Raw genomic sequence first — 72,089 nt, 5'->3', positions numbered from 1 at the left:
ACCCCAACCTTCCCAGATGAACTTACTTGCAAAGCCTAGATACAAGGGCGGTTCAGGCCAGGTGAAGACATCCAATCAGTGGAGCACACATATGTCTACTAGGGTAAATTGAAATATAATTGGACACCCGTGTGTTAACTAGCATTTTTTTCCCTGTGTGTGGTGATTTAGCGTGACTGTGCAGTGTTCTCTGTGTATTGCAATCTCATTGGCCACGTGTGGATAGCCCAGCTAAATACCTGTGTAAAAGTTAGTCTGTGAGGCTGGGAGGTGTCACCTCTTTGCAAGAGATGGCCCTGACCAGTCAGTTTGATTCTCAATGCTGGCACGAAATAAAGCTTTGCTTGACCTTCATTTTGTATCAGAATCGCTCCTTTGATTACCGACGCTAACATTGGAGGGGGCTCCAAGATTCAAATGATGAGAACTGAGCCAGCATCGAAATTTTTGGGAAAAGCCTCCAGAAGTAAGATCACTGGATCCTATCTGTCTGTCTGGTTAGAGCTCCAGGGTATGGACCACCAGAGAGAAGATGGATGCAGCCATGCCTCCCAGGGCTTGAGTGGATGTGGGGATGCCCCATCCCTTAGCTGGTAGATCGACGGGGGGGTTCGAGTCCCCCGGGTGGTCGGTGGCTTCGAGTCCCCCTAGGCAGTTGGGGGGTTCGAGTCCCCCTAGAAGGCCAGGAGGTTCGAGTCTCCCTAGATGGTCGGGGGGTTTAAGTACCCCTTGGTGGTTGGGGGTTTGAGTCCCCCTAGACGGCCAGGGGTTTCACATCTCCCTAGACCATCAAGGGGTTTGTGTCCCCATGGGCAGTTGGGTGGTTTAGTCCCCCTAGACAGTTGTGGGTTTCGAGTCCCCCTGGATGGTTGGGGGTTCTAGTCCCCCTGAGTGGTTGGGGTGTTTGAGTCCCCCTGGGTTTTTGAGGGGTTTGAGTCCCCCTAGGTGGTCGGGGGATAAAGCCCCCACCAGAAGCATGTTATGGGTAAGAATCCTTGGGCCTGTGGTTGTCTTTGCCTGGTCCTTTTGTTATCTGTTGTGTTGTTTCTTATGCTTGAAGGAATGGGGCAAGCAGAGAGTAAGGGGATTTTGACTTTCATCTCCCCATTCTTCATAATAGATGTGAGGCTTCTCGCTCACTCATTTTGTTTGTTAAGGGCCAAAACTGGAGTTAACTGGGCTTAGTTGAATGCCAGGCTAAGGTGCCCAATGCTGGCTCATTGGAGCCAGGCATGGAATATAGTGCCTAGTGGGCCACTTTTGGTAAGCAGAACTGGCACTGCGGGATGAACCAACCTCGAGACAGGGACTTTAAGGAATATTCCCAAGCAACTGCAGAAACTCCCTTTGTTTTGGGGAATTCCTTGCCTTTTTTGGCCCAACGTGGACTGCATAGCCCTTCCCCTTTGCTGGCGGGAGAGCATGGCATCTGATGTGGAGATGGTTATTTGTCTGTCTCAAGGTTTTAATATACAATTTTTAAAGTGGCTTCCGAAGTCTTTGGTAACCTGAAACTGTGAAGGGTTGCTTGAATGACAAATGGAATTACATTTGTTAGACATGTAGGTTTTAACCAAATGGGATAAAATGCTAGAGTGTTGGCTGCTGGAACTGGGTTTGTGCTTTTGAAATCTGCTGGTGAACATGTTCTGTGCTTAACTGATTGATAAGTTTGCCATCTAAAGAATTCTGTTGTACTAACTCACAATTGGTTTATATTTAGTCTTCAGTACAGGTTCAGTTATTTCTAAGAGTACAAAATTCTGTTAAGTGTAATTAAGACTGATGTAAATGAGAAAAGCAACTCTCTATGTAAAAAATAGGAGATATGTAAAAGTTTAAGTCTGAAAAGTGCCTGAACGTGTGAATGAGCCTGTATGGCTCCACTTCCATTACAGAGTCTGAGTGGGCTGCACCCTGAGTCTCGCAGGGAGTCATATGGCATAACAGTCATCTACTCCACAGAGTGTCCTAGTCCGGGGTTTATATGGACTGACCTTAGCTAAGACATTCCTACATTCCCCGAGGGATGCGAGCAGGACAGCGTCTGAAAGATCCCCCTCCCTTTGTCTGCAACATCATTCACGGTGGAAGGGAAACCTAGTAAACTCATTATCTGCTTACTTTAAAAAAAAGACACTGGTATAGAAAAGCTGGTTTTCTCTCTGTTTAAAAAGACAAAGTATTATTAAGTTAATTAATCTGTTATGGTTTTCTCTTTGCCTGCCCAGAAAATTCAGTTTCTATGTTTTGTTTTATCAGGTGTTTAACATCCCTAATTATATTTAGGCATGTGTTTTAAAACTTTCTAAGGTTTTAGCAATTGTTGACAGGATTTAAACCAATGATAAACCTTGGGTTACATTTGGGAAAATGCCATGCATTTCCTAAAGTTTTGATACATTGATAGATCACCACTTGATATTGTGATTATGGAAATGTTACGTGTCACAGAATTAACCTGATTTTCTTGCCAGTTACATTGTAAATTCTCATCTCACCAGCTCTTTACCATATAAGTTCTGAGATTTTATCATTTGTAATTGTTTTAATTCTCTTGTAAGATAAATTCCATCTCAAAGAAAATTCATATGGGAGAATTTCAGGACAAATACAGGTCTTTGATATGTTGAAATTCTGGAACTGAAATGGATAAGAATTTACAGAAGTAAAAGCTGCATTCGGACTAAACCAGAATTATTAACATGGGACTAGGTTAACTGAAAGACTGTAATGTTGTATCTCTTGATGTTTTGTCTCATGTTTGTTCTTCCAGACTAGGGAAATTTATTCTTAAGTTTTCTGTAAATTACAGAGGTAAAATGTAATCATTTGTAACCAAATAAAGGTAATCAAGTTCCAAGGGGGCTGAGTTGACATACAGTCTGATGCTGTTCGATCACAATGCTGGTTTGTATCCAAGGAGACAATGGAATGTTGGGATGGACAGGGGCAATGCAGGATTCTAATACACTGAATCTTGGAGACAGCTACCAAGAGCAAGGTATCCTACTGGGGACAGGAGGGGTCTGTTGTGTTGCTCAGGGACAACATTTTGGAATATAAGATGGTATGGGGGAGCAGTCCTCTCAGGACAGGTGCCTGAAAACCTAAGTTAAGGCATCGATGAAGTCCTAGAGGCATGTCAGGGTCAATGTTCTGACTCAGGGCCTTTGACTTGGATGTTTGTCTGGAGACAGGTGCTCACTGTGTATCACAATGTACACTTGGGTCCAGACTGTTCTTGGAAATTGAGGTGGGCTCAGGGGCTTTGCACTTTGCTCCTAAGCTTCAGGGTTTGGGCAACAGTGAAGGACAGAGTTTTCTTCAGGAGGGTAGGCATAGTCATCCAGTGTGGCTCCAGAGGCCCCATCATGGAGGGCATGTGTGACAGGGTTTTGCAGACAGAAATCTGCAAATGCAAACTAGTGGTAGGGTGAGGCTTGAGGTGATCACAGCCCCGATCTGCAGGCTCTGAGGGCAGCTCATTGTGTAGTGAAATTAAGGTGTCATTGAGGCAGTTGGACAGACTTTTCTGTCTGGATTGTGTGTCCAGAACGGTCGCAAAATGTAGGGGTGGCTTCATGGGACCATGGAACCTTCTTTATCACTGGGGATTCTGCCCATCTCCCAAGATTTGCTGTCTCTGGGGGAAGGGAAGACTGCTGTTTTCCATCTCAATGGACCCCCACAAAAGGGATTCCAGGAACAGTTTCTGGGTCTAGGGTGAGGATTTGCCCCTAGGGGCCTGGATTTCCCACTCTGCAGGCTCTTGGTCCAGCTACCATGGGGGTTTGTTTGGAAGAAGGTTCACGCTGATGGTCACAATTCCTGTTTGTGCCCACGGCGGCTCCCATGTGTGGCCCTGGTCTCATGTCCATACAGCTGGTTCCCACTCTGAGGGTTGGACACCCATCCCAACAGCCAGATTTCCTGCCATCAGGAAGGAGCAGTACCCTTGTGCTTCAGGTACCCCATAGGCAGGGATTTGAGCTAAGGACTGGGCACAAAGGCTTGAATATCCAGGTTGAGTAGAGATGACGGCTTTGGGCCACAACAAGTCCCACCTTCAGGAAATTGGGCCCACTGTCTCCGTGGCTGACTGGAGGTCGTGGCTCAGGCTCTGTCAGAGAGAGTCTTAGTTCTCATGGTGGCCTAAGATATTAGGGTGTCTTTGAGGGCCCTGCAGGTGTATCCTCATGTGGGGATTCTGGGAAGACTCACCAGGCAATTCTTCTTTCTTGGGGCAGGCAGAATGCTGCGTTGTTGCTCCAGAATTCCCTATCAAGAGGACCTGTAGACCAGGAGGGTGAAGATGGAATGGTAAACACACGCGACTGTTAAAGTCATTACCGAACAGAAGGCAGTTCCAGTGTGCAGCGGCTGACTGGATATATCCAACACCTGAGTAAGTCCGGATGTCAGCTGTTGGCTCACACAAGAGTTTGTGTCTATGATGACCAACAAATGGAGGGTGGCGTCAAGAGTTCATGGAGGATTTCCCACGCTGGGGCTTGTGAGATGCTCCAAACAGCAAGGTTTCCTTCAACTGGACAGGGGGATTCTGGTTTGTTTGCCCCAGGGTCCCCCATGTGTAAAGTTTGTATAGCAGAGCACTCCCATATGGATGTCTGGAATGCACACCTCCATTGACCATTGCAGCAGAGGAACATGGCAGGTAATACTGTTGGCTCTAAGCCAAAGTATCAAGACCTTGAGTTGACATGGAGTCTCATGAAGATGGGTCACAATGCTGGTTTGTACCAGGGAGATCTTAGAATGTGCTTGTGGCTAAGGGGCCGTGCAGGATTCATCTAACCTGAGGGTTTGACACAGGTCCAAAAGCATGGTTTCCTTCTGGGGACAGGAAATGTTCTGTTGTGTGGCTCAGGGACAACATGATGAATCATAAGTTGGTATTCCAGAGCAGGCCTATGAGGACAGGTGCCTGAAAACCTAATCTAGGGTTCCAATGAAGTACTAGGGGCATGTCAGTTTAAAACTTCTGACAGGCCCATTGACGTGGGTGTCTGCCTGAATGTAGGTAATCAGTGTGTTTCAGACTGTGCATTTGAGTCCAGAGCGGCCTCCAAAATTGGGGTGGGCTCAGAGGCCTTGCAGATTTCTCCCATCTGGTGGGGATGGGCAATGTTGACGACACAATTTCCTTGGGGATGGCAGGCACAGTCCTGTGTTGTGGCTACAGAGACCCGATCCTGGAAGGTATGGAAGTCATGGTTTTGGGAGAGAAGTCTGCAAACACAAACTCGGCTTAGGGTTAGTGGTAAGGTGATCTCAGGCCCAATGTATAGACCTGGAGGGCAGCTCATCAGGAACTGTAAATCGGGTGACTAGAAGGCGGTAGCACAGGCTTTTTAATCTGGATTGTGTGTCCAGGATTGCCTCAGAATGCAGTTGTGGACTCATGGGTCTATGGGAGATTTTTCCGCTCTAAAGATCCTGGCGGCTTCCATTGTTTGGTGGCTTTCTCGGGGAAGGAAAGAGTGCTGTTTTCCATCTTATGCTTGCCCCAAAACAGGGATGCAAGAGACGAGTTCTGAGTCAGGATGCATGGAAAATCCCACCAAGGCTTGGGGTTTGGGCCAAGGGGCATACCAGGCCTGCAGTGTGGGGTCCTGATGGTGCACCTGAGAGAGTTTGTTTGAAAACATGCTCAGAGTGAGGGTCACAATGCCTGTTTGTGCCCAGCGTGGCCCTCAGAAGTGGGCGTGGTTTCATTGGCCATGCAGCTGGCTCCCACTTTGAGGGATGGACACCCATCCCAACTGCCAGGTTTCCTGCCATGGGAAGGAGGAGTTCTCTATTGTGCTTCAGGTTCCCCCATTGGCAGGAATTCCAGCAAAAGTCTGGGGACAGGTGTCTGAACACCAATGATGGGTAGAAATGACAGACTTTGTCCATGACCAGTCTCACATGCTGGATATGGGGCCTGCTTTCTTGGTTGCTGACATTAGCTAAGGGCTCAGGCTCTGTCAGACACAGCATTAGTGGCAAGTAAGCCTATAAATTGGGGTTCCCTTGAAGGCCGAGCAGATTGAATCTCATGTGGTCTTTCTGGGCAGACCCACCATGCACTTTTTCTTTCTATGGGGAAGGAAGAATACTGTGTGGTAGCTCCAGAATTCCCTATCAAGAGGGCTTGGGGACCAGTAGGGTTAGGGTGGTACTGTAAACATAAGATACGGATCAATTCAATGCCAAGCGGAAGGCAGTTCCTTTGTGCAGCGCCTTATATGGGATATCTAGCCCCTAAGGGTGGATGTCAGATGTTTGCTCACACTGGAGTTTGTATCTATTATGACCGACCAATGGAGGAGTGGTGTCAGAGGCCATGAAGGATTTCCCACTCTGAGGCTTGAGAGATGCTCCAAACAGTAAGTTTTCCTTTGACTGGACAAGTGGAGTCTAATATGTTTTCTCCAGGGCCCCCATGTGGAAAGTTTGAGTAGCAGAGCTCTCCCGCAAGGATGCCTGGAAAGTGCACCTCCATTGATCATAGCAGCTGAGGTAGATGCAGTTCAATCTGGTGGCTCTGGGGCAAATAATCAAGGCCTTGAGTTGACATGGAATCTCTTGCAGAGGGGTCACCATGGTGGTTTCTTAGTAGGGAAATCTTAGAATGTGCTGTTGGTTAAGGTGTCATGCAGGATTCTCCTATTCTGAGGGTCTGGCAGAGGTCGAGGAGCTTGGTTTCCTTCTGGGACAGGATATCTTCTATTGTGGGGCTCAGGGACCATATGTTGTATCATAAATTGGTATTCCAGAATGTTCACTGAGGACAGATGCCTGAAAACCTAATCTAGGGTTCCAGTGAGGTTCTAGGGGCATGCCAGTTTCAAACATCTGACTCAGGATCATTGACTTGGATGTCAGCCTGGATGTAGGTGATCAGGGTGTTTCAGACTGGGCATTGCGTGCAGAGGGGCTGTCAATATTGAGGTGGGCTCTGGTGCCTTGCTGGTTTCTCCAAATTTGAAATGTTTGGGCAACTGAGACGGGCACAGTTTCCTTGGGGATGGCAGGCACAGTCCTGTGCTTTGGATCCACAGACACCATCCTTGAGGCAAGTGAGCCATGGTTTTGGGAAAGAAGTCTGCAAGCACAAATTTGGGTTAGGGTTAGTGACGAGGAGATCAGGGATCCAATGCGTACACCTGGAGGGTAGCTCGTGAGGAACTGTAATTAGGGCGACTCAAAGGTGGTAGCACAGGCTTTTCTATCTGGATTGTGTTTGCAGGATGGCCTCGGAATGCAGGTGTGGTCTCATGGGTCCATGGGAGAATTTTCCCCTCTTAGGATCTTGGCGGCTTCCCATGTTTGGTGGCTTTTTCAGGGACATGAAGTGTGCTGTTTTCCATCATTGGGTTGCCCCAAAACAGGGATTACAGAGAAGGGCTCTCTGACCGGGTGCCTGGAAAATCACACCAATCGTTATTATTTGGGCCTAGGTGCGTACCAGGCCTGCAATGCTGGATTCTGTCCATGCCACTGAGAGGGCTTGTTTGAAAGCATGCTCAGGCTTAGGTTCACAATGCCTGTTTGTGCCCAGGGAAGCCCTCAGGAGTTGGTGTTATCTCATTGTCCATGAAGCTGGCTCCCACTGTGTGGTTTCAACAAACATCCAAACTGCCAGGTTTCCAGTCATGGGGAAGGAGGAGTTCTCTATTGTACTTTATGTCCCTATTGGCAGGTATTCTAGGAAAAGTCTTGGGAAAGGTTACTGAATCCAATGATGGATAGAGATGACGGATGTAGGCCATGGCTGGTCTCACATGCTGGATATGGGGCCCGCTCTCTGGGTGGCTGACACTAGCTCAGGGCTTAGGTTCTGTCAGACACAGCACTAGAGGCTAGGACAGCCTATAAATCAGAATCCCTTCGAGTGCCAAGCAGATAGATTCTCATGTGGGGTTTCTGGGAAGACTGTTCAGGCAATTCTTCTTTCTATGGGAAAGGCAGAATGCTGTGTTGTGGCTCCAGATTCCTCATCAAGAGGGCTTGGGGATCAGTAGGTTGAGGATGGAATTGTCAACACAAGTTACAGTTCAATTCACTGCCAGGCAGAAGGAAGTTCCAATGTGCAGAGGCTAATTTGAGATACCCAGCACCTGAGTAAGGGCGGATGTCAGATGTTTGCTCACACTGGAGTTTGTGTCTATTATGACTGACAAATGGAGAGGTGGCGTCAAGAGGCCATGGAGGATTTCCCACGCTGGGGCTTGTGAGATGCTCCAAACTGCAAGCTTTTCTTCTACCGGACAGGGGGAGTCTGGTTTGCTAGCTCGGGTCCTGAGTGTGGAAAGATTGGGAGCAGAGTTCTTCCACATGGACGCCTGGAAAGCACACCTCCAATGACCATTGCAGCTGAAGAACATGGCAGTTTCCTTTTGGTGGCTCTGGGGCGAAGTACCAAGGGCTTGATTTGACACTGAATCTCTTGGAGATGGGTCAAAATGCTGGTTTCTTACCACGGGTATCTTAGAATGTACTGGTGGCTAAGGGACCATGCAGGATTCTCCTACCTGAGGTTTTGACACAGGTCCAAGAGCACAGTTTCCTTTTGGGGACAGGAGATGTACTGTCGTGTGGCTCAGGGACCACATGTTCTATCATAAGTTGGTATTCCAGGGAAACCGTGCTCTTCTACCTTTGCCAAATACTCAGGGTAGGAGAATCCTGCCAGGCACGTTAGCCACCAGCATATTCTAAGATCTCCCTGGTAACAATTCAACATTGTGATCCATTCCTGAGGACAGGAGCCTGCAAACCTAGTCTAGGTTTCCAATGATGTCCTAGGGGCATGTCAGGTTCAATCGTCTGACTCAGGAACATTGACTTGGGTGTCTGCCTGGATGTACATGATCAGGTGTACAGACTGCGCATTTGGGACCAGAGAAGCCTCCAATAATGGGGTGGGCTCAGGGGCCTTGCAGGTTTCTCCTATTTTGGAGGGTTTGGTAAACTGCCACGGGCAAATTTTCCTTGGTGATGGCAGGCACAGTCCTGTGACGTGGCTCTAGAGAGCCCATCCAGTAGGGCATTTGAGCCATGGTTTTGGGAGAGAATTCTGCAAACACAAACTCAGGTTAGGGTAAGTGGCGTGGTGAACACATGCTCAGTGCATAGACCTGATGGACACTTCATCAGGAACTGTAATATGGGTGACTCGAAGACAGTATCAAAGGATTTTCTATCTGGATTGTGTGTCCAGGAAGGCCTCGGAATATAGGAATGGTCTCATGGGTCCATGGGACACTTTACCTCTCTAAGGATCCTTGCAGCTCCCAATAGTTTAGTGGCTTTTTCGGGGAAGGGAAGAGTGCTGATTTCCGTATTAGGGGTGGCCCAAAACAGAAATTACCTAGACGGGCACTGGGTCAGGGAGCCTGGAAAACCCCACCAAGGGTTAGGTTTTGGGCCTAGGGGCATACCGGGCCTACAATGTGTGGTGGTGAAACTGAGAGGGCTTGTTTGAAAGCATGCTCAGGCTGAGGGTCACAATGCCTGTTTGTTCCTAGGGCGGCCCTCAGGAGTGGGCGTGGTCTCATTGAGGATATCCCTGGCTCCCACTCTGAGGGCTGCACACCCATCCCAACAGGCAGGTTTCCTGCCATTGGGAAGGAGGAATTCTCTATTGTACTTCAGGTTCCCCCATTGATCGGGATTCCAGCAAAGGTCTAGGGACAGATGCCTGAATACCAAGGATGGGTAGAGATGATGGACTTGAGCCATGACCGGTCTCACATCCTGGATATGGTCCCAGGTTTCTTGGTGGCTGACGAAGTCGGGGCTCAGGCTCTGTCAGACACAGCACTAGTGGCCAGGGCAGCCTACAAATCGGGGTTCCCTCCAGGGTCGATCAGATTGATCCTCATGTGGGCTTTCTTGGAAGACTGACAGGCACTTCTTCCTTCTATGAGGAAGGCAGAATGCTCTGATGTGGTTCGAGAATTACCTATTAAGAGGCCATGGAGACCTTGAGGGTGAGGATAGAATTGTAAACACAAGCTATGGTTAAATTCAGTGCCAAGCGGAAGGCAGCTCCAGTGTGGAACGGCTGATTCGAGCTATCCAGCACCTGAGTAAGGGTGGATGTCAGATGTCTGCTCACACTGGAGTTTGTATCTATTAAACCGACTAAAGGAAGGGTGGCATCAAAGAGTCATAAAGGATGTCCCACGCTGGGGCTTGTGAGATTCTCGAAACAGCAAGGCTTTCTTCTACTGGAGTTGGGGAGTCTGGTTTGTTTGCTCCAGTGTCCTCCATGTGGATAGTTTGGGTAGTACAGGTCTCCCACATGGCTGCCTTGAAAGCCCACCTCCATTGTCCATTGCAGCTGAGGAATATGGAAGGTTCGTTCTGCTGGCTCTGGTGTGAAATACCAAAGGCAATGAATTAACATGGAATCTCTTTCAGATGGGTCACAATGCTGGTTTGTTAGCAAGGAAATCTTAGAATGTCCTGGTGGCTAAGGGGCCATGCAGGATTCTCCCACCCGGAGGGTTTCACACAGGTCGAAGGGCATGGTTTCCTTCTGGGGACAGGGTATGTTCTGTTCTGTGGCTCAGGAACCACATGTTGTATCATAAGTAGGTATTCCAGAACGGGTCTCTGAGGACAAATGCCCGAACACCTAATCTAGGGTTCCAGTGAGGTCCTAGGGGCATGTCAGTTTCAATCTTCTGACTCAGGACCATTGACTTGAGTGTCTGCCGGATGTAGGTGATCAGGGTGTTTCATAATACGCATTTACTTCCAGAGAAGCCTCCAATATTGTGGTGAGCTCAGGGTCCTTTCAGGTTTCTCCTAATCTGGAGGGTTTGGGAACCTGTGACAGGCAAATTTTCCTTGAGGATGACCAGCAAAGTCCTGTGGTTTGGCTCCAGAGACCCCATCCTGGAAGGCATTTGAGCCATGGTATTGGGAGAGAAATCTGCAAACATAAAGTCGGGTTAGGGTTAGTGGTGAGGTGATCACAGGCCCAATGCATAGACCTGGATGACAGCTTGTCTGGAACTGTGCTTAGGGTGACTTGAAAGAGGTAACACAGGATTTTCTATCTGCATTGTGTGTCCAGGATGGCCTCGGATTGCAGGTGTGGTCTCATGGGTCCATGGGATATTTTTCCTCTCTAAGGATCCTGGAAGCTCCCAATACTTTGGTGGCTTTGTCAGGGAAGAGAAGAGTGCTGTTTTCCATCTAAGGGGTAACCCAAAAGAGAAACTCCAGTGATGGTAACTGGGTCTGGACACCTGTAATATCTCACCAAGGGTTAGGATTTGGGCCTAGGGGTGTACCAGGCTGGCAAAGCAGGATCCTGGTGGTGAAACTGAAAGTGTTTGTCTGAAAGAATGTTCAGGCTGAGGGTCACAATGCCTATTTGATCCCAGGGCAGCCCTCAGGAGTGGGTGTGGTCTCATTGGAAATGCAGCTGGCTCCCACACTGATGGGTGGACACCCATCTCAACAGCCAGGTTTACTGCCATGGGGAAGGAGGAATTCTCTATTGTGCTTCAAGTTCCCCCACTGGCAGGGATTCCAACAAAAGACTGGGGACAGATGCCTGAACACCAAAGATGGGTAGATATAACAGACTTGAGCCATGGCCGATCTGCCTGCTGGAAATGGGCCCCACCCTCTGTGTGTATGACATGAGTTCGGGGCTCAGGCTCTGTCAGACACAGCACTAGTGGCCAGGGCAGCCTATAAATTGGGGTCCCCTTGAGTGCTGAGCAGATTGATCCTCATGTGAGATTTCTGGGCAAACCCGCCAGGGACTTCTTTCTATGGGGAAGGCAGAATGCTGCGTTGTGGCTCCAAAATTCCCTCTCAACAAGGCTTGGAGACCAGTAGGGTTAGGATGGAATTGTAAAACCAAGCTATGGTTCAATTCAGTGCCAAGCGGAAGGCAGTTCCAATATGTAGCGCCTTATTTGAGAAACCAGCACCTGAGTAAGGGTGGTTGTCAGATGTTTGCTCACACTGGAGTTTGTATCTATGATGATCGACAAATGGAGGGGTGGCGTCAAGATGCCATGGAGGATTTCCCACGCTGAGGCTTGTGAGATGCTCCAAACAGCAATGTTTCCTTCTACTGGACATGTGGAGTCTGGTTTGTTTGTTCTAGGTTCCCCCATGTGGAAAGTTTGGGTAGCAGAGCTCTCCCACATGGATGCCTGGAAAGCAAACCTCCATTCTCCATTGCAGATGAGGAACAAGGCAGGTTGGCTCTGGTGGCTCTGGTGTGAAGTATCAAGGGCAATGAGTTAACATGGAATCTATTTCAGTTGGGTTACAATGTTGGTTTTTTACCAAGAAACACTTAGAATGTCCTGGGGAAGGAGGAATTCTACTCCTCCAAGCAGGGCCAAGCAGGATTCTACTACCCAGAGGGTTTGACAGAGGTCGAAGAGCACAGTTTCTTTCTAGGGACAGGAGATGTTCTTGTTATATCATGTTATATAATAAGTTGGTATTCCATAACAAGCCTCTGAGGACAATACCTGTAAACCTAATCTAGGATTCCAGTGAGGTCCTAGGGGCATGTCAGGTTCAATCTTCTGACTCAGGACCATTGACTTTGGCGTCTTCTGGAAGTAGGTGATCAGAGTGTTTCAGACTTAGCATTTGCGTACAGAGCAGCCTCCAATATGGCGGTGGGCCCAAGCGCCCTTGAGGTTTCCCCTAATCTAGATGGTTTGGGAAACAGGGACAGGCAAATTTTCCTTGGGGATGGCAGGCACATTCTTTTGGTGTGGCTCCAAAAACCCCATCCTGGAGGACATATGAGCCATGGATTTGGGAGAGGAGACTGCAAACTCAAATTCGGGATAGGCTTTGTGGTGAGGTGATCATAGGCCTGATGTGTAGACCTGGAGGAGAGCTCATCAGGAACTGTAATTAGGGTAACTGGAAGACAGTATCACAGGTTTTCCTATCTGGATTGTGTGTTTGGATGGCCTCAGAATGCAGGTGTGGTCTCATGGGTCCATGGGATATTTTTCTTCCTTTAGGATCCTGTTGGCTCCCAATAGTTGGGTGGCTTTCTACGGGAAGAGGAGAGCGCTGTTTTCCATCTTAGGGGTGCCCCCAAAGAGGGATTCTGGAGACGGGCTCTGGGTCTGGGGGCCAAGAGATTCCCACCAAGGGTTAGGATTTGGGCCTAGGGTCATACTAGCCCTGAAATGCGGGATCCTGGTGGTGCAATAAAGAGGGCTTATTTGAAATCATGATCAGGCTTAGGGACACAATGCCTGTTTTTTTTTCCCAGGGCGACCAATAGGAGTGGGCATGGTCTCAGTGCCCATACAGCTGGCTCCCTCTCAGAGGGTTGGACACCCATCCCAACTGCTAGGTTTCATGCCATGGGGAAGGAGCAGTTTGCCATTTGGCTTCAGGTTCCCCCATTCACAGGGATTCCAGCAAAGGGTTGGGGACAGATGTCCAAATACCAAGGATTGGTAAAGAGGATGGATTGAGCCATGGCCGGTCTCATATGCTGGATACAGGAACCACTCTCTGGGTGGCTGACACAAAGTCATGGCTCAGGCTCTGTCAGACACAGCACTACTGGCCAGGGCAGCTGATAAATCGGGGATCCTCTAGGGCTGAGAAGATATTTCTGGACAGTCTCACTAGGCAGTTCTTCTTTCTATAGGGAAGGCGGAATGCTGTTTGTGGCTCCAGAATTCCCTATCAAGAGGGCTTGGGGACCAGTCGGGTGAGGATGGAATTGTAAAACCAAGCTATGTTTAAATTCAGTGCCAAGTGGTAGGCAGTCCAATGGGCAGCAGATTATTTGAGATAGCCAGCACCTGAGTACGGGGGGATGTCAGATATTTGCTCACACTGGAGTTTGTGTATATGATGTCTGACAAATGGAGGGGTGGCGTCAAGAGGCTACAGAGAATTCCCCATGCTGAGGCTTGTGAGATGCTCCAAACGGCATGGTTTCCTTCTACTGGAAAGGTGGAGTCTGTTTTGGTTGCTCCACAGTCTCCATGTAGAAAGTTTGCTTAGCAGAGCTCTCCCGCATGGATGCCTGGAAAGCATATGTCCATTAATCATTGCACTTGAGGATCATGGCATGTTCCTTCTGTGCCTCTGGGGCGAAGTACCAAGGCCTGGATTTGCCATAGAATTTCTTGCAGATGTTTCACTATGCTGGTTTGTTTCCATGGAGATCTTAGAATGTGCTGGTGACTAAGGGGCCATGCAGGATTCTCCCACCTTGAGGGTTTTATACAGGTCCAAGGGCATGGCTTGCTTGTAGGGACAGGAGATGTTCTGTTTTGTGGCTCAGAGAACACATGTTGTACCCTAAATTGAAATTCCAGAACAGACGACAAATGCCTGACAAACTAATGTAGGGTTCCAATGAAACCCTAGGGGCATGTCAGGTTCAATCTTCTGACTCAGGCCCATTGACTTGGGTGTCTGCCTCAATGGAAGTGATCAGGGTGTTTCAGACTGTGCATTTGCAAGTAGACCAGCCTCCAATACTGGGATGGGCTCAGGGGCCTTGTAGGTTTCTCTTAAACAGAAGGGTTTGGGAAAATATGATGGCCATAGTTTCTTTGGGGATTGCAGGCACAGTCTTCTGGTGTGGTTACAGAGACCCCATTCTGGAAGGCATGGGAGCCATGGTTTTGGGCAAGAAGTCTGCATAAACAAACTTGGGTTAGGGTTAGTGGAGAGGTGATCACAGCCCCAATGCATAGACCTGGAGAGCAGCTCATCAGGAACTGTAATTAGGGTGCCTCATAAGCGGTAGCACAGGCTTTTCTACCTGGATTGTGTGTCCAGGATGGCCTCGGAATGCAGGTGTGGTCTCATGGGTCCATGGGAGCCTTTTCTTCTCTTTGGAATCTGCTGACTCCTTGTAATTTGGTGGCTTTTTCGTGGAAGGGAAGAGTGATAGTTTCCAACTTATGTGTGTCCCAAAATAGGGATTCCAGACATGGGCTCTGGGTCTGGGCACCTGAAAAATCCCACCAAGGGTTAGGATTTGGGTCTAGTGGCGTACCAGGCTTCAAAGCCTGATCCTGGTGGAGCAACTGAGAGGGCTCGCTTGAAAGCATGCTCAAGCTGAGGGTTACAATGCCTGTTTGTCCCCAGGGCGGCCCTTAGGAGTGGGTGTGATCTCTTTGGCCATGCACCTGGTTCCCACTCCGAGGGTTGGAAACCCATCCCCAAAGCCATGTTACCTGCGTTGGGGAAATAGGAGTTTTCTATTGTGCTTCAGGTTCCCCCATTGGCAGGGATTCCAGCAAAGGTCTGGTGACAGATGACTGAATACTAAGGATGGGTAGAGATGATGGACGTGGGCCCTCTCTGGTCTCACATGCTAGATATGGTCCGGGCTCTCTGGGTGGCTGACAAGAGGTCGGGGCTCAGGCTCTGTCAGACACACCAGTAGTGACCAGTGTACCTATAAATTGGGGTTCCCTTGAGGGCCGAGCAGACAGATCCTCATGTGGGATTTTCTGGCAGTCTCACCAGGCACATATTCTTTCTATGGGGAAGAAAGAATGCTGCACTGTGGTCCAGAATTCCTCATCAAGAGGGCATGATGATGAGTACGGTGAGGATGGAATTGTAAGCCCAAGCCATGGTTTTATTCAGTGCAATGTGGAAGACAGTTCCAATGTGCAGAGTCTTATTCGAGATATCCAGGGCGTGAGTAAGGGCGGATGACAGATGTTTGCACACACTGAAGTTTGTGTCTATGACGACCAAAAAATGGAGGGGTGGTGTCAGGAGGCCCTGTAGGATTTCCTACGCTGAGGCTTGTGAGATGCTCCAAACAGAAAGTTTTCGTTCTACTAGACAAACGGAGTCTGCTTTGTTTGCTCCAGGGTTCCCCATGTGGAAAGTCTGGGTAGCGGATCTCTCCCACATGGATGCCTGGAACGCACACCTCCATTGATCATTGCAGCTGAGGAACCTGACAGGTTCGTTCTCGTGGCTCTGGGATGAAGTACCAAGGCCTTGAGTTGACACTGAATGTCTTGCAGAAAGGCCACAATGATGGTTTGTTACCAGGGAGATATTCAAATGTGCTGGAGGGTAAGGTGCCGTACAGAATTCTCCTACCCTGACGGATTGGCACAGTTCGAAGAGCATGGTTTCCTTCTGGGGACAGGAGATGTTCTCTTGTGTGGCCCAGGCCCTAATGTTGTATCATAGCTTGGTATTCCAGAACAGAACCCCGAGGACAGATTCCTGAAAACCTAATCGAGGGTTCCAATGTGGTCCTAGGGTCATGTCAGGTTTAATCTTCTGACTCAGAAACATTGACTTGGCTGTCTGCCTGGATGTAGCTGATCAGGTTTTTTTAGACTGTGCATTTCCATCCAGAATGGCGGCTGATATAGGAGTGGGATCAGGGGCCTTGCTGCTTTGTCCTAATCTGGAAGGTTTGGGCAAATGTGATGGGCACAATTTCTTTGTGGATGGTAGGCACAGTCCTGTGGTGTGGCTCCAGAGACCCCATCCTGGAGGGCATGAGAACCATGGTTTTGGGACTGAAGTCTGCATACACAAATTCGGGTTAGGGTTAGTGGAATTGTGGTCGCAGGCCCAATGCATAGACCTAGAGGGAAACACGTCAGGAAAAGTAAATAGGGTTATTGAAAGGCAGTAGCACAAGGTTTTCTATCTGGATTGTGTGTCCATTATGGGTTGGGAATGCAGGTGTGGTCTCATTGGTCCATGGGAGACTTTTCCTCTCTAAGGATACTGGTGGCTCTCCATAGATTGCTGTCTTTCTCAGAGAAGGGAAGAGTGCTCTTTTCCATCTTAAGGGTGCCAAAAAACAGGGATTCCCGAGACCAGCTCTGAGTCTGGGCCCCTGCAAAATCCCACCATATGTTAGGATTTGGGCCTAGGGCGTACCAGGCAAGCAATGCAGGATCCTGCTAGTGCAAGTGAGAGGGCTTGTTTGAAAGCATGCTCAGGCTGAGGGTCACAATGCCTGTTTGTGCCCAGGCCAGCCCCCAGGAGTGTGCATGATCTTATTGTCCATGCAGCTTTCTCCTACTTTGAGGGTTGGACACCCATCCCAACTGCCAGTTTTCCTGCCATGGGAAAGAAAAGTTCTCTATTGTTCCTCAGGTACCCACATTGGCAGTGTTTCCAGCAAAGGTCTGGGGATAGGTGCCTGAATACCAAGGATGTGTAGAGATAACGGACTTGGGCCACGGCCTTTCTCACATGCTGATAATGGGACCCACTCTCTCTGTGGCTGACACTCTTTCGGGGCTCATGCTCTGTCAGACACCGCTCTAGTGGCCAGGGCACCCTTTAAATTGGGGTTCCCTCGAGGGCCCAGCAGATGATTTTCATGTGGGTTTTCTGGATAGATTCACCAGGAACTGCTTTTTATAGGGCAGGCAGAATGTTACATTGTGGCTCAAGAATTCCTATCAAGAGTGCTAGGGGACCAGTAGGGTGAGGATAGATTTGTAAACACAAGCCATGGTTCAATTCAGTGACATGCGGAATCCACTTCCAGTGTGCAGTGGCTTATTCGAGATAGCCAGCAGACGAGTAAGGGCAGATGCCAGATATTTGCTCACACTGGAGTTTGTGTCTATGATGACCGTCAAAAGGAGGGGTGGCGTCAATATCCCATGGAGGATTTCCCACGCCGAGGCCTGTGAGATGCTCCAAACCACAAGGTCCTTCTCCTTGACAGGTGGAATCTGGTTTGTTTGCTCCAGGGTCCCCCATGTGGAAAGTATGGGTAGTCAAGCTCTCCCACATGGATGCCTAGAAAGCACACCTCCATTGACCTTTGAAGCTGAGGACCACAGTGACCAGCCAGGTGGTGCTGGGGTGAAGTTCCAAGGCCTTGAGTTGACATGGAATCTCTTGCAGATGGGTCACAATGCTGGATTGTTACCAGGGAGATCATAGATTGTGCTGGTGGCTAAGGTGCTATGCAGGATTCTCCTACCCTGAGGGTTTGGAAAGGTCAAAGGTCACGGCTTCCTTCTGGGGAAAAAAGATATTCTGGGGAGTGGCTCAGAGAAAACCTGTTGTGTCATTAGTTGGTATTCCAGAACAGGCCTCTGAGGACAGATGCCTGAACACCTAATCTAGGGTTCCAATAAGGTCCTAGGGATATGTGAGTTTCAATCTTCTGACTCAGGACGATTGATTTGGTTGTCTGCCTGGATGTAGGTAATCATGGTGATTCAGACTGCGCATTTGCATCCAGAGCGGCCGACAGTATTGGGGAGGGCTCAGGCGCCTTGAAGGTTCCTCCTAATTTGGAATGTTTGGGCAACTGTGACGGGCACAGTTTCCTTGGGGAGGGCAGGCGTAGTCCTATGGTCTGGCTCCAGGGACGCTATCCTGGAGGGCATGTGAGCCATGGTTTTGGGAGAGAAGTCTGTAAACAAAAATTCTGTTTAAGGTTAGTGGTGAGGTGATCACAGGCACAATGCATTGATATGAAAGGCAGCTCGTCAGGAACTGTAAATCGAATGACACGAAGGTGGTAGCACAGGCTTTTATATCTTTTTTTTTAAATTAAATTAATTTATTTTCAGAAAAACAGTATTCATTATTTTTTCACCACACCCAGCGCTCCATGCAATCCATGCCCTCTATAATACCCACCACCTGGTACCCCAGCCTCCCACCCCCCTCGGCACTTCAAACCCCTCAGATTGTTTTTCAGAGTCCATAGTCTCTCATAATTCACCTCCCCTTCCAATTAACCCCAACTCCCTTCTCCTCTCTAACACCCCTTGTCCTCCATGATATTTGTTATGCTCCACAAATAAGTGAAACCATATGATAATTGACTCTCTCTGCTTGACTTATTTCACTCAGCGTAATCTCTTCCAGTCCCGTCCATGTTGCTACAAAAGTTGTGTATCATCCTTTCTGATGGAGGCGTAATACTCCATAGTATATATGGACCACATCTTCCTTATCTATTCGTCCATTGAAGGGCATCTTGGTTCTTTCCATAGTTTGGCGACCGTGGCCATTGCTGCTATAAACATGGGGTACAGATGGCCCTTCTTTTCACGACATCTGTATCATTGGGGTAAATACCCAAGAGTGCAATGGCAGGGTCATAGGGAAGTTCTATTTTTAATTTCTTGAGGAATCTCCACCCTGCTCTCCAAAGAGGCTCCACCAACTTGCATTCCCACCAGCAGTGTAAGAGGGTTCCCCTTTCTCCACATCCTCTCCAACACATGTTGTTTCCTGTTTTGTTAATTTTGGCCATTCTAACTGGTGCAAGGTGTAAGGTGATATCTGAATGTGGTTTTAATTTGAATATCCATGAGGGCTAGTGATGATGAACATTTTTTTCATGTGTCTGATAGCCATTTGTATATCTTCATTGGAGAAGTGTCTGTTCATATCTTCTGCCCATTTTTTGATATGTTTGCCTGTTTCGTGTGTGTTGAGTTTGAGGAGTTCATTATAGATCCTGGATATCAACCTTTTGTCTGTACTGTCACTTGCAAATATCTTCTCCCATTCCGTAGGTTGCCTCTTTGTTTTTTTTTTTTTTTGCCTCTTTGTTTTTTTGACTGTTTCATTTGCTGTGCAGAAGCTTTTGATTTTGATGAAATCCCAAAAGTTTATTTTCACTTCTGTTTCCTTTGCCTTTGGAGACATAACTTGAAAGAAGTTGCTGTGGCTGATATCAAAGAGATTACTGCCTATGTTCTCCTCTAGGATTCTGATGGATTCTTGTGTCATGTTGAAATCCTTTATCCATTTTGAGTTTATCTTTGTGTACGGTGTAAGAGAATGGTCGAGTTTCATTCTTTTACTTATAGTTGTCCAGTTTTCCCACCACCATTTATTGAAGATACTGTCTTTTTTCCACTGTATATTTTTTCCTGTTTTGTCGAAGATTAATTGGCCATAGAGTTCAGGGTCCATATCTGGGCTCTCTACTCTGTTCCACTGGTCTATGTATCTGTTTTGATGCCAGTACCATGCTGTCTTGGTGATCACAGCTTTGTAATAAAGCTTGAAGTCAGATAATGTGATGCCCCCAGCTTTATTTTTGTTTTTCAACATTTCCTTAGTGATTCGGGGTCTCTTCTGATTCCATACAAAATTTTGGATTATTTGCTCCAGCTCTTTGAAGAATACTGGTGGAATTTTGATCAGAATGGCATTAAAAGTATATAGACATTTTAAATGTAAATTTAACAATGTTTATTCTTCCGATCCAAGAGCATGGAATGATCTTCCATCTTTTTGTGTCTTCTTCAATTTCATTCATGAGTGTTCTGCAGTTTCTCAAGTACAGATCCTTTACCTCTTTTGTTAGGTTTATTCCCAGGTATCTTATGGTTCTTGGTGCTATAGTAAATGGAATCGATTCTCTAATTTCCCTTTCTGTATTTTCATTGTTAGTGTATAAGAAAGTCACTGATTTCTGTACATTGACTTTGTATCCTGCAATGTTGCTGAATTGCTGTATGAGTTCTTGTAGTTTGGGGGTGGAGTCTTTTGGGTTTTCCATATAAAGAATCATGTCATCTGTGAATAGAGAGAGTTTGACTTCTTCATTGTCAATTTGGATATCTTTTATTTCTCTTTGTTGTCTGATTGCTGTCGCTAGGACTTCTAATACTATGTTGAAAAAGAGCGGTGAACGCGGGCAACCTTGTCTTGTTCCTGATCTCAACGGGATGGACGCAAGCTTTTTCCAATTGAGGATTATATTTGCTGTGTGTCTTTCATAGATAGATTTGATGAGGTTCAGGAAAGTTCCCTCCATCCCTATACTTTGAAGCATTATAATCAGGAACGGATGCTGAATTTTGTCAAATGCTTCTTCTGCATCTATTGAGAGCACCATGTTGTTCTTCTCTCTTCTCATATTAATTTGTTGTATCACATTGATTGATTTGCGAATGTTGAACCATCCTTGTAGCCCAGGGATGAATCCCACCTGGTCATGGTAGATAATCTTTTTAATGTGCTGTTGGATCCTGTTTGCTAGGATCTTGTTGAGAATATTAGCGTCCATATTCATCAGTGATATTGGTCTGAAATTCTCCTTTTTGGTAGGGTCTTTGCCTGGTTTGGGGATCAAGGTAATGCTGGCTTCATAGAAAGAGTCTGAAAGTTTTCCTTCTGCTTCATTTTTTTTGAAACAGCTTCAGGAGAATAGGTGTTATTTCTTCATTGAAAGTTTGGTAGAAATCCCCAGGGAATCCGTCAGGTCCTGGGCTCTTGTTTTTTGGGAAGTTTTTGATCGCTGCTTCAATCTCGTTATTAGATATTGGTCTATTCAGGTTGTCGATTTCTTCCCTGTTCAATTTTGGTAGTATATAGTTTTCCAGGAATGCATCCATTTCATCTAGGTTGCTAAGCTTATTGGCATATAGCTGTTGATAATAACTTCTGATGATTGTTTCTACTTCCTTGGTGTTAGTTGTGATCTCTCCCTTTTCATTCATAATTTTATGAATTTGTGCTTTCTCTCTTTTCTTTTGGATTAGTGTGGCCAGTGGTTTATCAATCTTATTGATTCTTTCAAAGAACCAGCTTCTAGTTTCATTGATACGTTCTACTGTATCTCTGGTTTCTACCTCATTGATCTCAGCTCTAATCTTGATGATTTCCCTTCTTATGTGTGGAGTTGGTTTGATTTGTTGTTGATTCTCCAGTTCTTTAAGGTGTAGAGACAGCTGGTGTATTCTGGATTTTTCTATTTTTTTTTGAGGGAGGCTTGGGTGGCTATGTATTTCCCCCTTAGGACTGCCTTTGCTGTATCCCATAGGTTTTGGATCGAAGTGTCTTCATTCTCATTGGTTTCCATGAATTGTTTCAGTTCTTTGATCTCCTGGTTGATCCAAGCATTCTTTTTTTTTTTTTTTTCCTGGCCTTCATTATTTCTTTTTTTTTTTCCCCAATTTATTTATTTTCAGAAAAACAGTATTCATTATTTTTTCACCACACCCAGTGCTCCATGCAAGCTGTGCCCTCTATAATACCCACCACCTGGTACCCCAACCTCCCACCCCCCCGCCACTTCAAACCCCTCAGACTGTTTTTCAGAGTCCATAGTCTCTCATGGTTCACCTCCCCTTCCAATTTACCCAAATTCCCTACTACTCTCTAACGCCCCTTGTCTTCCATGCTATTGGTTATGCTCCACAAATGAGTGAAACCATATGATAATTGACTCTCTCTGCTTGACTTATTTCACTCAGCATAATCTGCATTCTTAAGCAAGGTGGTCTTAGCATCCAGGTGCTTGAGTTCCTGCGGAACTTTTCCTAGTGATTGAGCTCCAGTTTCAAAGTACTGTGATCTGAGAATATGTAGGGAATAATCTCCATCTTTTGGTATCAGTTGAGTCCTGATTTGTGACCCAGTATGTGGTCTATTCTGGAGAAGGTTCCGTGTGCACATGAGAAGAATGATTATTCTGTTGTTTTAGGGTGGAATGTTCTATATATATATATATCTATGAGGTCCATCTGGTCCAATGTGTCATTCAATGCTCTTGTTTCTTTATTGATTTTCTGTTTCGATGATCTGTCTATTTCTGAGAGAGGCATGTTAAGATCTCCTACGATTAGTGTATTCATATCAATATGACTCTTTATCTTGATTAACAATTTTCTTAAGTAATTGGCTGCTCCCATATTGGGAGCATAGATATTTACAATTGTTAGATCATCTTGGTGGATAGTCCCTTTAAGGATTATGTAGTGTCCTTCTGTATCTCTGACTACAGTCTTTAGTTTGAAGTCTAATTTATCTGATATGAGAATCGCTACCCCAGCCTTCTTTTGTGGCCCATTGGCAGGAAAGATGCTTCTCCATCCCTTCACTTTCAGTCTGGGTGTACCTTTAGGTTCAAAATGGGTCTCTTGTAGATAGCATATGGATGGGTCCTGTCGTTTTATCCAATCTGCAACCCTGTGCCATTTTACGGGCACATTTAGGCCATTCACATTGAGAGTGATTATTGATAGATACGTTTTTATTGACATCGAGTTACCTTTGAAGTCTTTCTTTCTGTATACTGTCTCTGTATTTCTGTTCAATGCTATTCTTAGGATTTTTCCTCTTTTATAGAACCCCCCTTACTATTTACTGCAGTGTCGGCTTTGTGGTTGCATAGTCTTTTAAGCTTTGCCGGTCTTGGAAACTCTTTATCTCTCCATCCATTTTGAATGTCAGTCTTGCTGGATAAAGTATTCTTGTCTGCATTTTCTTCTCTTTTAGTGCCCTGAATATATCTTGCCAGCCTCTTCTGGCTTGCCAGGTCTCTGTGGACAGGTCTGATGTTATTCTGATGGGCTTCCCACTGTAAGTAAGGAGCCTCTTTGCCCTGGCGGCTTTCAAGAGATTATACCTACAATTATAATTCTTCAATTTGACTATCAGGTGTTGTGATGTTTTTTTGGAATGTATAATCTTGGGTGCAGACCTTACAGCCTCTAGTACATAAACACTGGTTCCATTCGCGAGATTGGGAAAATTTTCATGAAGGATTTGTTCCACTATATTTTCTAGACTTATTTCTTTCTCCTCCCCTTCCGGGATTCCAATAATTCTGATGTTGGAACACTTCATGGTATCATTTATTTCCCTGTTTCTGTTTTCGTGGTTTCTAAGCTGTTTGTTCCAGGCTTCCTCCTGATCTTTTCTCTCTATCTGTTTGTCTTCCAGATCACTAATTCTATCTTTTGTCTCAGTTACCCTAGCTTTGAGAGCATTTAGATTAGATTGGAACTCACTTAGAGCATTGTGAACCTCCTCCCTGGTAGCTTTAAGCTCTCCCCTAACATTGTGAACATTCTGTCTGGTCGCTTTCAGTTCGGCCCTAATCAATTCTGTTTGGTCATTCATGGCTTTCTCCAACCTTGCTATTGCCTGGATAATTGTTAGCCTGAATTCTCTTTCCGACATATTGTCTATGTTGATAGCTGTTAGCTCTGTTGCAGAAGGCCCATCCTCTGTGTGTTTCTTCTGTTGGGCATTCCTCCTCCTAGTCATTTTGGTGGGAGATGACTGAACAGATGTAGCTGGATGTATCAAATGTGGTGCAGTCAAGGTGCACCCTGGAACACTTCTGAGCAATCAGGATTCCCCACCCAAACGAGAGAAAAAAGAAAAAAGAAAGAAAAAGAAAAAAATAAAAGAAGAAAAGAGAGAGAGAGAGAGGAAAGAAAGGGAAGATTAAAAGGAAGGTTCAGCCAAGATGGGCCCCAAGGTAAAATTTATCAAGGAGACAAACAAAAAGTGATGAAAAGACGGATACAAGTATATGACAGGAGAAAAAAAATATATATATATGCAAATAAAGAAAGAACCTCATCAAAAAGAACCCCAAGTGTAAAATTTATATGCTATCAGGACAAACACAAAAAACACTGGTGGAAAAAAAAAAACATAAACCACTGGTGGAAGAAGATGGGAGAGTTTTTATAAATTCTCAGTGTGTGCGAGGAAGGTTGTTTTGATTTTCCTGGATGTATCTTGATATCTTTGTTAAAGGACTCAACTTTCCAAAGATAAAGGGGATTAAAAATTGGTTTACCTATAGGGGTAGTATTGATTGGGGATAGGGGATGACTTTGAAGTTTAACTTTATATGAATATTAGAGGATAAAAATAAAAGGAATAAACTAAACTAAACTAAAATTTCAAAAAAGGAATTCAAAAATTAAAAATTCAAAAGAAAAACATAGGTGTATGTATCAAAAATTTCATGTTAGAAAGGTATTATTGAATTTGATGTACTGTACAGCTCGCTGTGATGGTAAATAGGTTAAAAAAATTACCTATGTGTAAAAAGAAAAATGAACCAGAATAGTGGGAATGAGTGAACAATACAAGTTTTCCTATGAAGTAGTGGTTGTTCTCTTGTAGTCCCTTTTTTTTTCTCTTTTTTTCCTTCTTGGTTTGTTTTCTGGGGGAGGGGCCTGCCACGTGGGTTGTCAGTCAATGATGTTTCCTGAGTTAAGTCCTCCCGCCCCCCTCAAGGGGTGGGCTCTGAGGAGACTGGTTTTTTTCAGGCTTTTGTTCTCTGGCGGTTTTTATGCTTGTTCACTTTTTTTCTCTCTCACCTTGACCGCCTTTGATGGTTTTTGTAGTTTTAGAGGAAACAAACCTCACCCTGATCTCCCTCACAGAGAGAAGCCTCAGTCTGGTGCAGAGCTTAAATAAGTTCCCCTTTGGCCGCTGGCAGAGCAGGTTCCAAGTTGCAGACCCTGGGGGCGCAGGATCTTTTGCTTGTACCCAAAGCCAAGGCAGTGGCAGCTGTCTGGGAGCTGCCGACAGCCAGAGAAGTTCCAAGCAGCAATCGCATACTGAGATTTTGCCACTGGCCTGGGCTGGGAGTGTCCAGCTTGCGCGCACCTCTTTTGGAGGTGGCTATGGGTCACGCGCACGTCTCAGGCAATGAGAACAGGGCGCAGGTCCGTAAGCACCAGGCTGGGCTTTTGCGCACCTCTGTCAGGGAAGAGTTTGGGGCACGAGGCTTAGGCTTTGAAACAATGGCGCAGATCAAAGAGCGCTGGCAGGGACTTTGTAACTCAGGGGAGCATGAGGGACATGTGCGCATATCTCAAACTTTGTGGTAGGGCTCGTGAGTTCTGCCAACTGGTGTGGCTCCCATCCCCTCACAGGAGCTAGAACCCACGCATTCTCAGGCGCGCTGGCAGCTTAGGGACCAAAACCTGGTTTCTCCACAGCACTCTCTCTCCCTCAGCGCCAGATATGCTGTCCTGGGAACAGGGACTTAAGCCCCTGTCCCTAGCCACCCCAATTCCCACAATTTCCCCCCACAATCCTTTGCTCTTTTGGAGTGCTTTCAACCAGTCTCCAAGTTAATGCTGGTCCCCAGACACAGGGCACTCTCGCTCGTATTGGGGTATTACTTTCCAACCGGTCACCTCTAGTGGCTCCCTCCCCCTTTTGTTCATCTTCCGATATCAGTCAGCCGTTCCCACTCTGCTTTACCTGCCTACTGGCGTCTTCTGCCCCTGTAGAGATCCAGACGTGTATAATTATGATCTCAGGCTGATTTCATGGGTGATCGGAGTTCTTTGGTAGGTAATCAGCTCACTTTGGGGTACCGGCTAAAAAGGCGCCTCCTCCTACTCCCCCGCCATCTTGTCCCCCCCATTTTTTTTTAAATTTTGAATAGAAATCACATCTACTTACTTTATTAAACCAAGTCACATGACAGTTTATTTTTAGTGCTGATATCTAAAGCCAAGTCTATTTGCCCAGATCATATGAATTTGAAACACATTTAGGCTAGTTTTTATCTTTCTGACATGTATGGAGAAAACGTTAAGATCTGCATGTGCCCCTGGAATATTAAGGAGAATATGCTATAATTTAGACACAGGAGCCCTTTAGCAGTTTGTATTTTATATTTATGTATTATTAGCAGTTTCTATTTTCAAAACGCATCTTTCCTTTTTTTTGTTTTCCATCAGGCTTGGGCATCTGTAGGTTGGTTTTATATTTCAAAGATACAATAAAATGCATAACTTTAATGAGAAAAAAGTCAATCTTTTATAAGCCCCTTTTGATAAGCAGGAGAAGTTGTGAGATTGGGAAAAGGAATAGGGGAACTTTGAATTGCTGAAAGAGCTTCATTTATAGTTCTGTTCACATTTGTGAGGAAAGTTGCTCTCAATGACTCAAAGACTTGTGTTTACATGAAATGACATCCTATGTTGATCCAACCTATGCAGCATAATAGTTTCAATTTGCTTCCTTCCCTCTGGGTGCAAAATTTGAATTTTAAGGATTTTTGGCAGTATGGAATGACTGCACTTGGGTATAAGATGGGTTCCCTAAGGGGGTGCAAAGATACTGTCTCCCAAGATCCAGAGTCACTCACAGTGAGAGCCAAAGGAAGGAACCAACCAGCCGCAGGTCCCCAGCAGGCAGAAAGCTAAGAACAATTATGCAGGATGCCACCAGCAAGAAGGCAATAGCCTATCTCTGTGAGAGAGGAATCCATAGGGATGGGTCTGGATTTAAAAGGATGAGACAATGTGAAATTTTATTATCCACTCTGGATCAAGCAGTGCAGACAGAGAGATTTGGAAGGAGCTAATTCTGCTAAGGGTTTGTAACCATCCCTTTACAGTGCCAGTTTTTGCAGGACCACTTCTCCAGGCCCTGGACTTTACTAGAATTTCCACCTGGCTGTTTGAGGGTATAGTATTATACCTTTATAGTAGCTTTCCAGAAATCATCCAGTTTCATCATCTCTGGGAGGAGATCACTTGGGGGCCCTCTCATGAAGGTAGACTGGGGTGTGTCGAAGGCCATGACTGTGGCAGACATCATTTTATGGCTGTGTAGTCTGCAGAGTGGAAAAACAATTCGGACTAGAATGAGTGCTCAAAGGAGCAAAAATGGGAACATGAGGAGTTATATCAGTCTTCAATAGGTTTTTCTGTTTTAGGTACTTCTCCAACCTTTAATTTTTCATTAAACCTTTACAATGAATGTTTGAATAACTTCAGAATTTTGAAACATTTTATAGACTTCTATATATATATATATATATATATATATATATATATTTTATGTATCATCAAACATGAGTGTAATAATGGAAGAATTGATCAAGAGATTCTTTTTCCTTCAATAAACAAAGGTATTGGCCACACTAATCCAAAAGAAAAGAGAGAAAGCCCAAATTCATAAAATTATGAATGAAAAGGGAGAGATCACAACGAACACCAAGGATGAAGAAACAATCATCAGAAGTTATTATTAACAGTTATATGCCAATAAGCTTAGCAACCTAGATGAAATGGAAGCATTACTGGGAAATTATAAACTCCCAAAATTGAACCAAGAAGAAATTGATAACCTGAAGAGACCAATATCTAGTAATGAGATTGAAGCAGTGATCAAAAACCTCCCAAAAAACAAGAGCCCAAGACCTGATGGATTCCCTAGGGAATTCTACCAAACATTCAAAGAAGAAGTAACACCTATTCTCCTGAAGTTGTTTCAAAAACTTGAAGCAGAAGGAAAACTTCCAGACTCTTTCTATGAAGCCAGCATTACCTTGATCCCCAAACCAGACAAAGACCGTACAAAAAAGGAGAATTTCAGACCAATATCACTGATGAATATGGATGCTAAGGTTCTCAACAAGATCCTAGCATACAAGATCCAACAGCACATTAAAAAGATTATCCACCATGACCAGGTGGGATTCACTCCTGGGCTACAAGGATGGTTCAACATTGACAAATCAATCAATGTGATAGAACCAATTAATAAGAGAAGAGAGAAGAAACACATGGTTCTATCAATTGATGCAGAAAAAGCATTTGACAAAATACAGCATCCATTCCTGATTAAAATGTTTCAAAGTATAGGGATAGAGGGAACATTCCTGAACTACTTCAAATCTATCTATGGAAGACACACAGCAAATATCATCCTAAATGGGAAAAAGCTTGCAGCCTTCCCATTGAGATCAGGAACAAGACAAGGATGCCCACTCTCACCACTCTTGTTCAACATAGTATTAGATGTCCTAGCGACAGCAATCAGACAACAAAGAGAAATAAAATGTATCCAAATTGGTAATGAAGAAGTCAAACTCTCTCTCTTCGCAGATGACATGATTCTTTATATGGAAAACCCAAAAGACTCTACCCTCAAACTACTAGAACTCATACAACAATTCAGCAATGTGGCAGGATACAAAGTCAATGTACAGAACTCAGTGGCTTTCTTAATTGAGTCTTTTAAAGATTTTATTGATTTACTTGACAGCGGAGATCACAAATAGGCAGAGAAGCAGGCAAAGAGAGAAGAGGAAGCAGGCTCCCTGCTGAGCAGAGCGCCTGATGTGGGGCTCAATCCCAAGACACTGGGATCATGCCCTGAGCCGAAGGAAGAGGCTTTAACACACTGAGCCACCCAGGCGCCCCTGAACTATAGCTTATTTTTAAATAAATTGCATAAATTTTATGGATTCGGCATACATATTAGTTAGAGACCAGTCCAGAGAAAAAGAGAACACACCAATTATTTAAACAGATGCATTTGCTGTATGGAATTGTTTACCACATATTTCAGAATTGGGGTAGCAAAAAGAAAGCACAAAGATATTATGGAATAGGAATGGTACAAAGCAGTTGTTACCCTCAGAGATCAAGGAACAAAAGAAACAGATTATAATTTTTAAACCATGGATGCTTGCAGAAGGACTGATGACTGGCTTATGTAGCTAGAGCTGACCTTGGCATAGAATGAGCTGTGCACATACTGTAAGTCCTTCTGTGGCTCAGAGGGATCACAGGGCTGCCATCTTGACCTCAGATCATGTAGTCATTGATGGTTTAACTGCAGGGAGTGCAGAAATGGGCAGAAGCCATCCTGTAACACTCGTTTCACCAAGACACATCCCTCTGGGGCTCACTTTGTGCTATCCCAAGGATGGAGTTGGAAACTCATGGGCAATGTGGTTGTCTGTTGTCTGAAATGACCCACAAATTCCAAAAAGAGAAGTATGGGTTGAAGCTTAGGACAATAACATAATACTTGGCACAGAATATATCAATTCAATGGTTAAAAAAAAGCACCCACCATTTTTTATTAAATTCAACAGACCATTTAGTTACTAGATTGGATTCTATACACAGTAGAAGATCATTGATGGAAGTCCAGGTTTACTTGGCCATTAACAAGCTAATTGGAACTAGCAAAATGTGATATAAAATCTCCTCACACTATGACAAATTTATAAATTAACAACAACAACAACAACAACAGCTCAATAGACCTTCACAGGTGTAGGAAATATTGGGAAATTATTGTGAGATATAAAGTTTGAGGACTTGGCTTCCAGAAGTTGAGAATGAGAGTTGAATTCAGAAACTGATTTTACATTTTCAGAGCTCAGATATTTTCTGTTTAAAGCAGAAGCATTTTGGTCCTTTGGTGACTGTATTCCTGATTTGACCCATTTTTCAGTAAATGAGTACACATACGGATAAAGTGATGATCCCTCGATTTGCACAGTGGTATCCATCAGGGTCAAGTAAAGAACTGGATTCCCTGGAATCATTCCAATGAGTAGAATTTATTGAAGGGGAGCAAGCATGGGTCTGAGAACCCAGAGATGAGCTACTGCTGGAAACCACTGCATACCCTGGGTACAAAAAAGCAAGGAGATCATCTGAAGAGGAAGCAGTACCCCTTGGAATTCTACAGTGTGGAAAAACATTGCAATTGCTCTCACTCCAGAGCTACAACCCGGCGTAAGAAGGAGAAATCCTGAAGCTTCCTCCAGACTAGTCATATTCTGCCAGTGTTCAGGTGGGCTAACCCTCACCTCTGGACATCTATTATAGTAGCCTTGGTTATGAAGAACAAAGCTATAGCCTTTGTGTGTGAGGGTCAAGGCAAGAATGAAAAGAGATTAATTTAGAATGAGGATGATCAGCAAAAGAACTCCAAACTGTTTTCCAGCCCACCATTACAATACAATTTGTGAATTAGTAGCTCTCTTTTTTAATTAATTAATTATTTTAAAAAGATTTTATTTATTTATTTTACAGACAGAGATTACAAGTAGGCAGAGAGGCAGGCAGAGAGAAGAGGAAGCAGGCTCCCGCTGAGCAGAGAGTCCGATGTGGGACTCAATTCCAGGACCCTGGGATCATGACCTGAGCTGAAGGCAGAGGCTTTAACCCACTGAGCCACCCAGGCACCCCTAATTAATTATTTTTAATGACTGGATTCCTGTATATGAGTTATGACTAGTTTACAGGATAAGAACTAGTTTGGATGGCTGGGAGGTATTATGTTCTCCCAACAGCCAGGATCCTTCCAGATTTCACATATTTTTAAAAAATGAAATATCTTATCATATTTCCTGTAATAATAATTATCCATTAATTTTTATTGAACTTGCAGCACCTATCAAAAATTTTACACATTTCTTGTGAAGAAAAACCACCACCTACCATAATGGGGGACTCTAACACAGGATCTATGGTGAATCTTCCTATGGCAAGTGGTTTAAATGTCAGACAGTGAACAAGATAAATTATGGCAAATACAAGCAAAAGTAATAAAAACAAAATGCTAATACAGATCTTTTCCTTGTATTTTGTACAGCATATTATTTAGAAATGTGTTTTAAGAGATGGTTAAGACAGGTAGACTATATTGGGATTAAGTATTTTTTAAGGTAAATTTTTATTTATCAGCTGCAATTGTGACATTCCTTAGTGCTATTTATTAAAGTATTCCCAAATTTTTGTATTCTAGTAACAAGTGAAAATGGCAATTCCCTTGTTCTTTATTTTGGCCAGTAAAATGTGAATGGCAGTGTCATGTTCATAACTAGGGGCACTTGAAGACTCTCCTCCCACTGCCAGAGGTAACAGCAATTCGGCAAGGACTGGCCACTGCGCAGGCTCAGGTCCTTAATGAGAAGAATGCAGGGAATCATAGCGGCTATGTTGTTTGAAGCCACCATAATGTGAATTTATTTTAATGCAGGATGATTTTGCTTGTGTTGTTTGGTAGAGCAAGTGTTCAAAACAAAAGTAGCTCATGCTTGCAAAGCCTGGCATCAATGAAGGATGTGGTAGCGATGATATGATCTAGTTCTTCATGATGGTGGCTTCATGGCTTGAGAGAATGGCTCCCAACTGTGAAACTTCCCTTTGATACATATTTTACATTAAAAATAAAAAAAAAACACCTGAGGCCTGAGAGACTCTTGGTAATGGAGGTTATTTGGGCATTATCAGTCTGTTGATGAGGTGCTTGGGGGAACACTAACCTCTGCACTGACGCCATCATGCAACACCTTGGTTGGTAGCAAACAGTCAATTCCCAGATTTATGCAATGGCTGAGCTTCACACAGCTCACACATCTGAGCTGTGGGACCTATTAAAATAATTAAAAGCATACATCTGCTAAACATTGATTAATGAGGCCTTCATAGCCTCAGCAAATTTCTCTATGGATAACCAAGGCTTAGTTAAAAAAAAATATTTTCCATTTTATTTTATTTTTTTAAGATTTTATTTATTAATTTGACAGACAGAGATCACAAGTAGGCAGAGAGGCAGGCAGAGAGAGAGGAGGAAGCAGGCTCCCTGCTGAGCAGAGAGCCCGATGCGGGGCTCAATCCCAGGACCCTGGGATCATGACCTGAGCCAAAAGCAGAGGCTTTAACCCACTGAGCCACCCAGGCGCCCCCAAAAAATATTTTCCATTTTTTTTTAAGATTTTATTTATTTATTTGACAGAGAGAGATCACAAGCAGGCAGAGAGGCAGGCAGAGAGAGAGGAGGAAGCAGGCTCCCTGCTGAGCAGAGAGCCCGATGTGGGACTCGATCCCAGGACCCTGAGATCATGACCTGAGCCGAAGGCAGCGGCTTAACCCACTGAGCCACCCAGGTGCCCTTCCATTTTGTTTTAAAAGAAGCTCATTGACCATGCATATAAAACACAAATATTAAAATGGGGAGAACCTATTCCAAAATTTTTTCTTAGAAATTTCAGAAGCAGAATGATTTCTCCAGAAAAGAGACTTTGGCAAGATCACAGAAGGCATTGCACAGAAGGCCTGCAAAGTTTTATGCCAGCATTCATCCTGTAAACGTTCCAGAGAACCTGCATTATGGTGGACGGCTGTGCCAATTTCTGAGAATACAAATGTGAATGAGACATTTTCTCCAGTCTAGTGGGATTTAGAAACAACACATCAGTGGAAACAGAGTGGTACTCTAGTGGAAGCATTTACATTGTTGGTTCAAAGCAAATTTACAGTCTGACATTTAGGGTTAAATTTGGTGCCATGCTTGGCTTTTAATAAATGACCAAGAAATACTGAAAATATCCTAAATTCCTGCTCATTTAAAAACTCCATTCTTCAGTGTCTGGGTCGATGTGTGATAATTGATTTACTGTAACTTCAAAGTCATCTGAAACCTAGATTTCATCCCACTTCCTTCCTTGAATGGTGGCAATGCTGCTGATGGACCAAATAGGATATGAAGAAATACAATACAGCCTGATCTTACTGTGGAGAATAAACATCTTCCCGTAGTTTTAAGTGGATGCTAAATACACAAAGCTAATTATTTTCCTGAACTGGTGTCCTTCAGAGATTAAATTGTAGTCTATTTCCTGCCCACTCATTGTTGTGTCAAGAATTCTCCAAGCAATGCAATCTAAGAACAGCAACCATGATAGAGAGTATTCCAGCCATGCTGTTCCTTGAATATCTTTTGGGGAGACTTGAATTATGTTGCTAATTATTTCAAGTATCCACTTTCCTTTGCTGGTATTGGCCTGCAGAATGTATGGTTCTTTCCTCTAACATCTCAGTGAGTGTTTTTGAGAGCAGGAAACACTCCTCTGTGGAAGACAGAGATGAAATGTTTATACTATGAGAAGGGATAGTCATGCAGCATTTATCAGAACCAGGAGCTGCCTGAGCTGGGCTTTGCTCTGTTCAGGTTTATTTCCTGGAGGTGATGACTGAGGTGAGACCCCAACCAGACGCATTAAAGTTAGTCTTTTGATCACTATATGGGAACAACTGGATTGCTTCTCCAAATATAATGGCTATCAAGAGGAAAGACAGTTCTTTGAAAGTTTGGAGAAAAGCAAACTGTACCCAGACTTCCATCTCAGAGAAAGGCCTCAGTCTATTCCCCTCTGGGTGGCCCAGAACTCATAGACTCCCCCTCTGCCAACTTCCACTGGCATAGAACGGCTGCAGCCACTGTCTCAGGGGTCATAGGAGCTCCAGCTTGTCTCTGCACCACAGTGCTACTAAAACTGCAAGCAACATTTGTCCAGGGAAACTGCTTTTTATTAAGTCAGAATTACCCTGATTCCCAAACCAGGCAAAGACCCCAAAAAGAGGAGAATTTCAGAACAATACCCCTGATGAATATAGATGTTAAGATTCTCAACAAGATCGCAATTAATAGGATCTGACAGTACATTGAGAGTAGTATGCACCACAAACAGGTTGGATTTATCCCTGGGATGCAAGCGTGGTTCGACATTCGCAAATTAAACATTGTGATAGAACAGGGGCGCCTGGGTGGCTCAGTGGGTTAAGCCGTGCCTTCGGCTCAGGTCATGATCTCAGGGTCCTGGGATCGAGTCCCACATCGGGCTCTCTGCTCAGCGGGGAGCCTGCTTCCCCTCCCCCTCTCTCTCTGCCTGCCTCTCTGCCTGCTTGTGATCTGTCTCTGTCAAATAAATAAATAAAATCTTTAAAAAAAAATAAAAAAATAAAAAAATAAAAAAAAAACATTGTGATAGAACAAATCAATAAGAGAAGAGAGGAAAACAACCTGGTCCACTCAATTGATGCAGAAATAGCATTTGACAAAATCCAGCATCCATTTCTAATTAAAACCATTCAGAGTATAGGGATAAAGGGAAAATTCCTAAACTTTATCAAATCTGTCTATGAAAAACCCACAACAAATATCATTCTCAATGGGGAAAAGTTGACAGCCTTCCCTTTGAGATCAGGAACATGAAAGGATGCCCACTCACACCACTACTGTTCAACATAGTATTAAATGTCATAGCAACAGCAATCAGACAACAAAGAGAAATAAAATGTACTCAAATTGGCAAAGAATAAGTCAAACTCTCTCTTTTGGCAGATGACATGATACTTTATATGGAAAACTGAGACTATTAGAACTTATACAGCAAATCAGCAATGTGCAGGATACAAAACCAATGTACAGGAGTGCCTGGGTGGCTCAGTGTGTTAAAGCCTCTGCCTTCAGCTTAGGTCATCATCCCAGGGTCCTGGAATCGAGTCCCACAATGCGCTCTCTGCTCAGCATGGAGCCTGCTTCCTCCTCTCTCTCTGCCTGCTTCTCTGCCTACTTGTGATCTCCGTCTGTCAAATCAATAAATAAAATCTTTTAAAAAATCAATGTACAGAAATCATTTGGTTTCTTATACACTAACAATGAAAATATAAAGGGGGAAATTAGAGAATTGATTCCATTTACTATAGCACCAAAAACCATAAGATACTTTGGAATAAACATAGCCAAAAAGGTAACGGATCTGTACTCAAGGAACTACAGAACACTCATGAAAGAAACTGAAGAAGACACAAAAAGATGGAAAAGCATTCTATGCTCTCAGATCAGAAGAATAAACATTGTTAAAATGCTTATACTACCTAGAGGAGTCTATATTTCCAATACCATCAAGATAAAAACTCCACCAGCATTTTTCAAAGTGCTGGAATAAGGAGTCCTAAAATTTGTAGGGAGCCAGATGAGACACCATACTGCTAAGGAAATGTTGAAACAAACAAACAAACAAACATGGGGGTATCACACTACCTGATTTCAAGCTTTACTACAAAACTGTGGTCATCAAGACAGTATGGTACTGACACAAAAACAGACATATCAACCAGTGGAACACAGTAGAGAGTCCAGAGATGGACCCACAGCTCGATGGTCAAATAATCTTTGACAAAACAGGAAAAATATCCAGTGGAAAAAAGACAGTAAATGCTGCTGAGAAAATTGGAGAGCTATGTGTAGAAGAAGGCACTCGACCATTCTATCACACCATACACAAAGACAAACTGAAAATGGTTAAAAAAAAACTCAGCATGTGGCAGGAATTCATCAGAATTCTAGAGGATAACATTGATAGTAACCACTTTGACATGGGCCACAGCAACTTCTCTCAAGACATGTCTCCAAAGGCAAAGGAAGAAAAAAGCGAAAATGAAAATTTGGGACTTCATTGAGATCTAAAGATTCTTTACAGCAAAGGGAAGAGTCAACAAAACAAACAGGCAACCTACAGAATTGGAAAATACATTTGCAAATGACACGACAGACAAGAGGCTGGTATCAAAGATTTATAAAGAACACCTCAACCTCAAAACTCAAAAAACAGATAATCACATTAAAAAAATAATAAGGGCAGACGACATTAATAGACGCTTCTCCAAAGCAGACATACAAATGATAACAAACACGAGAAAAAGAAAAAAAAATCCTGCTCATTTTTATTTGCATCAGGAAGATTTCATCAGGGAGATCCTCCAGTGTACATCCTTTACCCCATTGGTTAGGTTTTTTTCCCAGGTATCTTATGGTTTTTGGTGCCATAGTAAATGTAATCGATTCTCCAAGTTCCCTTTCTATATTTTCATTGTTAATGTATAGGAAACCAACCAATGTCTTTATATTGGTTTTGTATCCTGTATATTGCTGAATTGCTGTATAAATTCTAGTAGGTTGCAGGTGGAGTCTTTTGGGTTTTCCATATTAAAGTATCAGGTCATCTGTGAAGAACGTGTTTGACTAATTCATTGCCAATTTGAATATGTTTTAAAATTTCTCTTTGTTGTCTGATTGCTGTTGCTAGGACTTTTAACACTATGCTGAACAATAGTGGTGAGAGTGAGCATCCTTTTCGTGTTCCTGATCTCACAGGGAAGGCTGCCAGCTTTCCCCATTGACAATGACATTTGCTGTGGGTTTTTCTTTTTTTTCCCCAATTTATTTATTTTCAGAAAAACAGTATTCATTATTTTTTCACCACACCCAGTGCTCCATGCAAGCTGTGCCCTGTATAATACCCACCACCTGGTACCTCAACCTCCCACCCCCCCGCCACTTCAAACCCCTCAGATTGTTTTTCAGAGTCCATAATCTCTCATGGTTCACCTCCGCCTTCCAATTTACGCAAAAGCACATACCCTCCCCAATGTCCATAACCCTTCCCCCCTTCTCCCAAGCCCCCTCCCCCCAGCAACCCACAGTTTGTTTCGTGAGATTAAGAGTCACTTATGGTTTGTCTCCCTCCCTATCCCATCTTGCTTCATGGATTCTTCTCATACCCACTTAAGCCCCCATGTTGCATCACCACTTCCTCATATCAGGGAAATCATATGATAGTTGTCTTTCTCCGCTTGACTTATTTCGCTAAGCATGATACATTCTAGTTTCATCCATGTTGTCGCAAATGGCAAGATTTCGTTTCTTTTGATGGCTGCATAGTATTCCATTGTGTATATATACCACATCTTCTTTATCCATTCATCTGTTGATGGACATCTAGGTTCTTTCCATAGTTTGGCTATTGTGGACATTGCTGCTATAAACATTCGGGTGCTTGTGCCCCTTTGGATCACTACGTTTGTATCTTTAGGGTAAATACCCAGTAGTGCAATTGCTGGGTCATAGGACAGTTCTATTTTCAACATTTTGAGGAACCTCCATGCTGTTTTCCTGAGTGGTTGCACCAGCTTGCATTCCCACCAACAGTGTAGGAGGGTACCCCTTTCTCCGCATCCTCGCCAGCATCTGTCATTTCCTGACTTGTTGACTTTAGCCATTCTGACTGGTGTGAGGTGATATCTTATTGTGGTTTTGATTTGTATTTCCCTGATGCTGAGTGATATGGAGCACTTTCCAGCTTCAGAGCATTGTGGACTGAAAATATGCAGGGAATGATCCCAATCTTTTGAAACCGGTTGAGTCCTGATTTAGGACCGAGGATGTGTTCTATTCTGGAGAATGTTCCAGGTGCACTAGAGAATAATGTGTATTCTGTTGCTTTGGGATGAAATGTTCTGAATATATCTGTGATGTCCATCTCATCCAGTGTACCATTTAAGGCCTTTATTTCCCTGTTGATCTTTTGCTTGGATGATCTGTCCATTTCAGTGAGGGGAGTGTTAAAGTCCCCTACTATTATTGTATTTTCTTGATGTGTTTCTTTGATTTTGTTATTAATTGGTTTATATAGTTTGCTGCGCCCACGTTCGGGGCATAGATATTTAAAATTGTTAGATCTTCTTGTTGGACAGACCCTTTGAGTATGATATAGTGTCCTTCCTCATCTCTTATTAGTCTTTGGCTTAAAATCTAATTGATTTGATATAAGGATTGCCACTCCTGCTTTTTTCTGATGTCCGTTAGCATGGTAAATTCTTTTCCACCCCCTCACTTTAAGTCTGGAGGTGTCTTCGGTTTAAAATGAGTTTCTTGGAGGCAACATATAGATGGGTTTTGTTTTTTTATCTATTCTGATACCCTATGTCTTTTGATTGGGGCATTTAGCCCATTAACATTCAGGGTAACTATTGAGAGATATGATTTTAGTGCCATTGTATTGCCTGTAAGGTGACTGTTACTGTATATTGTCTCTGTTCCTTTCTGATCTACCTCTTGTAGGCTCTCTCTTTGCTTAGCTCCCTTTCAGTATTTCCTGTAGAGCTGGTTTGGTGTTTGCAAATTCTTTCAGTTTTTGTTTGTCCTGGAAGCTTTTAATCTCTCCTTCTATTTTCAATGATAGCTTAGCTGGATATAGTATTCTTGGCTGCATGTTCTTCTCATTTATTGCTCTGAAAATATCGTGCCAGCTCTTTCTGGCCTGCCAGGTCTCTGTGGATAAGTCAGCTGCCAATCTAATACTTTTACCATTGTATGTTACAGACTTCTTTTCCCGGGCTGCTTTCAGGATTTTCTCCTTGTCACTAAGGCTTGTAAATTTTACTATTAGGTGACGGGGTGTGGGCCTATTCTTATTGATTTTGAGGGGCCTTCTCTGAACCTCCTGAATTTTGATGCTCGTTCCCTTTGCCATATTGGGGAAATTCTCCCCAATAATTCTCTCCAGTATACCTTCTGCTCCCGTCTCTCTTTCTTCTTCTTCTGGAATCCCAATTATTCTAATGTTGTTTCGTCTTATGGTGTCACTTATCTCTCGAATTCTCCCCTCATGGTCCAGTAGCTGTTTGTCCCTCTTTTGCTCAGCTTCTTTATTCTCTGTCATTTGGTCTTCTATATCGCTAATTCTTTCTTCTGCCTCATTTATCCTAGCAGTGAGAGCCTCCATTTTTTATTGAACCTCATTAGTAGCTTTTTTGATTTCAACTTGGTTAGATTTTAGTTCTTTTATTTCTCCAGAAAGGGCTTTTATATTTCTGGAGAGGTTTTCTCTAATATCTTCCATGCCTTTTTCAAGCCCGGCTTGAAACTTGAGAATTGTCATTTTGAACTCTAGATCTGATATATTACCAATGTCTGTATTGATTAGGTCCCTAGCCTTCGGTACTACCTCTTGTTCTTTTTTTTGTTGTGAATTTTTCCGCCTTGTCATTTTGTCCATCTAACAGTATATGAAGGAGCAAGTAAAATACTAAAAGGGTGGCAACAATTCCAGGACAATATGCTTTAACCAAATCAGAAGAGATCCCAAATCGTGAGCGGGGATTTCTCCCCCCCCACGATTGGGGGAAGGATCTCCTCTGATTGGGATCTCCCAATCTCTTCCGATTGGGATCTCTTCTGATTTGGGGAGAAACAGAGGTTCAAAAAGAAAGAAAGAAAAAAATAGAATAAAAAAAAAGATTGAATTAAAAATTCAATCAAGAATATAAAAAAGAATTAAAAAAAGAATGAAGTGATTGGGATCTTGGGATATCTTCTGATTTGGGGATAAAAAGAGGTTCAAAAATAAAGAACGAAAAAAAAGAATTAAAAAAAAGAAAACGAATAATGAAAAGTTTAAAATTAATATATATATATATATATATATATATATTAGATAAACTAGTTAAAAAACGTTAAAAAAGAAAATGGTAAAAGTTAAAAAAAATTTAGCAGAAGAAGAAAAAAAATGAAAAAGAAAAAAAATTAAATTTACTGCAAGACTAAAAAATCACAGGGAGAAATCTATGAGTTCCATGGTTTGTTTTCTCCTCCTCTGGAATTCTGCTGCTCTCCTTGGTATTGAAACTGCACTCCTTGGTAGGTGAACTTGGTCTTGCCTGGATTTCTTGTTGATCTTCTGGGGGATGGGCCTGTTGTAGTGATTCTCAAGTGTCTTTGCCCCAGACGGAATTACACCGCCCTTACCAGGGGCCGGGCTGAGTGATCCGCTCGGCTTTGCTTTCAGGAGCTTTTGTTCCCTGAGCGCTTTCCGTAGAGTTCTGGAGGGCGGGAATACAAATGGTGGCCTCCTGGTCTCCGGCCCGGAGGAGCTGAGAGCCCGGGGCCCCGCTCCCCAGTGCGCCCTCAGTGAACAGCTCCTAGTAACTCGCGTCTGCCTAACCTCCGGCCACACTCCGAGCTCACCGAGCCTGCGACCGGTTCAAGGCAACACTGAGCTGTGAGCTTACTGTCGGCTCTGTCTCTGTAGCTGGCTTTCCCGTTCCAATATCCGCAAGCTCTGCAAAACTCAAACACCCCCGATCTTTCTGTGACCCTGCGGGACCTGAGGTCATGCCGACCCCGCGTGGGCTTCGCCCCGGTTTAGCCTCCGGAGCGATGTCCCTCAGCGGAACAGACTTTTAAAAGTCCTGATTTTGTGCTCTGTTGCTCCGCTGCTTGCCGGGAGCCAGCCCCTCCCCCCGGGGTCTATCTTCCCGTCGCTTTGGATTCACTTCTCTGCCAGTCCTACCTTTCAGAAAGTGTTGTTTTTCTGTTTCTAGAACTGCTGTTCTTCTTCTCTTCGATCTGCTGATGGATTTGCAGGTGTTTGCAATCTTTAGATAAGCGCTCTAGCTGATCTCCTGCTAGCTGAAGTAGTCTCAGCCTGCTAATTCTCCGCCATCTTGACTCTTCCCTGCTGTGGGTTTTTCATAGATAGATCTGATGAAGTTTAGGAATTTTCCCTAAATCCCTATACTCTGAATGCTTTTAATCATAGATGCTGTACTTTGTCAAATGCTATTTCTGCATCAATTGAGAGGACCATGTGCTTTTTCTCTCTTCTCTTATTGATTCGTTGTATCACAGTCATTTGCAAGTTCTTAACCAACCCTGCATCGCAGGTATAAACCCCACAGTGTCATGGCGGATAATCTTTTTAATGTACTGTTTTATCCTAATAGCTAGGATCTTGTTGAGAACCTTGGCATCCATATCCATCAGGGATATTGGTCTAAAATTCTCCTTTTTGATGGGGTCTTTGCCTGGTTTGGGGGAAAAGGGTAATGCTGGCTTCATAGAATGAGTCTGGAAGTTTTCCTTCTGTTTCTTTAATGAATTTTCAAGAGAATCTGAAGAAAGAATATTCAAGAAAACAGGTATTACTTCTTCTGTGAATGTTTAGTAGAATCCCCAGGGAATCCGTTAGGTCCTGTGCTCTTGTTTTTTTTTGGGAGGTTTTTGATTGCTGCTTCAGTCTCGTTACTAGATATTACTCTATTCAGGTTGTCAGTTTCTTCCTATTTCAGTCTTGGAAGTTTATTTGTTTCCAGAAAAGTATCCAGTACTCCTAGATTGCTTAACTTATTGGCGTAAAACTGTTGCTAATTTCTGATGATTGTTTCTATTTCCTTTGTTTTAGTCATGATATCTCCCCTTTCATTCATAATTTTATTAATTTGGGTCCTCTCTCTTTTCTTTTGGATTAATTTGGCCTTTGCTTTATTGATCTTACTGATTCGTTCAAAAAACCTTCTTTTTGATTTTTTGATGTGTTCCACTGTATCTCTAGATTCTATCTCATTGTCCACTTCTCTAATATTGATTATTTCCCTTCTTATGCATGGGGTTGGCTTAATTTGTTTTTGATTTTCCAGTTCTTTAAGGTGAAAAGAGAGCTAGTATATTTGGGATTTATCATTTTTTTTTTTTGAGTGAGGCTTGGATGGCTATCTATTTCCCCCTTTGGACCACCTTTGCCATATCCTTTAGGTTTTTGACCTATAAGTCTTCATTCTCATAGGTTCCATGAATTGTTTAAGTTCTTATTTGGCTTCCTAGTTGATCCAAACATTCTTAAGCAGTGTTGTCTTTAGCTTCCAAGTGTTTGAATTCCTTCCAAAGTTTTTCCTGTGGTTGAGCACCATTTTTAAAGCATTGTGGTGTGCAAATGGGTAGGCAATAATCTCAATCTTTTGGTAGTGGTTGAGCCCTGATTTATGACTCAGTATGTGGTCTATTCTGAAGAAAGTTCCATGTGCACTTGAGTGGAATGTTCTGTATATATCTGTGAGGTCAATCTGGTCCAATGTGTCATTCAAAGCTCTTATTACTTTATTGAGTATCTGCTTTGTTGATCCATCTATTACATGTGGCATGGCATGTTAATATCCCATACTACTAATTATTCATATCAAACTGATTATTTTGATTAGCAGTTGGCGGATATAGTGGGCTGCTCCCATACTGGGGGCATAAATATTTACAATTGTTAGATCATCTTGGTGGGTAGACCCATGAAGAATGATGTAGTTTCCTTCTGTATTTCTGAATAATGACTTTAGTTTAAAATCTAACTTATCTGATATGAGAATTGCTACACCAGCTTTCTTTTGAGGTCCGTTGCCATGAAATATGGTTCTCCATCCCTTCACTTTCAGTCTGGATCTATCTTTAGGTTCCAGAAGGGTCTCCTTAGACAATATATGTACAGGTCCTGTCAATTTATCCAATCTGCAACCCTGTGCCATTTTATGGGAGCATTTAGGCCATTCACATTCAGAGCTATTATTGAAATATATATATTTATTGACATCATCTTGCCTATGAAGTTCTTGTTTCCATAGATTGTCACTGTAAATTTCCGTTCTTTGTCACTCTGTGGTTTCTTGTTCTTTTATAGAACCTCCCCCCTTAACATTTCTTGTAGTGCCAGCTTGGTAGTCATGTACTTTTAAACCTTGTCAGTCTTGGAAGCTCTTTATCGCTCCTTCCATTTTGAATGTCAGCCTGGCTGGATCAAATATTCTTGGCTGAATGTTGTTCTCATGTATTGCCCTGAATATGTCTTGCCAGCCTTTCTGGCTTGCCAGCTTCCTGGAGAAAGGTGTGACGTTATTCTGATGGTCCTCCCTCTGTATGAAGGGGTCTCTTCCCTCTAGCTACCCTCAAGACATATTCTGATTTTATAAATCAGGAATTTCACAATTATGAGTCTGGACATCTTCCTAGTCTCATTGTTCTTGGGTGGTGTCCTTTTTGCCTCTAGGATATAAACACTCGCTCCATTCTCCAGATCAGAAAACTTCTCATCCAGGATTTATTCAACTATATCTTCTACTGTTCTCTCTTTCTACACCCCCACCATTCCCAATACTTTTGACACTGGAACATTTCATAGCGTCATTTATTAGCCTAAGTCTGTTGTCATGGCTTCTTAGCTATTTGTTCAAAGCCTCCTCATTATTCTTTTCTATCCATTACTTTCTAGATCAGAAAGTTGATCTTCTGCCTTTTTTACCCTAGCTGTTAGAGTACTTAGATTAGATTGGATCTCATTGATAGAAATTTTAACTTCTGCCAGATTTGCTCTCACTGCAGCCTTTAGAGATTCTATGTTGTCACTAATGGTCTTCAAAAACCTATGTAGTGCTTGGATAATTGTTATCCTGATTTCCATTTGCAACACCTTGTTTATGTTGATATCCAATAGTTCTGTACCAGAGGTCACAGTCTGTGAATTTCTTCTCTGTTAGGTGTTCCCCCTCCTAGTAATTTTGCTGAGAGGTGGGTGAGGGGATGCACAGCTGAATATATCAACCATGACCCAGGAAAAGTGCAATCTTTAACATTGCAGAGTATTGGAAGTCACCACCAAAAAAAAAAGAAGAAGAAGAAGAAGAAGAAGTAGAAGAAAAAGAAGAAGCAGAAGAAGAGAAAAAAAAGAAGGCCCAACCAAAATGAACCCCCAAAGTAAGATTTATAATATATATGAACAGCAATGAAGAAACAAAAAGGCTGACAAAATTAAATTGAAAAAAATAACCCAGACAAAATAAACTCTAAGAATAAGATTTATATAATATCAGAAAGAGAGAGAGAGAAGAGAGAGAGAGAGAGAGAAAGAGAGAGAGAGAGATACAGAATCACTGACAGAAGAAAAAGAAAAACTTGGAAGGTGGCCATAAATCCTCAGTGTGGGTGAGGAATGCTATTTTGGTTCTTCTTGGGAGTATCTTGATATCTTTGTTAAAGGACTCAACTTTCCAGAGATAAAGGGAGATTAAAACTGATTTATATATAGGGATAGGGTTGAATAGGGAAAAATGAATACCTTGACGCTTGAATCTATTTGTATATTTAAAAAAAGAGGAAAAAAAAGAAAAGAAAATGAAAAACATATATATAATATATATATATATAAAAGTTCAAGATAAAAGGTTGTCATGAATTATGTTGTATTAAACCTCTAATTTTAATGGTAAGTATATTCAAATTTCTTTATAAAACAAGAATCCTGAGAATGATTTTTTTTTTAAAAAACACTGTAGGCTGCCATGGGCACTGAGGCACTGTCTGACACAGCCTGGGCCACAACCTCCAGACAGCCACTTAGACAGTGGACCCCATATCCTGCAGGAGGAACGTGCCATGGAACGAAGTCGTCTCATCTACTCAACTTGGATATTCAGGCATCTCTCCCCAGACCATAGCTCAAATCCCTGCCTATGTGGAAACCTGAAGCCCAGGTGTAGTCCTCCTTCCCAATGGCAGGAAACCTGGCTACTGAGATGGGCGTCCAACCCTCAGAGTCGAAACAGCTGCATGGGCCATAAGACCACAGTCACTAATGGGAGCCGCCCTGGGCACAAACAAGCATTGTGACCTTCAGCATGAGCCTGCTTTCAAGCAAACCCCCTCAGTAGCTGGGCCAGGTGCTCACGGAGCAGGCCTCCCAGGTTCCTAGGGCCAAATCCTCACAGTCTTTTGTCATTTCCAGGCATCAACCCAGAACCTGTCTCTGGTATCCCTCTTTTGGGGGTCCCCTGAGACCGAAACCAGAAGTCTTCCCTTCCCCCAGAGAAACCAAACTCTTGGGATCTGAGCAGAACCGCCTGAGACGAAGAATCTCCCATGGCCCTATGATCCACCCCTACATTTTGCGACCGTCCTGGACACACAATCCAGACAGAAAAGACTGTGTTACTGCCTCCATGACACCTTAATTTCAGTACAATATAAGCTGCACTCAGGGACTGCAGATCGGGCCAGTGATTACCTCGGCCCTCACCCTAACCCTAGTTCACGTTTGCAGATTTCTGTCCCCAAAGCCCTAACCAATATGCCCTCAGGAAGGGGCCTCTGGAGCCACACCGGACGACTGTGCTTATCCTCCTGAAGGAAACTCTGCCCTTTTCTGTTGCCCAAACCCTGAAGATTAGGAGCAAAGTACAAAGTCCCTGAGCCCACCTCCATTTTGAAGAACATTCTGGACCCAAATGTACATAGTGACACACAATGAGCACCTGCCTCCAAGCAGATATTAAAGTCAAAGGCCCTGAGTCAGAAGATTGAACTTGACATTCCTCTAGGACTTCCACGATACCCGAGCTTAGGTTTTCAGGTGCCTGTCCACAGGGGCCTGTTCCACAATACCAACTTATATTCCAACATCTGGTCCCTGAGCCACACTAAAGAACCCCTCCTGTCCCCAGTAGGATATCTTGTTCTTGGCAGCTGTGTCCCAGATACAGTGTAGGAGAATCCTGCATGGCCCTCTGACCAATCAACATTCTAATTTATCCATGGATACCAACCAGTATTGTGATCCAACTGCGTGAAACTCCATGTCAACTCAGACTATTTGGAACTGATCCTCAGAGCCACCAGATCAAACCTGCCATGTTACTCAGCTGAAATGTATCCTGGCGGTGTGCTTTCCAGGTATCCATTCGGGAGAGCTCTACTACCCAAACTTTCCATATGGGGTACGGTGCATCAAAAAATCCAGACTGGCCCTGTATAGTAGAAGGAAACCTTGCTGTTTAGAGCATCTCACAAGTCACCCCGTGGGAAATCCTCCATGGCCTCTTGCAACACCTCTCCATTTTTTGGTCATCATAGACACAAACTACAGTGTGAGCAAACATCTGACATCCACCCTTACTTCAGTGCTGAATAGCTAGAATCAGCCGCTGCACACTGGAACTGCCTTCTGTTTGGCACTGAATTTAGCCGTAGTTTGTGTTTACCATTCCATCCTCACCCTCCTGCTACCTAAACCCTCTTGATAGGGAATTGTGGAGCCACGATGCAGCATTCTGCCTGCCCCACAGAAAGAAGAAGTGCCTGGTGAGTCTTCCCAGAATACCCACATGAGCATCCACCTGCATGGTCCTCGAGAGCACCCTAATATCATAGGCCGCCATGGGCACTCAGGCTCTGTCTCACACAGCCTGAGCCACGACTTCCAGTCAGCCATGCAGACAGTGGGCCCCATATCCTGCAGGTGGGACCTGTTTTGTCGAAGCCATCACATCTACTCAACCTGGATATTCAGGCATCTCTCCCCAGACCGTAGCTCAACTCCCTCCCTATGGGGGAACCTGAAGCACAGGAGTACTCCTCCTTCCTGATGGCAGGAAACCTGGATGTCAGGATGGGTGTCAAACCATCACAGTGGGAACAAACTGCATGGCCCATGAGACCACGCTCACTCATGGGAGCCACCCTGGTCACAAACAGGTATTGTGACCTAAGCCTGAGCATGTTTTCAAGCAAACCCTCTCACTTGCACCTCCTGGATCACTCACTGCAGGCCTGGAGCTCCCCTTGTCCCAATTCCTAACCTTTGGTGGAATATTCCAGGCGCCCTGACCCAGAGCCATCTATGTAATCCCTGTGTTGGGGTAACCCTAAGATGGAAAACAGCACTCTTCCCTTCCCTGAAAATGCCACCAATACCTATTGGGTGCTGCTAGGATCCTTAGAGAGGAAAAATATCCCAAGTAACCATGAGACAACATCTGCATTCTGAGGCCATCTGGGACACACAATCCAGATATAAAAGCTTGTGCTAATGCCTTAGAGTCACCGTATTTACAGTTTCTGATGAGCTTCCCCTCCAGGTCTATGCATTGGGCCTGTGATCGAATCGCCACAAACCCTAACCCAAGTTTGTCTTTGCAGACTTCTCTCCCAAACCATGGCTCACATGCTCACAGCATCTGGTCTTTGGAGCCACCCCATGGGACTGTGCCTGCCATCCCCAAGGAAACTTTGCCCATGACAGTTGCCCAAAGCCTCCCGATAAGGAGAAATCTGCAAGGCCACTGAGTCTACCCCAAAATTGGGGGCCACATTGGACACTAATGCACAGTCTGAAACACCCTGATCCCCTACATCCAGGCAGACACCCAAGTCACTGATCCTGAGTCAGAAGACTGAACCTGACAGGCTTATAGGACCTTATTCAAAACCTAGATTAGGTTTTCTGGCATTTGTCCTCAGAAACCTGTTCTGGAATACCAACCTATGATACAACATGTGGTCCCTGAGCCACACAACAGAACAATTCCTGTCCCCAGAAGAAAACCGTGCTCTTGGACCTGTGTCAAACGCTCAGGGAAGGAGAAACCTGCAAGAACCCTTTGCCACCAGCACAATCTAAGATCTCCCTGTTAAGAAACGAGCATTGTGACCCATGTGCAAGACATTCCATGTCAACTCAAGACCTTGGTACTTCGCCCCAGAGCCACCAGAATAAACCTGCTATCTTCCTCTGCAGCAGTGGTCAATGGAGATGTATTTTCCTTGAATCCATTTTGAAGAGCTCTGCTACCCAAACTTTCCACATGGGGGATCCTGGAGCAAACACTACCAGACTCTACCTGTCCAGTTGAAGGAAACCTTGCTGTTTGGAGCATCTCACAATTCCCTGCATGGGAAATCCTCCATAGCCTATGGACTCGATCCCTCCATTTGTCGGTCAACATAGACACAAATTCCACTATGAGCAAACATCTCACATCCGTCCCTACTCACGTGCTGGATATCTCGAATAAGAAGGAGCACATTGGAACTGCCTTCCGCCTGGCACTGAATTTAACTGTAGCTGCTGTTTACAATTGCATCATCACCTTCTTTTCCCCAAGACATCTTGACAGGGAATTCTCGAGCCACAACACAGCATTCTGCATTCCCCAAAGAAAGAAGAATTGCCTGGTTAGTCTGCCTAGCAACGCAATGTGAGGATCAATCTGCTCCTCCCTCGAGGGAACACCAATTTATAGGCTGCCCTGGCCACTAGTGCTGTGTCTGACAGAGCCTGAGCCCCGACTTCATGTCAGCATTCTAAGGAGCAGGGCCCATATCCAGCATGTGAGACCGGCCATGGCCCAAGTCCATCATCTCTACACATCACTGGTATTCAGGCATCTGTTCCAAGACCTTTGCTGGGATCCCTGCCAAAGGGGGAACCTGAAGCACAATAGAGAACTCCTCGTCCCCATGGCAGGAAACCTGGCTGTTGGAATGGGTGTCCAACCCTCTGAGTGGGAGCCTGCTGTATGCTCAATAAGACCACGCCCACTCCTGAGGGCCGCCCTGGGCAAAACAGGCATTGTGACCCTCAGACTGAGCATGCTTTCAAACAAGCCCTCTCAGTTGCACCACCAGGATCCCGCAATGCAAGCCTGGTACACCCCTAAGCACAAATTCTAACCCTTGGTGGGATTTTCTAGGCATCCAGACCCACAGCCCGTCTCTAGAATCCCTGTTTTGGTACACCCCTAAGATGGAAAACAGCACTCTTCCCTTCCCCAAAAAAGCCACCAAAGTATAAGGAGCCAGCAGGTTCCTTAGAGAGGAAAAATCTCCCATGGACCCATGAGACCACACCTGCATTCCAAGGCCATCCTGGACAAACAATCCAGATAGAAAAGCCTGTGCTACCATTTTCCAGTCAAAATAATTATAGTTCCTGACAAGCTGCCCTCCAGGTCTAAGCATTGGGCCTGTGATCACCTCGCCACTAACCCTAACCCGAGTTTGTGTGTGCAGAGTTCTCTCCCAAAACCATGGCTCACATGCCCTCTCGTATGGGGTCTCTGGAGCCACACCACAGGACTGGGCCTGCCATCCCCAAGGAATCTTTGCCAGTCACCGTTGCACAAACCCTCCAGATTAGGAGAAATCTTCAAGGACCCTGAGCCAACTTCAATATTGGAGGCCATTCTGGAAGAAAATGCGCAGTATGAACAACCCTGTTCACATAAATTCAGGCAAACACCCAAGTCAATGGGCCTGAGGCAGAATATTGTACCAGACATGCCCTTAGGGCCTCACTGGAACCCTAGAATAGGTTTTCCAGCATCTATCCTCAGAGGCCAGTTCTAAAATATCTCCTTATAATACAAATTTTGGTCCCTGAGCCACACAACAGAACTTGTCCTTTTCCCAGAATGAAACCATGCATTCGACCTGTGCCAAACCCTCAGGGTTGGAGATTCCTGCACAGAACCTTAGCCAACAGCACATTCTAAGATCTCCCTGGTAACAAACCAGCACTGGGGTCCAACTGCAAGATATTCCATATCAAATCAAGGCCTTGGTACTTCGCCCCAGAGCCAGCAGAAAGAACCTGCCATGTTCCTCACCTGCAATGGTCAATGGAGGTGTGCTTTCCAGGCATCCATGCAGGTGAGCTCTGCTACCAAACTTTCCACATAAGGGACCCTGGAGCAAACAAACCACACTCTGCCTTTCCAGCAGAAGAAAGCCTTGCTGTTTGGAGCATCTCACAAGCCTCAGCATGGGAATCCTCCATGGCCTCTTGATGCCACCTCCCTCAATTTGTCGGTCATAATAGACACAAACTCCCGTGTGAGCAAAACATAGATCTGCCCTTACTCAGGTGCTGGATATCTCGAATAAGCCACTGCACTTTGGAACTGCCTTCAGCTTGGCACTGAACTGAACTGTAGCTTCTGTTTACAATTCCATCCTCACCCTACTGGTCGCCAAGCCCCCTTGATAGAGAATTCTGGAATCACAACACAGCATTATGCCCTGTCCATAGAAAGAAGAAGTGCCTAGTGAGACTACCCAGAAACCCCACAAAGGATCAATCAGCTCGGCCCTCGAGCGAACGCTGATTTATAAGCTACCCTGGCCATAAGTGTTGTGTATGACAGAGCCTGAGCCCCGACCTAGTGTCAAGAACTGAGAGCAGGCCCCATATCTAGCATGTGAGACCAGATATGGCCCGAGTCCGTCATCTCTACCCATACTTGGTGTTCAGTCACCTGTCCCCAGAACTTGACTGGAATCCATGCCATTGGGGGAACCAGAAGCATAACAGAGAACTCCTCTTTCCCCATGGAAAAAAAAACCTGGCTGTTGGGATGGGTGTCCAAACCTCAAAGTGGGAGCCAGCTGCATGGCCAATGGGACCACGCCCACTCCTGAGGGCTGCATTAGGCACAAAAAGGCATGGAGACCCTCAGCCTGAGCATGCGTTCAAACAAGCCCTCTCAGTTACCCCACCAGGATCACACATTGCAGCCTGGTATGCCCATAAGCCCAAATCCTAACCCTTGTTGGGATTTTCCAGGTGCCCAGATCTGAGACTGTCTCTGGAATCACTGTTATGGGGGACCCTTAAGATGGAAAACCACACTCTTCACTTCCCCGAAAATGCCACCAAACTATGAAGAGCCGCCAGGATCCTTAGAGAGGAAAAGTCTCCCATGGACCCATGAGACTACACCAGTATTCGAAGACCATCTAGGACACATAATTTAGATAGAAAAGCCTGTGCAACCACCTTCCACTCACCCTAATTACAGTTCCTGATGAGCTGCACTCCAGGTCTACCCATTGGGTTTGCGATCATCTCGCTACTAACCCTTACCCGAACTTCTGTTTGCAGAATTCTTTCCCAAAACCATGGCTCACATACCCTCCAGGATGTGTTCTCTGGCGACACACCACTGTTCTGTGGCTGCTATCCCCATGGAACTGTGCCCATCACAGTTGCCCAAACTTTCCAGATTAGGAGAAACCTGCAAGTCCCCTGAGCCCACCCCAAAATTGGCTGACACTCTGGATACAAATGCGCAGTCTGAAACACCCTGATCACCTAATTCCAGGCAGACTACCAGTCAACGATCCTGAGTCAGAAAGTTCAATCTGACATGGCCCTAGGATCTCATTGGAAACCCAGATCTGGTTTTCAAGCATCCGTGCTCAGGGGCCTTTTCTGGAATACAAAATTATGATACAACATGTGGTCCCTGAGCCACACAACAGAATATGTACTGTCCCCAGAAGGATACTGTGCTCTTCGACCTGTGCCAAACCCTCAGAATAGCAGAATCCTGCAAGGCCCCTTAGCCACCAACACATTCTAAGATCTCCCTGGTAACAAACCAGCATTGTGGCCCATCTGCAAGAGATTCCATGTCAACTCAAGGCCTTGGTATTTCATCACAGAGCCACCAGAATTAATCTGCTATGATCCTCAGCTACAAAGGTCAATGGAGGTGTGCTTTCCAGGCATCCATGCTGGAGAGCTCTGCTACCCAATCTTACCACGTGGGAGACATTGGAGCAAACAAACCATACTTCACCTGTCCAGGAGAAGGAAACCTTGCTGTTTGGAGCATCTCACAAAGTCCAGCGTGGAAAATCCTCCATGGCCTCTTGACGCCACCCCTCCCAATTGTCGGTTATCATAGACACAAACTCCAGTGTGAACAAATACTTGAAATCTTCCCTTACTCAGGTGCTGGATATCTCAAATCAACCGCTGCACATTGGAACTGGCTTCCACTTGGAAATGAATTGAACTGTAGTTATGTTTACAATTCCATCCTCACCCTACTGGTCCCCAAGCAGTCTGGATTGGGAATTCTGAAGCCACAATGCAGCATTCTGCCTTCCCTATAGAAAGCAGAAAGGCCTGGTGAGTCTGTTCAGAAACTCCACATGAGGATCAATCTGTTCGGCCCTCAAGGGAACCCCGATTATTAGACTTCCCAGGCCACTAGTGCTGGGTCTGACAGAGCCTGATCCCTGACCTCGTGTCACCAACCAGAGGGAGGGGCACATATCCAGCATGTAAAACCAGCCATGGTGCAGGGCCATCATCTCTACCCATCCATTGTATTCAGGCATCTGTCCTAGACCTTTGCTTGAATCCCAGCCAATGGGGGAACTTGAAGCACAATGGAGAACTCCTCCTTCCCCATGGCAGGAATCCTGGCTGTTAGGATGGGTGTCCAACCCTCAGAGTGGGATCCAGCTGCATGATGAATGAGACCACGCCCACTACTGAGGGCCGTCCTGGGCACAAACAGTCATTGTGACACTCAGCTTGAGCATGCTTTCAAACAAACACTCTCAATGCACCTCCAGGATCTCGCATTGCAGGTCTGGCACACCCCTAGGCCCAAATGCTAAACCTTGGTGGGATTTTCCAGGTGCCCAGACCCAGAGCCTGTCTCTGGAATCCCTATTTTATGACCCGCCAGCGGTGGAGCTGCCCTCTTCCCTTCCCTGAAAAACCCACCAAACTATAGGGAGCCGCCAGGATCCTTAGAAAGGTAAAATCTCCCATGGACCCATGAGACCACACCTGCATTCTGAGGCCATCGTGGACACACAATTCAGATACAAAAGCCGGTGCTACCGCCTTCGAGTCACCTGATCTACAGTTCCTTACAAGCTGCCCTCTAGGTCTATGTATTGAGCTTGGGATCACCTCGCCACTAACCCTAAACCAAGTTTGTGTTTGCAAACTATTCTCCCAAAACCATGGCTCACATGCTCTCCAGGATGGGGTCTCTGGAGTCAAACCACAGGACTGTGCCTTCCATCCCCAAGGAAACTGTGCCCGTCACAGTTGCACAAACCCTCCACATTAGGAGAAATCTGCAAGGTCCCTGAGCCCACCCCAATATTGGAGGCTGCTCTGGACACAAATGCACATTCTGAAAGACCCTGGTTACCTGAATCCAGGCAGACACCCAAGTCAATGGTACAGAGTCAGAAGATTGAACCTGACATGCCCCTAGGACATCATTGCAAACCTAGATTAGCTTTTTAGTAATCTGTCCTCAGAGGACTGTTCTGGAATACCAATTTATGATGCTACATATGGTCCCTGAGACCCACAACAGAACATCTCCTGTCCCCAGATGGAAGCCTTGGTCTTGGACCTGTGTCAAACCCTCAGGGTGCATGAATCCTGCACGGCACCTTAGCCACTAGCACATTCTAAGATCTTCCTGGTAACAAACCAACATTGTGACCCATCTTCATGAGACTCCATGTCAACTCAAGGCCTGGCTACTTCGCCCCAGAGCCACCAGAATGAACTTTTCATGTTCCTCAGCTGCCATGGTCAATGGATAGGTACTTTCCAGCATCCATGCTGGAGTCCTCTGCTACCCAAACTTTTCACATGGGGGACACTGTAGCAAACAAACCAGACTCCCCCTGTCCAGTAGAAAAAAAGCTGGCTGTTTGGAGCATCACACAAGCCCCAGCGTCGGAAACCCTCTATGGCCTCTTGAAGCCACACCTCCATTTTGTCAGGCATCATAGACAAACTCCACCATGAGCAAACATCTGACATCTGACCTTACTTAGGTGCTGGATATTTGAATCAGCCACTGCACACTGGAAATGCCTTTCGCTTGACACTGAATTTAACCATAGCTTGGGTTTACAATTACATCCTAACTCTACTAGTCTGCAAGCCCATTTGATAAGGAATTCTGGAGCCACAATGCAACATTCTGCCTTATCCTTAGAAAGAAGAATGGCCTGATGAGTCTTCCCAGAAACTTTCCATGAAGATCAATCTACTCAGCCCTCGAGGGAACCCCGATTTATAGTTTGCCTTAGCCACTAGTGCTGTGTCTGACAGAGGCTGATCCCCGAACTCATGTCAGCCACCCACAGGGTGGGGCCCATACCCAGCATGTGAGATGAGCCCTGGCCCAGGGCCATCAACTCTACCCATCCTAGGTATTCAGGCATCTACCCCAGACCTTTGCTATTCCAGCAATGGGGGACCCTTAAGCACAATAGAGAAAACTCCTTCCCCATGGCAGGAATCTTGGCTGTTGGGATGGGTGTCCAACACTCAGAATGGGAACCAGCTGCATAGCCAATGAGACCACGCCCACACCTGAGGGCCGCCCTGGGAACAAGCAGGCATTGTGACCCTCTCAGCTTGAGCATGCTTTCAAACAAACGATCACAGTTGCACCTCCAAAATCCCGCATTGCAGGCCTGGTATGCCCCAGGCCCAAATCCTAACACTTGGTTGGATTTTACAGGTGCCCAGACCCAGAGCCCGTCTCTGGAATCCTTGTTTAGGGGCCCCTAAGATGGAAAACAGCACTCTTCCCTGACACGAAAAAGCAACCAAACTATGGGGAGCCGCCAGGATCCTTTGAGCGGAAAAATCCCCCATGGACACATGATACCACCCTTGCATTCCTAGGCCGTCCTGCAAAGTGAATCCAGATACAATAGCGTGTGCTACAGCCTTTGAGTCACCTGATTTTCAGTTCCTGACGTGCTGCCCTCCAGGTCTATGCATTGGGCCTGTGATCTCCTCGCCACTAACCCTAACTCGAGTTTATGTTGCTGACTTCTCTTCCAAAACCATGGCTCACATTACCTCCAGGATGGGGTCTGTGGAAACAAACCACAGGACTGTGCCTGCCATCCCCATGGAAACTGTGCCCATCACAGTTGCCCAAACCCTCCAGATTAGGAAAAACCTGCAAGGCTCCTGAACCCACCCCAATACTGGAGGCCACTCTGGACACAAATGTGCAGTCTGAAACATCCTTATCACCTCCATCTAAGCAGACACCAAAATCAATGTTCCTGAGTCAGAAGATTGAACCTGACATCCCCCTAGGACCTCACTGGAAACTCAGATTAGGTTTTCAGGCACCTGTCCTCAGAGGCCTGCTCTGGAATACCAGTATGATCGAACATATGGTCCCTGAGCCCCACAACAGAGCATCTTCTGTCCCCAAATGTAATCCCTGCTCTTGGACCTGTGTCAAACCTTCAGGGTAGATGAATTCTGCACGGCCTCTTAGCCACCAACACATTCTAAGAAATCCCTGGTAAAAACCAGCATTGTGACCCATCTTCATGAGATTCCATGTCAAATCAAGGCCTTGCTACTTCACCTCAGAGCCACCAGAACAAAGTTGCCATGTTCCTCAGCTGCAAAGGTCAATGGAGGTGTGCTTTCCAGGCATCCATGTGGGAGTGCTCTGATATGCAAACTTTCCACATGGGGGACCCTAGAGCAAACAAACCAGACTGCCCCTGTCCGGTAGAAGTAAACCTTGCTGTTTGGAGCATCGTGCAAGCCCCAGCGTGGGAAATCCTACATGGCCTCTTGACGCCACTCCTCCATTTTTCAGTCATCATAGACACAAAGTCCAGTGTGAGCAAATATCTGACATCCGCCCTTACTGAGGTGCAGGATATTCTATTCATCTGCTGCACACTGGAACTGCCTTTCACTTGACACTGAATTTAACCATAGCTTGGGTTTGCAATTCCATCCTCAACCGACTTGTCCGCAATCCCTCTTGGTAGGGAATTCTGAAGCCACAACGCAGAATTCTGCCTTCCCTGTAGAAAGAAAAAGTGCCTGATGAGTTTGCCCAGAAACTCCACATGAGGATCAATCAGCTTGGCCCTCAATGGAACCCCAATTTATACGCTGCCCTGGTCACTAGTGCTGTGTCTGACATAGCCTGAGCCATGACATAGTGTCAGCCACCATGAGAGCAGGGCCCATAATCAGTAGATGTGAGAGTGGCCATGGCCCAAGTCTGTCATCTCTACCCATCCTTGTTATTCAGGCATCGGTCCCAAGACCTATGCTGTACTCCCTGCCAATGGGCGAATCTGAATCACAATTGAGAACTCCTACTGCCCCATGGCAGAAATCTTGGATGTTGTAATGGGTGTCCAACCCTCACAGTGGGAGACAGCTGCATGGCCAATGAGATCACGCCCACACATGAGGGCTACCCTGGGCACAAGCAGGCATTGTGACCCTCAGCCTGAGCATGCTTTCAAACAAGCCCTCTCAGTGACACCACCAGGATCCCGCAATGCATGCCTGGCATGCCCCTAGGACCAAGTCCTATCCCTTGGTGGGATTTTCCAGGTGCCCAGACCCAAAGCCTATCTCTGGATTCTCTGTTTTGGGGCACCCCTAAGATGGAAAACAGCACTCTTCACTTCCCTGAGAAAGCCACCAATCTATCGGGAGCCACCATAATCCTTAGATAGGAAAAATCTCCCATACCCATGAGACCACAGCTGCATTCTGAGGCCATCCTGGACACAGAATCAGATACAAAAGCCTGTGCTACCGCCTTCGAGTCATCTGATTTACTGTTCCTGACCTGCTGCCCTCCAGGTATGCATTGGGCCTGGGATCCCCTCGCCACTAACATTAACCCAAGTTTGTGTTTGGAGACTTCTCTCCTAAAACCATGGCTCAGATGCCCTCCAGGTTATGGTATCTGGAGCCACACCACAGGACTGTGCCTGCCATCCACAAGGAAACTGTGCCTGTCATTGTTGCCCAAACCCTCTAGATTAGGAGAAACCTGCAGTGCCATTGAGCCCACCCCAATATTGGAGGCTGCTGTGGACGCAAATGCACAGTCTGAAACACCCTGATCACCTTCCTCAAGGAAGACACCCAAGTCCATGGTCCTGAGTCAGAAGATTGAATCTGACATGCCCCTAAGACTTCATTTGAATGCTAGATTAGGTTCCCAGGTATCTGTCCTCAGAGGCCTCTGGAATACCAACTTATGATACAACATGTTGTCCCTGGGCCACACAAAAGAACATCTCCTGTTGCCAGAAGGAAGCCGTGCTCTTGGACCTGTGTCAAACCCTCAGGGTAGATGAATCCTGCACGGCCCCTTAGCAACGAGCACATTCTATAATCTCCCCAGTAAACAACCATCATTGTGACCAATTTTCATGAGACTCCATGTCAAATCAAGGCCTTGATATTTCGCCCCAGAGCCACCAGATCAAACCGGCCTTGTTCCTCAGCTGCAATTTTCAATTGAGGCGTCCATGCGGGAGTGCTCTGCTACACCAACTTTCCCCATGGGGAAACCGGAGCAAACATACCAGAATCCCCCTGTCTGGTAGAAGGAACCTTGCTGTTTGGAGCATCTCACAAACCCCAGGGTGGGAAAGCCTCAATGGTCTCTTGACACCTCTTCTCGATTTGTTGGTCATCATAGACACAAACTCCAGTGTGAGTAAACATCTGACATTCTCCATTACTCAGGTGCTGGATATTCGAATCAGCCCCTGTACACCAGAACTGCCTTTCTCTTGGCACTGAATTTAACCGTAGCTTGGGTTTACAATTCAATCCTCACCCTAGTGGTCCACAAGCCCTCTTGATAGGGAATTCTGGTGCCACTATGCAGCATTCTGCCTTCTCTATAGAAAGAAGGGCCTGCTGAGTCTGCCCAGAAACTCCACTTGAGGATCAGTCTACTCGGTCCTCGAGGGAACCTCAATTTATAAGCTGCCCTGGCCACTAGTGCTGTGTCTTACAGAGCCTGATCCCTGACACCGTGTCAGCCACCAAAAGACCAGGGCCCATATACAGCATGTGAGACTGGCCATGGCCCAGAGTCATCATCTCTACACATCCTTCGTATTCAGGCATCTCTCCCCAGAATTTTCCTGGAATCCCTACCAATGTTGTAACCTGAAGTATAATAGAGAACCCCTCCTTCCCCATGGCAGAATTGTTGGCTGTTGGGATGGGTGTCCAAACCTCAGAATGGGAGCCAGCTGCATAGCCAATGAGACCACGCCCACACCTGAGGGCTGCCCTGGGAATAAGCAGGCATTGTAACCATCAGCCTGAGCATGCTTTCAAACAAGCCCTCTCTGTTGCATTAACAGGATCCCACATTGCAGGGGCCTGGTATGTCCCTAGGCCCATATCCTAACCCTTGGTGGGATTTTCTAGGCGCCCAGACCCAGAGCACATCTCTGGAATCCCTGTTTTGAGGTACCCCTTAGATGGAAAACAGCACTCTTCCCTTCCCTGAGAAAGCCACCAAACTATTGGGACCCGCCAGGAACCTTAGAGAGGAAAAATCTCCCATGGACCCATGAGATCACATATGAATTCTGAGGCCATACTGGACACACAGTCCATATACAAAAGGCTGTGCTGCTGCCTTCAAGTGACCTGATTTACATTTTCTGACATGCTGCCCTCCAGGTCTATGCCTTGGGCCTGTGATCACCTCGCCACTAACCCTAACCTGAGTTTGTGTTTGCAAACTTCTCTCCCAAAACCATGGCCCACATGACTTCCGGGATGGGTCTCTGGAGTCACACCACAGGACTGTGCCTGCCATCCCCAAGAAAACTTTGCCCATCACAGTTGCCAAAAACTGCCAGATTAGGAAAAACCTGCAAGGCCACTGAGCCCAGCCCTATATTGGAGGCTGCTCTGTACACAAATGCTCAGTCTGAAACACCCTGATCACCTTAATCCAGGCACACACCCAAGTCAATGGTCCTGAGTCATAAGAATGAACCTGAAATGCCCCTAGTTGTTCATGGAACCCTGTATTAGGATTTTAGGCATCTGTCTTCAGAGGCCTGTTCTGAATAACAATTAATGATACAACATGTGGTCCCTGAGCCCCACAAGGAACATCTCTTTCCCCAGAACGAAGTCGTGCTATTTGGCCTATGTCAAATGCTCATGGTAGATGAATCCTGCACGGCCAATTAGCCATCAACACATTCTAAGATCTCCCTGGTAAACCAGCATTGTGACCCATCTTCATGAGACTCCATGTCAACTCAAGGCCTTGCTAATTCGCCCCAGAGCCACCAGATGAACCTGCCTTGTGGCTCAGCTACAATGCTCAATGGAGGTGTGCTTTCCATGCATCCATGCGGGAGTGCTCTGCGACCCAATCATTCCAAATGGGGGACCCTGGAGCAAACAAACCAGACTCCTCCTGTCCCGTGGAAAGAAATCTTGCGGTTTGGGGCATCTCCCAAGACCCAGCGTGGGAAATCCTCCATGGACTCTTGACGACACCCTTCCATTTGTCAGTCATCATAGACACAAACTCCATCTTGACCAAACATGTGACATTCGCCCTTACTAAGGTGCTGAATATCTCTAATCAGGCGCTGCACACTGGAAATGCCTTTCTTTTTTTTTTTTTTTTAAAGATTTTATTTATTTATTTGACAGAGAGAAATCACAAGTAGATGGAGAGGCAGGCAGAGAGAGACAGAGGGAAGCAGGCTCCCTGCTGAGCAGAGAGCCCGATGTGGGACTCGATCCCAGGACCCTGAGACCATGACCTGAGCTGAAGGCAGGGGCTTAACCCACTGAGCCACCCAGGCGCCCTGGAAATGCCTTTCACTTGGCAATGAATTTAACCGTAGCTTGGGTTAACAATCCCATCCTCACCCTACTGGTCCCCATGCACTCTTGATTGGGAATACTGGAGGCACAATGCAGCATTCTGCCTTCCTCATAGAAAGAAGAAGGGCCTGGTGAGTCTGCCCAGAAACTCCACCTGAGGATCAATCTACTCAGCCCTCGAGGGAACCCCGACTTATAGGCTGCCCTGTGCACTAGTGCTGTGTCTGACCAAGCCTGAGCCCCGACCTCGTGTCAGCCACCCAGAGGGCTGGGTCCATATCTAGCATGTGAGACCAGCAATAGCCCAGGGCACTCATCTCTACCTATCCTTAGTATTCAGGAATCTGTCCCCAGGCCTTTGCTGGAATCCCTACCAATGAAAGAACCTCAAGCACAATAGAGAACTCCTCCTTCCCTATGGCAGTAATGTTAGCTGTTGGGTTGGGTGTCCAACCCTCAGAATGGAAGCCAGCTGCATGGCCAGTGAGGCCACACCCACTCCTGATGGCTGTCCTGGACACAAGCAGCCATTGTACTCTCAACCTAAGCATGCTTTCAAACAAGCGCTTTCAGTTGCACCTCCAAGATCCCGCTTTGCAGACCTGGTATGCCCCTAGACCCAAATCGTAACACTTCGCAGGGATTTCCAGGCGCCCAGACCCTAGCCTGTCTCTGGAATCCCTGTTTGGGGGCTCCCCTAAGATGGAAAACAACACTCTTCCCTTCCCTGAGAAAGCCACCAAACTATTGGTACCCGCCAGGATACTTAGAGAAGAAAATCTCCCATGGACCCATGAGAGCACAGCTGCATTCTGAGGCCATCCTGGACACACAATCCAGATACAAAAGCCTGTGCTATCATGTACGAGTCACCCTATTTACAGCTCCTGACGAGCTTCCCTCCAGGTATATGCATTGGGCCTGTGATCACCTTGCTACTAACCCTAACCTGAGTTTGTGTTTGCAGACTTCCATCCCAAAACCATGGCTCACATTCCCTCAAGGTTGTGGTATCTGGAGCCACACCACAGGACTGTGCCTACCATCCCCAAGGAAACTGTGACTGTCACTGTTGCCCAAACCCTCTAGATTAGGAGAGAACTGAAATGCCCTTGAGCCCACCCCAATATTGGAGGCCGCTGTAGATGCAAATGTGCAGTCTGAAACACCCTGATAACCTCCATCAAGGCAGACACCCAAGTCAATGGTCCTGAGTCAGAAGATTGAACCTGCCCTGAGGACTTCATTTGAAGGAACCCTGTTGTTTGGAGCATCTCACAAGTCCCAGCGTGGGAAATCCTCCATGGTGTCTTGATGCCACCTCTCCATTTGACGGTCATGATAGACACAAACTCCAGTGTGAGCAAACATCTATCATCTGCCCGTATTCTGGTGCTGGATGTCTCGAATGAGCCACTCCACATTGGACCTGTCTTCTGTATGGAACTGAATTTAACCGTAGCTGGTGTTTATAATTCCATCCTCACCCTACTGGTCCCCAAGCCATCTTGATAAGGAATTCTGAAGCTAGAGTGCAGCATTCTTCTTTCCCCATAAAAGAAGAAGTGCCTGGTGAGACTGCCTAACAACCCCCCATGAGCATCATCTGCTTGGCCCTCGAGGATCCCTGATTTATAGGCTGACCTGGCCACTAGTGCTGTGTCTGACAGAGCCTGAGCCCCGACCTAGTGTCAGCCGCCCAGAGAGCAGGGCCCATATCCAGCAAATGAGCCCGGCCATTGCCCAATCTGTCCTCTCTCCCCATCCTTGGTATTTGGGCATCTGTCCCCAGAACTTTGCTGGAATACCAGCCAACAGGGGAACCTGAAGCCCAGTAGAGAAGTGCTACTTCCCCATTGCAGGAAACCGAGCTGTTTGATGGGTTTCCATCCCTCAGAGAGGGAGCCAGCTGCACTGGCAGTGAGACCATGCCCTCTCCTGAGGGGCGCCCTGGGAACAAACAGGCATTGTGACCCACAGCCTGAGCATGCTTCCAAACAAGCCCTCTATATTGCACCACCAGGATCCCGCACTGCATGCCTGAGATGCCCCTATGCCGAAATCCCACCCTTGGTGGGAATTTCTTGGTGCCCAGACCCAGAGCCCATCTCTGGAATCCCTGTTTTGGGGCACCCCTAAGATGGAAAACAACACTCTTCCCTTCCTCAAAAAAGCCAACAAACATCTGGGAGCCACCAGGATCCTTAGAGAGGAAAAGTCTCCCATGGACCCATGAGACCACACCTGCATTCTGAGGCCATCCTGGACACATAATTCAGATAGAAAAGCCTGTGCCTCCGCCAACGAGTCACCCTAATTACAGTTCCTGAAGAGCTGCCCTCCAGGTCTATGAATTGGGCTGTGATCTCCGTGCCACTAAGACTAACCTGAGTTTGCATTTGCAGACTTCATTCCCAAAACCATGGCTCACATGCCCTACAGTATGGGGTCTCTCGAGCCACCCCACAGGACTGTGTCTGCCATCCCCTAGGAAACTTTGCCCATCACAGTTGCTCAAACCCTCCAGATTATGAGAAACTTGCATGGCCCCTGAGCCCACCCCAATACTGGAAGCTTCTCTGGACTCAAATGCACAGTCTTAAATACACTGATCACTTACATGCAGGCAGAAACCCAAGTCAATGGTCCTGAGTCAGAAGATTGAACCTGACATGCCACTAGGACATCATTGGAACACTAGATTAGGTTTCAGGCATCTGTCCTCATAGGACTATTCAGGAATACCGAGTTAGGATACAACATATGGACCCTGAGCCACACAACAGAACATCTCCTGTCCTAAGAAGGAAAGTGTGCTCTTCCACCTGTGCCAAAACCTCAAGGTAGGAAAATTCTTCATGGCCCCTTAGCCACCAGCACATTCTAAGACCTCCCTGGTAACAAACCAGCATTGGGATCCATCTGTAAGAGATTCCATGTCAACTCAAGGCCTTGGTGCTTTGCCTCAGAGCCACCAGAACGGACCTGTCATGTTCCTCAGCTGCAATGGTCATTGGACGTGTCCTTTCCAGGCATCCATACAGGAGAGCTCTGCTACCCAAACTTTCCACGTGGGTACACTGGATCAAAGAAAGCAGACTCCACCTTTCCAGTAGAAGGAAACCTTCCTGTTTGGAGCATCTCACAAGGCTCAGCATAAAATATACTCCATGGCCTCTTGACAGAACCCCTCCATTTGTTGGTCTTCATAGAAAGAAACACCACTGTGGGCAAACATCGTACATCCACCTTTATTCAGGTGCTGCATATCTCCAATAAGATGCTGCGATTGGAACTTTGTTCCACTTGGCACTGAATTCAACCGTAGCTTGTGTTTACAATTCCATACTCACCCTACTGTTCCCCAAGCCCACTTGATAGGGAATTCTGGAGCCACAACGCAGCATTCTGCCTTCTTCATAGAAAGAAGAAGTGCCTGGATAGTCTGCCTAGAAACCCCACATGAGGATCATCAGCTCAGTCCTCGAGGGAACCCTGTTTTGTAGGCTTTCCTGGCCACTAGTACTGTGACTGAAGGAGCCTGAGCCCAGACCTAGTGTCAGCCACCCAGAGAGCGGGGCCAGTATCCAGCATGTGCGACCTGCCATGGTCTAAATGTGTCATCTTAACCCATCCTTCGTATTCAGGCATTTGTCCCTAGACCTTTGCTGGAATCCCTGCCAATGGAAGAACCTGAAGCACAATAGAGAATTCCTCCTTCCCAAAGTCAGGAAACTTGGCTGTTGGATTGGTTGTCCAACCCATAGGGTGGGAGCCAGCTACATGGGAAATGAGACCACGTCCACTCCTGAGGGCCGCCCTGGGCACAAGCAGGAATTGGGACCTTCAGCCTAAGCATGCTTTCAAAAAAACCCTCTCAGTTGCATCACCAGGATCCAGCATTGCAGTCCTGGGACGCCCCTAGGCCAAAATCCTAACCCTAGGTGTAAATGTCTTGGCACCAGACTCAGATCCCATCCCTGTTTGGGGGTACCCATAAGATGGAAAACAGCACTCTTCCCTTCCTTGAAAAAGCCAACAAACTATTGGGAGCCACCAGGATCCTTAGAGAGGAAAAACCTCTGATGGACCCACGAGACCACACCTGCATTTCAAGGCCATCCAGGACATTCAAACCAGATACAAAAGCGTATGTCACTGTCTTCGAGTCACCCTAATTAAAGTTCCTGACGAGCTTTCCCTCAGGTCTATGCTTTGGGCCTGCGATCACCTCACCTCTAACCCCAAGCCAAGTTTGTGTTTGCAGACTTCTCTCTGAAAACCATGGCTCACCCGCCCTCCAGGATGGGGTCTCTGGAGCCACACCACAGCACTAGGCCTCCCATCTGCATGGAAACTGTGACATCCCAGTGGCCCAAACCCTCCAGATTTGGAGAAACCTGCAAGGCCCCTGAACCCACCCCACTAATGGAGGCCACTCTGGATGCAAATGCACAGTCTGAATCACCCTGATCACCTACATCCAGGCAGACTCCCCAGTCAGTGGTCCTGAGTCAGAAGATTGAATGTGACATGCCTCTAGGTCCTCATTGGAACCCTAGATTTGGTTTTCAGGCATCTCTCCTCAGAGGCCTATTCTGGAATAAAAACTTATGATACAGCATATGGTCCCTGAGCCACACAACAGAATATCTCCTTTCCCAGAAGGAAACCGTGCTCTTGGAATTGTGTCAAACCCTCAGGGTAGGAGAATCCTGTATGGCACCTTATCCACCAGCACATTCTAAGTTCTTCCTGGTAACAAAACAACACTGTGACCGATGTGCAAGAGATTCCAAGTCAACTCAAGGCCTTGGTACTTCGCCCCAGAGCCACCAGAATGAACCTGCCATGTTCCTCAGCTGCAATGGTCAATGGAGGTGTGCTTTCCAAGCATCCATGCAGGAGAGCTCTGCTACCCAAACTTTCCACATGGGGGACCCCGGAGCAAACAAACAAAACTCCCCCTGTCTAGTAGTAGGAAACCTTGCTATTTAGAGCATCTCACAAGCCTCAGCGTGGGAAGTCCTCCATGGTCTCTTGACTTCTCCCCTCCATTTGTCGGTCATCATAGACACAAACTCCAGTGTAAGCAAATACCTGACATCTGCCTTTATTCAGGTTTTGGATATCTTTAATAAGCCGCTGCATATTGGGACTGCCTTTCACTTGGAACTGAATTTAACAGTAGCTTGTGTTTACAATTCCATCCTCAACTTCCTGGTCCCCAAGCCCTCTTGATAGGGAAATCTGGAGCCACAACACAGCATTCTGAATTCGTCATAGAAAGAAGTTTTTTCTGGTGAGTCTGCCCAGAAACGCCACATGAGGATCCATCTGTTCTTCACTTGATGGAACCCCAATTTATAGGCTGCGCTGTCCACTAGTGCTGTGTCTGACAGAGCCTGAGTCTCGTCCTAGAGTCAGCAAACCAGGGAGCGGGTCCCATATCCTGCATGTGAGACCGGCCATGGCCCAATTCTGTCATCTCTACCCATCCTTTGTATTCAGGCATCTCTCCCCAGACCTTTGCTGGAATCCCTGCCAATGAGGGATCCTGAAGCACAACAGAGAACTCCTCCTTCCCCACGGAAGGAAATGTCGCTGTTTGGATGGGTGTCCAACTCTCATAGTGGGAACCAGCTCTATGGCCAATATGACCACGCACACTCATAGGGCTGCCTAGAGCCCAAACAGGCATTGTGTCCCTCAGCCTGAGCATGATTTGAAACAAGCGCTCTCAGGTGCACTACCAAGATCCTGCATTGCAGCCCTGTATGCCCTTAGGCCCAAATCCTAACACTTGGTTTGATTTCCAGGCACTCAGACCCGGTGTCTGTCTCTGGAATCCCTGTTTTGGGACATCCATCTGATGGAAAACAGCACTCTTCCCTTCCGCAAAAAAGCCACCAAACTATTGGGATACCCCAGGATCCTCAGAGTGGAAAATTCTCCCATGGAGCCATGAGATCACACTTGCTTTTCGAAGCCATCCTGGACACACAATCCAGATATAAAATCTTGTGCAACCATCTTCGAGTCACCCTAATTACAGTTCCTGATAACCTCCCCTCCAGGTCTACGCTTTGGGCCTGGGATCACCACGCTACTAACCCCAACCTGAGTTTGTGCTTACAGACTTCTCTCCATAACCATGGCTCACATGCTCTCTAGGATTGGGTCTCTGGAGCCACAGCACAGGGTTGTGCTTGCCATACCCAAGGAAATTTTGTGCGTCACAGTTGCACAAACCCTCGACATGAGGAGAAACCTGCAAGGCCTCTGAGCCCACCCCAATATTGGAAGCCATTCTGGATGCAAATGCACAGTCTGAAACACACTGATTACCTACATCCAGGCCGACACCGAGATAATGGTCCTGAGTCAGAAGATTGAAACTTACATGCCCCTAGGACCTCATTGGAACCCTACCTTATCTTTTTTTTAAAGATTTTATTTATTTACTTGACAGAGAGAGATCACAAGCAGATGGAGAGGCAGGCAGAGAGGGAGATAGAGGGAAGCAGGCTCCCTGCTGAGCAGAGATCCCAATGCGGGACTCGATCCCAGGACCCCGAGTTCATGACCTGAGCTGAAGGCAGCGGCTTAACCCACTGAGCCACTCAGGCACCCCTCATTGGAACCCTAGATTAGGTTCTCAGGAGTCTGTCTTCAGAGGACTGTTCTGGAATAACATCTCATGATACAATATGTATACCTGAGCCACACAACAGAACTTCTTCTCTCCCCAGAAGGAAACCGTGCTCTTCGACCTGTGTCAAAACCTCAGGGTACGAGAATCCTGCATGACCCCTTAGCCACCAGCACATTGTAAGATTTCCCTGGTAACAAACCAGCATTGCGACCCATCTGCAAGAGATTCCATGTCAACTCAAGGCCTTGGTACTTCTCCCCAGAGCCACCAGAAAGATTCTGCCATGTTCCTAAGGTGCAATGGTCAATGGAGTTGTGCTTTCCAGATATCCATTCAGGCGAACTCTACTACCTAGCTTATCACATGGGGGACCCTGGAGCAAACAAACCAGACTCCACCTGTCCAGAAGAAGGAAATCATGCTGTTTGGAGCATCTCACAAGCCCCAGCATTGGAAATACTCCATGGCCTCTTGACGCCACCTCTCCATTTGTTGGTCATCATAGACACAGACTCAAGTGTGAGCAAACATCTGACATCCTCCCTTACTCAGGTGCTGGATATCTCACAGAATCCACCGAAGATGGGGACAGCCTTCCTTTTGGCACAGAATTGAACCGTAGCTTGTGTTTACAATTCCATTCTCACCCTAATGGTCCCCAAGCCCTCTGGATAGTCACAACACAGTATTCTGCCTTCCCCATAGAAAGAGGAAGTGCCTGGTAAGACTGCCCAGAAAGCCCACATGAGGATCAATCTGTTAGGCCCTCGAGGGAACCCCAATTTATAGGCTGTCCTGGCCTCTCATATGGTGTCAGAGCCTGAACCCCAACCTAGTGGCAGCAACCCAGAGAGGGGGACCCGTATCTAGCATGTGGGACTGACATGGCCTTACTCCATCATCTCTACTCATCCTTGGTATTCAGGCATCTGTCCCCAGACATTTGTTGAAATACCTGCCAATGAGGGAAACTGAAGCACAACAAAGAACTCCACCATTTCCATGGCAGGAATTCTAACTTTTGGTATGGGTGTCCAACTCTCTTAGACACAGCTGCATGGCCAATGGGACCAGACCCACACACGAGTGCCGCCTAGGGCCCAAACAGGCATTGTGACCCTCAGCCTGATGTGCTTTCAAACAAGCCCTCTTAGTTGCACCACCAGGATCCCGCTTTGTAGGCCAGGGACGCCCCTAGGCCCATAGTCTAACCCTTGGTGGGATATTCCAAGCATTCAGACCCAGAGCCCTTCTCTGGAATCCCTGTTCTGGGGAACCCCTAAGAAGGAAAAAATCACTCTTCCCTTCCCCAGAAAAACCACCAAACTATTCGGAGATGCCAGGATCCTTAGAGAGTAAAATCTCCCTTGGCCTCATGGGATTACACCTGCATTCCTAGGCCATAATGGATACAGAATCCAGATATAACAGCCTGTGCTACTGCTTTCATGTCACCCTAATTACACTTCCTGATGAGCTGCCCTCCAGGTCCACGCATTGGGACTGTGATCACCTCGCAATTATCCCTAACCTGAGTTTGTGTTTGCAGACATCTCTCCATAACCATGGCTCACACGGTCTCCAGTGTGGGGTCTTGGAATCACACCATAGCACTTTGCATGCCATCCCCTAGGAAACTGTACTCTTCACAGTTTCCCAAACCTCAGATTAGGAGAAACCTGCAAATCCCTTGAGCACACCCCAATATTTGAGGTCACTCTGGATGCAAATGCACAGTCTGAAACACTCTGATCACCTACATCTAGGCAGACACCCAAGTCAACTGTCCTGAGTCTGAAGATTGAACCTGAGATGACCCTCTGACTTCACTGGAACCCTAGATTAGGTTTCCAGGCATCAGTCCTCAGAGGCCTGTGTTGGAATATGAACTTATGATACAACATGTGGTTCCTGAGCCACACAACACTACATCTCCTGTAGCCAGAAGGGGACACAGCTCTTTGACCTGTGTTAAACCTTAAGGGTAGGAGAATCCTGCCTGGCATCTTAGCTACCAGCCCATTCTAATATTTCCCTGGTAACAAACCAGCATTGTGAACCATCTGAAAGAGATTCAATGTCAACTCAAGGCCTTGGTACTTCTCCCCAGAGCCACCAGAAGGAACCTGTCATGTTACTCAGCTGCAGTGGTCATTCGGGGTGTGCTTTCCAGGCATCCATGCAGAAGAGCTCTGCTACACATACTTTCCACATCGGGGCAAACAAACCAGACTCCACCTGTCAGTAGAAAAAACAGTCTTACTGTTTGAAGCATCTCACAAGCATCATTGTGGGGAATCTTCCATGGCCTCTTATGCCACCTCTCCATTTGTTGGTCATCATAGACACAACCTCCAGTATGAGGAAACATCATTCATCTGCTCTTATTCAGGTGATGGATATCTCGTTCGCTGGCCATCATAGATACAAAGTCCAGTGTGAGCAGACATCTGACCTCACCCATACTCAGGTGCTGGAGATCTCAAAAAAACTGCTGCACATTGGAATGGCTATGTGCTTGGCACTGAGCGTTAATGTAGCTTGTCTATTCAGCCTTCTGTCCTCACTCTTCTCACCTGTAAGCCCTCCATATTGGGATTTTTGGAGCCACAATGCAGCCTTTTGCCTGCCCACCAGAAAGAAGTGCCCTATGGGACTGCACAGAAAATCCACATGAGGATCCACCCGCAGGGCCCTCTCTGGCACCCCAATATGATAGGCCACCCTGTGCACTAATGTTCTGTCTGACACAGCCCGAGCCCCATCCACCTGGCAGCCACAGAGAAAGCGGGCCCCATCTCCTACAGGTGTGACCTGCCTTGACCTGAGTCCTTCATCTTGATCCAATCTGGGTATTCAGGTACCTGTCCCAGAACATAGCTCAAATTCCTGCACATGGGGGAACTTAAGCACAAAAAAATACTCCTCCTTCCCCATGGCAAGAAAACTAAATGTTGAGATGGTTGTCCAACCCTCAGATTGGGATCCAGGTGCATGGGACAAGAGACAACGCCCACTCAAGATGGGCAGCTGGGCACAAACAGGCATCGTGACCCTCACCCTGAGACCCATTTCCAACAAGCCCCCGCAGGAGCTGGACCAGAACCCCACAGAGCAGGTCTGTCAGGCCCTTAGGCCCAAATCCTAAGGCTTGGTGGGGTTACTCAGTCACCAGGACCCAGAACCCATCCCTGGAATCCATGTTTTGACAGGAACCCTGACACGGTAAAACGCAGTCTCCCCTTCCCTAGTAATACACCAAACTCTTGGGTGCCGGGCAGAATTCCTAGAGAGGAGGACACTCCCATGGACCCATGAGGACACCCCTCCATTCCGTGGCCATCCTAGACACAATCCAAACAGAAAAGCCTGTGCTCCTGTGTCCAAGCCGCCCGAATTTCAAATCCAAGGAGCTGCGCTCAGGGTCTGCAGATCGGGCCTGCCATCACCTCACCCCTAAATTGTACCCGATTTTGTGTCTGAAGATTTTGGTCCCCAAAAGTGACTATGGAATGCAGGGCTGTCCTCATGGGCCATGGAAGAGTGTTTCTCTCTGGGGATTTGGCCCGATCCCAAGTGGTTGGGATCATCCTGTGGATGGGAAGAGTCCTTTCTGTATTTATTTACCTAAGGTGTCAAACCCAAGAGGAATTCCAGAGCAGAGCCCTGAGTAGGGGTGACTAGATATCTCGAAATCTGGTTAAGATTGGGAGACTTGGGGCATGGCAAGCGCCATATGCGGGCTCCTGGTCCAGCCACTGAGAGGCTTTAATTGAGGTCATGACTCACGCAGAGGGCACACATTGAGATGTGTGCTTGTGCCCATCATGGCCCTAAAGCATGGGTAGGGCCTCATGGGCCAGCTGGTTTCTCCTACACTGAACTTTGGACAACATTCCAACCACAAGTTTCTGTCGAGGGAGAAGGAGGAGTTCTGATTTCTGCATCACATTCACCCGTGGTAAGTGAGTGGAGATAAGGTCTAGGTTTCATAAGCCTGAAATCCGCGTTTGGGAAGAGATGACGAACTAAGGCCATGGCGGTTCAGATGTTCTCAGTGTACGGCCAGCTGTCTGGGTGTCGGTCGGAAAGTCAGGCCTCAGGCTGTGTCAGACAGGGCATTAGTGCCCAGGCTAAACTGTATAATTGGGGTACAGTCGTTTGGCATGGAGGTTGATCCTCATTTGGGGTTTCTGGGTAGCCCCATAGGGCAACGTTTCTCTTTGGGAGGGCAGGCAGAGTGCTGTACTGTGTCTCCAGAATTCCCAAACTGAAGGGCTTGTGGCCCAAGAGCGTGAGGACGGAAGTCTGAGAACACAAGTTAGGCTTAGGTTTTGGGGCGAGGGCACGGAAGGCACAATCTGCAGAGCTGAGTCAAGATCTCGTGCAGCTGAAGTCAGGGCGAGGATCAGATGTTGGCTCAGGTAGGATTTTCTGTCCACAATGTCTCCTACATGAAGGTGGGTGCTTCACTAGGCCATGGAGGTGTGCCCACGGTGTGAGTGTGTGATGCTGCAAACCACAAGGATTCCTTCTGCAGGACAGTCGAGATCTGATGGATGGATCATGAATGCCCCATAAGTAACTTTTCCAGAGCAGGGTTCAACGATGGATGCCTGGGCAGCGAAGTCGCATTCCAATTGTCTCTTAGCGACAAGGCAGTTTCGATATGCTGGCACTGGGTGAACAACTGAGGGGGCTGAGTTGAAATGTACTCTCCTGAAGATGGGTCATAATTGGGTTTGTGTCCATGGAGAACTTGGAAAGGGGCGGTTGCTCCAGGGCTGAAGGATTCTCCTAACCGGAGGTTTTGACACAGCTTCAAAGTGCTAGATTCCCATGTGGAGATGAGATTTGTTCTGATTAGTGCCTCAGGAACCCCCGTACGCTGGTATTAACAACCAGGCATCTGAGGAGAGATGCCTGGAATTCAAAGTATTGATCTGATTCGCGCCTAGGGGCCTGTCTGCTTCAATCTTCTCTGGGCACATCTGTCTTTGGTTCTGAGTGGAGGTCGTTGCTCAGCTTGTGACAGACTGACCCTGTTTGTCCCTGGCGGCCTACACCACTGGGATGGTCTCGGGGACTTTGCAGGTTTCTCCTAATCTGTAGGGTTGTGGCCAACGGAATAGGCAGAATTCCCTTAGAGAGCGCAGGCACGGTCCTGAGATGTGGCCCCAGCTGTCCGGGTGATGGTTGGGAGTTCCAGGCTTAGGCTGTGTCAGACAGGGCATTAGTGCCCAGGGTAGACTGAATAATTGGGGTACAGTCGAGTAGCATGCAGGTTGATCCTCATTTGGGGTTTCTGGGTAGCCCCATAGGGCAACGTTTCTCTTCTGGAGGGCAGGCATAGTGCTACATTGTGGCATCGGAATTCCCAAACTGGAGGGCTTGTGGGTCAGAAATGTGAGGAAGGAAGTCTGAGAACACAAGCTAGGCTTAGGTTTTGGGGCGAGAACACAGCAGGCACACTCTGCAGAGCTAAATCGAGTTCTCGTGCATCTGAAGTCAGGGCAAGGATCAGGCTTTGGCTCAGGTTGGAGTTTCTCTTCAGGATGGCCCCTTCATGAAGGTGGGGGAATCGTGGGACCATGGAGATTTTCCCACGGTGGGAATTGTGAGATGCTCCAATTGGCAAGTATTCCTTCTGCGGAACAGTCGAGACCTGTCAGATGGCTCAAGGCCGTCCCATACAGAACGACGCCAGAGCAGGGTTTTAAGGATGGTTGCTTGGAGATCCCGCCTCGCATTCCTATTGTCTCCTTGTGATGCAGGTTCGTTCTGCTGGCTCTGGGGGAGCAACCGAGGAAGCTGTGTTGAAATGGACTCTTCTGAGGATGGGTCATAATGTGGGTTTGTGGAGACCTTGTAATGGGGCAGTGGCTCCAGGGACCTGAAGGTTTCTCTTAACTGGAGGCTTTGACACAGCTCCAAAGAGCAAGTTTCCCATGTGGAGACGAGATTTTTTCTGATTGGTACCTCTGGAAGAACCTATATGCTGGTATTGGAAACAAGGACTCTGAGGAGCGATGCCTGGAAACCAAAGCAATGGATCTGATTAGGGCTTAGGTGCCTGTCCGGTTGAATCTTCTTCTCTGGGGATATCTGTCTAAGTGTCTGAATGGATGTAGCTGCTCAGCTTCTGACAGATCGTCCCTGTTTGTCATGGGCGGCCTACAATATTGGGATGGTCTCGGGGATTTTGGAGGT

The sequence above is a fragment of the Neovison vison genome, chromosome 7 (assembly GCF_020171115.1).
Source record: "Neovison vison isolate M4711 chromosome 7, ASM_NN_V1, whole genome shotgun sequence".
Classification (NCBI taxonomy): Eukaryota; Metazoa; Chordata; class Mammalia; order Carnivora; family Mustelidae; genus Neogale; species Neogale vison.
This window is presented reverse-complemented; position numbering follows the sequence as displayed.